This window comes from Quercus lobata, chromosome 4, assembly GCF_001633185.2.
Source record: "Quercus lobata isolate SW786 chromosome 4, ValleyOak3.0 Primary Assembly, whole genome shotgun sequence".
Classification (NCBI taxonomy): Eukaryota; Viridiplantae; Streptophyta; class Magnoliopsida; order Fagales; family Fagaceae; genus Quercus; species Quercus lobata.
Window position 1 is genome coordinate 24,294,842 of NC_044907.1, and position 72,089 is coordinate 24,366,930.

The 72,089-nt window shown below is 34.4% G+C and overlaps 3 protein-coding genes and 1 long non-coding RNA gene across 9 annotated transcripts in view; 3 read left to right on the plus strand and 1 right to left on the minus strand.

Annotated features, from left to right (window-relative positions):
- Nucleotides 1-1,531: 1,531 nt before the first annotated feature.
- On the plus strand, nucleotides 1,532-11,856 carry LOC115988139 (3-hydroxyisobutyryl-CoA hydrolase 1-like). Its single transcript, XM_031111786.1, has 14 exons — nucleotides 1,532-1,602; nucleotides 3,063-3,143; nucleotides 4,537-4,605; nucleotides 5,197-5,260; nucleotides 5,497-5,576; nucleotides 5,713-5,796; nucleotides 6,917-7,001; nucleotides 7,907-7,992; nucleotides 8,523-8,644; nucleotides 9,064-9,124; nucleotides 9,292-9,390; nucleotides 11,370-11,471; nucleotides 11,552-11,593; nucleotides 11,717-11,856. Exons 1-14 carry the CDS (start codon nucleotides 1,564-1,566, stop codon nucleotides 11,852-11,854), a joined length of 1,152 nt encoding a protein of 383 aa, XP_030967646.1. The 5' UTR covers nucleotides 1,532-1,563; the 3' UTR covers nucleotides 11,855-11,856.
- Nucleotides 11,857-17,586: 5,730 nt separating this feature from the next.
- LOC115988141 lies at nucleotides 17,587-19,887 on the minus strand. Its single transcript, XR_004091328.1, has 3 exons — nucleotides 19,692-19,887; nucleotides 19,010-19,082; nucleotides 17,587-18,460 (listed from the first exon to the last, which is right to left on the minus strand). It is a non-coding gene; the product is annotated as an uncharacterized LOC115988141 (long non-coding RNA).
- Nucleotides 19,888-27,009: 7,122 nt separating this feature from the next.
- LOC115988140 (3-hydroxyisobutyryl-CoA hydrolase 1-like) lies at nucleotides 27,010-46,547 on the plus strand. 2 transcript variants are annotated; one of them, XM_031111787.1, is made up of 14 exons: nucleotides 27,010-27,062; nucleotides 28,351-28,431; nucleotides 30,352-30,420; nucleotides 31,017-31,080; nucleotides 31,320-31,399; nucleotides 31,536-31,619; nucleotides 37,529-37,613; nucleotides 43,547-43,632; nucleotides 44,109-44,230; nucleotides 44,647-44,707; nucleotides 44,875-44,973; nucleotides 46,065-46,166; nucleotides 46,245-46,286; nucleotides 46,410-46,547. In XM_031111787.1, exons 1-14 carry the CDS (start codon nucleotides 27,024-27,026, stop codon nucleotides 46,545-46,547), a joined length of 1,152 nt encoding a protein of 383 aa, XP_030967647.1. In that variant the 5' UTR covers nucleotides 27,010-27,023. The 2 variants fall into 2 exon arrangements, with proteins under 2 accessions (XP_030967647.1, XP_030967648.1); XM_031111788.1 differs by having other exon boundaries at nucleotides 27,024-27,065.
- Nucleotides 46,548-63,568: 17,021 nt separating this feature from the next.
- The window catches only part of LOC115983273 (3-hydroxyisobutyryl-CoA hydrolase 1-like), a 12,474-nt gene continuing 3,953 nt past the window's right edge, over nucleotides 63,569-72,089 (plus strand). Inside the window, exons 1-9 of one of the 5 annotated variants that reach the window (XM_031105917.1) lie at nucleotides 63,569-63,618; nucleotides 63,801-64,019; nucleotides 65,955-66,035; nucleotides 67,315-67,383; nucleotides 68,000-68,063; nucleotides 68,307-68,389; nucleotides 68,522-68,605; nucleotides 69,855-69,939; nucleotides 72,028-72,089. The exon at nucleotides 72,028-72,089 is cut by the window's right edge and continues 24 nt beyond it. In XM_031105917.1, the coding sequence (XP_030961777.1) occupies nucleotides 63,981-64,019; nucleotides 65,955-66,035; nucleotides 67,315-67,383; nucleotides 68,000-68,063; nucleotides 68,307-68,389; nucleotides 68,522-68,605; nucleotides 69,855-69,939; nucleotides 72,028-72,089 (567 nt within the window). In that variant the 5' untranslated portion in view covers nucleotides 63,569-63,618; nucleotides 63,801-63,980. Of the gene's footprint in view, nucleotides 64,020-65,115; nucleotides 66,036-67,314; nucleotides 67,384-67,999; nucleotides 68,064-68,306; nucleotides 68,390-68,521; nucleotides 68,606-69,854; nucleotides 69,940-72,027 lie in introns of all 5 variants that reach the window. The other 4 variants (XM_031105919.1, XM_031105920.1, XM_031105921.1 and 1 more) reach the window with 4 other exon arrangements.

A 72,089-nucleotide genomic window follows, 5' to 3' on the forward strand; every position in this document is an offset into this window, starting at 1 on the left:
TTGTTTATAATTGTTACAATTTTATTTCAAATGTATTACTAATTTAAGGTAAAGAATAAAAAATTATCACAAATATATTTGATTACTAAATATATAATTTTATGTATGTATTTGAATGAGATATATATATATTTTTTTGTTTGAACTATGATTTTATATATATGATTTTGGACAATCTGAGTATATTTTAACTCTAATACTCAACTAATAGGAGTTATTCATTGGTATTCTAGTATCAAGCTAATGATGGTTATTCATTGGTATATGCCACGCTAAGAAAGACAAGGATGTGGACCATCCTTCAAGTACTAATGGTGGGTTATAGCGTGACATAGTACTAGGAGCTATAGCCTTATCTTTTAAGGCATTAATGGTGGCAAATATATATATATATATATATATATTTATATTTGTTTTTAAGTTTAGTACTTGAAGGATGCCCACGTCCTTGTTTTTTCTAGTGTGACTTAGTACTAGTGAATAACCTTTATTGATTGGGTCAAAACATAATCAAATTGTTCAAAAACATATATATAAAATCATAGTTCAAATAAAAATATGTTTCATTTAAATTCATATATAAAATTTTATATTTAGTAATCAAATATATTTATGATAATTTTTTATTCTTTACTTTAAATCAATAATACACTAGAAATAAAATTGTAACAAAAAAAAAATTAGTAGTTAAAATATAGTAGTATAAGTAAAATGAAATCAATTAGGATAAGATTAGTATAAGCAAAATGAAATCAATTAAGATAAGATTACTTATCTTATCTAGCTTACTGCAAAAGAATTTCTCCCTAACACTTTCTTTAAAATCCTTAGATATTACTTTCACAATTTATAAGCACAATGTACTCAAAAATCAAATAATTTAAGAAAAATTTAAAACAGTACCCGACCAAAAATAAAAAAAACTATTAAAAAATACCCAATAACCGTTCACTTATTTCACACCAAAATTCCTCCTAATCATAATACTCTTATATATATATATATATATATATAGGAATTTATTAACTAATGTCTAAGGACATTCGTTAGCATTTCCCTTACTTTAAATACTCCTCATTTAAATTTGTTTTTTTTACAAGTATTACAAGCATAAAATAAATAATTTAATGTAGTGTGTTTAGAAAAGTGAGTATGTAAAATAGAAAAAATATGTGATTATACAAAAATAAGAAAAAAAAATAATGTACACTCTAAAACAATTATTTTTAATTTGTGTTGGACGATTTTTTTTAATCTTTATTTGGTGAAAAAAAAAAAGGGGGCTATATGTCAGCGTCGGCACGAATGCAATTCAATCACGATTGCCAACAGTGAAGGCGACCATGCATGCATGTAATCAATGGTGTAGGGTTCCTTGAACATGATGCATGCATCTGTGATTTTTCAATATTTTTTCCTTTTTTTTTTTTTTTTCCTTTTTTTGTGTGTGTGTTTAATGTCTATAAGGAAAGATTACCATTGTACCTGGCTTATAGAACAGCAATCAACACAACTCTCGGCTTACAATTGTCTTAGCACTAGCAGAGAGCGAGAAAAAGAAGCATGGATCCACTCAATTCTACTAAACCCGAAGACCACCAGGTCGTCTCCCCAGCTGGAGTCTTGCTTCACCTATCAATCTTATCTATTATATGGTTTCACACTTTCTTGATAGCCAAACAGAGTTTTAGTTGTCATTTCTTTTTCTTTTTCTTTTTTTTACTAGAGTTGGCACTAGGGCTGTTCATGGGTCTGTACGGGCTGGGTTTTTGAGCTCCTCCGAACTCGACTTGATTATGATAGGTGGCAGAACGGAAGACCTGCCACCAACCAATAACATTAGCGAGTCAAATTGAGTCGGTCTTCCACAAAACCAATAGAGGCGCTGACAATTGAGATTCCTTTGAAAACTAGCAAAAATTCGGTAAAATCTTGCCAAATCTAGTGGAAACTCACTAGATTCAATGAGATCTCACCAAATGTAGTGAGATATCTCAACAAATTAGCCAAAATATCACTGGATCCTATGGAAATCTCTATAGTATGAGGTTGCTTAGGATATCGGTTGGGTTAGTTTCCTTGGGTTTTGAAGGAGAGAAACTGAGACTCAACCCATCCATATTGGGTTTTGAAGGCTTTGACCCACCACCGATCATCAAAGCACTGGATCTGGTCTCGTCAGGTTCACCGTTCTTTGGAACATCCCTAAGTGTCGAGTGCGCGCACATACATACACACACACAGAGACACACACACACACACACATATATATATTATAATCCATGATAATTTTTCTTTAAAAAAGAATAATAAATAAAATAAATCCAAGGATAGTATGGTTGCATTGGTTTTTTATAATTTTTTTTAATGAATTCATGAAATAGTATGATGTACTTTTAAATAATTTAATTTTTAATTGGGGTGAAGTTGCTTGATTTATAGTATAAAGATCTAATATGAATACAAGTGTGCAAATTTGTTTGTTTCGACAATAATATTTTCTAAAAAATAAGTTATTTTCCAAAATATGTTTTCTATAAAACTATTTCATTTTACTAGGTTTAGTAATAATCTTAAATAAGTTGAGAAACAATATTTTAACTTCTCTTATTTAGTTTACTGTAAGATAGGATAGTTTTCGAAAAAAAAAAAATTAGTAGAAAATAAGGCTTAATTTTTACGTTAACTAGAGGTAGTTTTCTTTTAACTTATTTTTTATGATACTATTAAAAACTGGAAAATATGGAAAACTATTTTTGCACAAAATTTTCCATCGAAACAAACGGTAGTATTTTTTGTATCACATTCAATATAAAAATTACCAAAATTATATCTTTTAATAAATATAATGCAAATAAGCTACCGAAAATAAGTAATTCCAAAACAGACTATTTGAATGTATGAGTAAATTATCTTAAAATTTGCAATAACAACAGGAATTATCATTAGCAGAAGAACTAAGAAGATCGTGGTCAATTCATGCGGCAATGGAGATGTCGTGAAGTGCGTTGTGTTTAGTTGTGTTTTTAGTTACTTATATATATTCCTTTCTTGTTTAACAGATTCGGGTTGAAGAGAAGTTGTCTGCAAGAATATTAACACTGAATAGACCTGAGCAATTGAATGCCCTTTCATTTCAAATGGTATATCACACCTAACTTATTGAATACTTTTGATGTGTTTTCTTTCATTCTTTTTTATATTATACTACCACGTTATGGTATCAAATGCTTAATTTGGCCTTGAAACATTGTCTATATCATTTAAATTATCAATTTCACTTTACTTATTTGTAGTTTAGGCCGTTTTAATGTTGTATACCCACGGTTTAGAAAGTGATACTTTACTCACTTAAAGTCATTTTCATTAGACTTCCATAACCCACAGCATCCTTCTCCGTTAAGAAAACATGTTTAGACATGAAACATAAAAGAATACTGACAAGAAGGAACTTTAAGAGAAACTTTGATTCACCATTTTCAGAGATATTATTTTCTGCTCACCATTAATCAAGTTCATGGTGGGGGATGGTTCTAACATTTACATGTGGTGTAATAATTGGCACCCAAATGGCCCTCTCTATCAAAACTTTGGGCATAGAATAGTGTATGATATATGCTGCCAGCTCAAAGGCTTAAGGGCAGATTGTTGTAGGTTAGGCTTCAGTGCTAGTATATAACATGTTTGGGCTCAAAGAAATTCTATTAAGCACTAGGGCACTGTGAGAACTGAGGAACAAACCTTAGGAGTCATAAAGAATCAGGTGAAGATTAAAATTGAAAGTAAAGGTGTATATCCCAACTCTAGTATGAACAAAAAATCCTGCACCAAATGGAGTATCTCAAATGTTGTGTTTAAGCCTAGAGTTTGATCTCTGTACAACTCTCCAGCTGTTGCAGATTTTTCTCCTGATGATTTTCCAAGTGGATATGTGGTAGTTTATCTTTGCATTATCTTGTATTATGATTTGTTTGTTGCTGGGACTTTGTCCCTGACCTGCATATCTGGGTAGTCAATCTTGGTTGTGTACTTAGATACTGTTATCTAGTTGTTGTTGGGACTCGTTTGTTCTATTGCAGCCATGGCAGGTTTTCCAGCTTGTTGATTAAAAATATTCACTTGATTATCAACAAAAGTAAATAAATAAATGAGATATGATGGCAGGGTACAAAGCTATGTCTGCTATATGTGATGTTGTTTCCTTGTTTCAAAATGGATGGACTCAATAATCTATTGAGTATAATTTCTGAAATATGGATGATATCCTATTTCTGTTTCTTTGTTTCTTTTAAATATACATGCCCTTTTGTTACTTTTTGTAATATTAACCACAATTTTACTTGGGGAGGTTTTTGCCATATGCAGATCTTGTTATGTTGTTTCTTGCATTTCATTTAAAGGCCATGATAGTCTGCTTTGTGTAAGATAATATTATTCATACTTATTTAAATACTGCAATACTTGTGATAGTGCAAATGAGGTAACCAATTTGCTATTACATTTTATCCTGAACTTGTGTTTAATGCAAAATTTTAGATTTCTCGGCTATTGGAACTTTTCATTGCATATGAGGAGGATTCTAATGTGAAGTTGGTAATTGTCAAGGTATGTCCATTCTTAAGAGACAATCTTCATGTCTTACCTACAGATTGCATTGGAAATAAATCAGAAAGAAAGTCGCATCTTTCTGACACTTTATTTTGGCTGATCCTCACAAATGTATATTTGGGGTGCATATTACATTTAATTTTGTTAATTCAGGTAGCTCTAATAACTCATTGTGCTTGTTGTTTTGTTATGCATTTTGTAAGGATTTTGTTTTAAAATTAACCCTTACTTAACTTATTTCTGTTGGTTCTAATTACTAAGCCAGCTTTGTGGTGAGTGTTGATGTCATTTTATTTTGGCTAAATAGAACAGATTATCTTCTTTAATCCTCTAAAAAAAGCAACCTTCTTAAGGTTGATTAGTTGTAAATTTCCTTTATATATATATAATTGTAAATTTACTTAGTGTAGCTGGTAAAGGTTGTTCATATGCAGGAGTCTTAAGACAATTTTTTGTGCATATATGATAGATGGGCATTTTAATTTGTTTAACTAAAGTTTATAAGTAAAGAATTGGGCACGTTTTCGATTGTTTCAGCCTTGCAGAGAATGCAAACTGATTGCATGTCCTCTGTGGTCATTTTTTTAGGGAAAGGGAAGAGCATTTTGTGCTGGAGGTGATCTTGCAGCAGTGATTCGGGATATTAATGAAGGTATAGGCTCTTTTTATTACTCATTGGACCACCCTCACTGGTCATCAACATCTAGATTATTCATGACCTACCACCACAGATAAGATTCAACTGCTAATTTGGAGTCTTTCAGTCATCTCTTCTTTACAAGATGCTCAATTATGCGAATTTCAAGAATTTATTTTTTAAGAAGCAAAGGACATCAATGCTAATCCTGTAATACTTCCCCCCGTCCCCCCAATATTTTTATGTATTAGGTACCTGGAGAATAGGTGCAAGATTGTGTGGGTTGCAGTTCACCTTAAATTACATTTTGGCAACATATCGTAAACCCCAGGTGACCTTGTTCACCATGAATTGCAAATTTTCATTATCTTTTGTTTATATTGACTTTTGACTGTGGAGGCATTCTTGGTCAAGTTAGTTTCATGGATATATTCTTTCTTACTATTAGCATGCAAATATTGTTGAAGGTTTCAATCCTTAATGGAATTGTCATGGGAGGTGGGGCGGGAGCTTCAATACATGGCAGATTCCGGGTTGCAACAGAAAATTCGGTATTTATCTCTCTTTATCTCCAGTTTTAAGTCATACAGAATTTTACTTTCTCCTAGTAGGTGATTATGTATTACACACTTCACTGAGATTTTATAGAGCAGTAACGTATTTCCCTTATTTTATCCCATTCAATTGATGATGGTCAGTTTGAATGTCGAAAGCAAGGAATTGAATATGTTAGGACATATGTGATTCACTTGTTTGGAACATATGTCATTATTTTATGTAATTAGCTAATCATTTGACAAAATGAATTTTACTTGTATTTTGGTAGATCTAAGGTGTTTTTAATACTTCAAGAAACTTTATTTCAAGTTCAAGTATTAAAGCCATGCAAATCTGTCTAACATTCAAGTGCAAAAAGTGTTGTTCATTAAAACTTGACAGCTAGCCATTGGTCGAGCCTTGAAGAGCTGTTCTAGCCCGTGGCTTGATAGCAGCTCGACAGATAGGCATTTGTCGAGGTTTATAAAAAACAGAGTTTCAGTTCTGTTTTGACTCCAATCCGTGATTGTATGTTTGAGTTTTTTTTTTTTTTCCTCACAACCTTAGACATATAAAAGGATTATTTCAAGGGCCATCAAAGGTGACACAAGTTGCATAAGTGTTGAGCAAAATTTGTTCAAGTAAATTGTGACCAGAGACAGAATTTGCCCTAATTCATCTTTCTTGTGAAGAAGCTGTTGTGTTTATATGGATACATGAGTTGTATTTAATTTTCAATGGAATGACCAATTGATTCTGTTTTTCTTTCCCCTTTTCTTCTTCAATGCTATTTTATTCATTTGTCTTAAAGTGGTATGTAATTTTGGTTCCATATGGATACATGAGATGTATTTACATATAAAAAGAAGGATTGAACTGCTCTCCTTTTTTTTTCTTTGTTTTTTAACAGAATTGTTTTAATTTAGTAGTTCTAGTTTTTTTTGAGTTTGATCATAACAGCACTGAAGTATAAAATCACATCAAAACTCCAAAACAAGTGTGCTGGGCAATATTAGTACTAAGCAAGTGACCTCCAAGGATGGGAAGTCCTAGTGTTGCACTCATTTTAAAAAAAAAAAATTGTAGATCTAGGTTTCTTGGATAACTTGCATATTGATAGTGGACTTTTCGCAGATCTTTGCAATGCCAGAAACAGCTTTGGGATTCTTCCCAGATGTGGGTGCCTCTTATTTCTTGTCAAGACTCCCTGGATTCTTTGGTAATGGCAATTACATCATTGACCTATATAGTAACTCTTTGGATTCCAAATCTTTCCTAGAAAGGGGGTGAAGTTCATTTTCTTTTGTAGTTTGTAGGAGTTTGGATGGTATATTTCTTTAGCACTTAAATTTTCTTGAGTAGTTCAATTCCTATTTTTAGGTTTTAATGTATATGACTGATTGATACTATTGCAAACTAGCAGTATTGGTGAGAGTATTATATGTGCTTGTTATCATGATATGGGACATGTGACCGATAGAGGTGCATAATCTGTAGGTTGGGAGAGTCATTGGGATTAAGGTGTCAATTTGTAAAGCTCAAGCTATCAATTCCTAGCGCGTGCGCGCGCACACACACAAAAGAAAAAAAAAAAAAACTGGTTACCGAAGTAGTTAAGAATAAACCAAATCTTAGAATGAACCATGGTTCGACAGAAAACAAACCATAATGGGTGTTGGTTCTTTGTACCATGCAATTAATCTACTAGAAAACTTAAGTTTTATTAATTCTTCAGCAATTATGAACAGATTACTAGGTATTTTGACTTGCAATTCTGTTGCTGTCACCAATGATTTCTACTAGTGCTTTTGTATTTCTTGAATTTCTCTTGCACTAACATATGGTCGTCTCTCTGCTCAAAGAAAATCTCTACTGTCTGTTCTACACCACATTTATTTCTTACTATATTGTTTTGTTTTTTTTTTATTTGTTCATATTTTTAGATTTATTTATTACATAAAATTTGGAATTATAACAATTCTATGTTTCTTTGTACCAAAGCTTAAAAGTGTTCTGAAGTGGTCTTCTCATTTTTTGCATTGTTTTGTTATTATAATGGTCTTTTTTGATAACTCCCCTCCCATTTCCCATCTTCTACTCGTTATAATTTTAAACCTTTGGCAGGAGAATATCTTGGTCTTACAGGCACTAGGTTGGATGGTGCTGAAATGCTTGTATGTGGGCTTGCAACTCACTTTGTCCCCTCAGAGGTAGTATTTCATTCTATTTTAATTATTTGATTTTAGGCATAGCACTCAAAATTCTAATGAAGGAAAAAGATGCATCTTGTGTGGTTGATGAATAGTTGTAAGCAGTAACATGCATCAGCATGGTTTTAGTGCACATTATGAATTATTGTATATTTTTCCAAAGACTTGTTTTTTCCATTCCCTACTTGGTTTAAACTGAAAGGCAAAGTAGTGGAGTGGACGGGAGGAGGATACATAGGTCATTTGATTTGAAGAAAGAGGGAAATTATGGTAAAAACAGAAATTGAAAGGAGGAAATACTTATGTAGTTCAATAGTACAAATAAGACCATTAGACCAACCCCTGGGGTTAAGTCTAGGATATACTTTCTATTTACGAACTATTTTCTACAATATTTATCCTTATGCCATTAAGATGAAATGCTATGCATGTGTAGTCATCACCATTATGTTTATCTGCCAAAATTTTTATTTTTAATTCTGTAATACATTGCCATTTGAATGCCTTATGTGTTTTTAATTGTTGGCCAGAGATTGTCTTTTTTGGAAGAAGCACTGTGCAAGGTAGATTCAAGTGATCCAGCCATAATCTCCGCAGTTATTAATGAGTACTCAAAGCAACCTTATTTGAAAGAGCAAAGTGCATATCACAGGTTATTTTTGCATTCATAATTATAAAGATTATACTTCTTGTTCTAATTAAATGGCCTCTACAGTTTTTATTCATTAAACTGTATTCTACGTATGCCAAGGATTTTTAATACTTATGATGTCAAGGACAATCAATCATGAAATAAACTTCTCTCAGTGAACGCACATATGAAAAAGCTCTGTTAGTTTATTAGCTAGCTGGATGTATCATCTTAACATACAGTGATAAATGAACTACAACTCACAGATTGAGTGCTAGAGGTTCTGTCAGAGTTGATTTTGTATTAAAGAACTAATGTTTTCATTTTCTGAAATGCGAACCTATCTTTCTGTTGTCCAAGACCCTCAAATATATTTTTTAAGTATTTTTTTAATCTTTCTCAATAAACTTGAAATCCTTATTTTTTTTCGTTGGCTACAGATTGAAGGTCATTGATAGGTGCTTTTCTCGAAGAACAGTGGAAGAAATCATATCTGCCCTTGTAAGTTCAATGATATTGAATTTTATCCATGATGAGAATATTAATTTGCTGTCCTCTTTGTCAGATGTCTTCGAAAAGTTTGCTAGTGCTTTGAGTAATATTCTTTTCTTTTTGGTGTTTACATGTTTACCACTTACCTGACCATGATCTTGTGTTGGCAATTTTAGGAGAGAGAGGCCTTGAATGAGAAGGATGATTGGATCTCTAAAACAATCCAGTCACTGAAGAGAGCGTCACCAACAAGCCTTAAAATTTCTCTGAGATCGGTAAGGGAGCAGCAAGCCTTAATACTTCCATTCCAGACAGCATTTAACTGCTTAAGACTGATTGACTTGTGGTTAAGATATTCATGACATCTTCTGTTGAAATTTAGCTCTGTAGGATTTTCGTTATGTGCTCTAATCATGTGAGGCTATAGAAATCTCTTTTTTTTTTTTTTCTTTTTTTTTTTTCCTTTAGCAGAAGTATCATTTATTCCAGTTTCTGAAGGTTAGAAATTCAATTTCAAGGATTATAAACTGGTAAAAGTGGTTGACAACTGAAAACAGTGTCCTTTTTCAAGGCATTTTATGATAAGTGCAACAAGAACCTAAATAAAGTTATCAAAAAGGAGAGATGGTGGCATCTATTCTTTATTGGACACTAAAATGTTTGAAGTGCCTATTTCAGATGCAACATGTTGGGGAGATAAACATCTTGGGGAGTTTCTTTGAATAATTAATATAACATATAGAACATACTTTAACCCAAAAGGCCTAAGCCCAATCGGTATGTGCTCAATTATGTTATATTAACTACCCAACAAATCTCCCCCTCACGTGTGAGTCTGCCTCTTTATAGGCTTCAAGACCTCTTTGTGGGTTATGAACAAGTCTTACTCACTCCCCCTTACCTAATGGGCTTTTTACTTCATCAATGCACCATCCATGAGTCTCTCGTACGCCATCCATGGGAACCACGTGTCAACCCCGCACGCACATTCATGGGAACCCCGCACACGTCCATGTCCATGGGAACCTTGCATCACACCATTATTTAGCACCATTAGAAAATATTCATTTGTTGGGCTCTTTTTTTTTCTTCTCCAAGATCTTTGTATGTGGGCCGTTTAGGCTTTTTCTTTCCCCGTTGGGTAGGGACCATGAACACCTCACCACCTTTGCCGCACATCATCATGGGCTCTGATACCACTTGTTGGGAAAATAAACACCTTGGGGAGCTTCCTTAAATAATTAATATAACATACAGAGACACACTTTAACCCAAAAGGCCTAAGCCCAATGGGTATGTGCTCAATTATGTTATATTAACTACTCATTCTTTTCATATTTATTCAATGTGGGACTTCACTCACACGTGTAATCCAACACAACATTGACTCTTGTCAGCAAGTGTTATGCTTTCAATGTCCAGCCATTAAACATGTAACTACCTCTTAATAACCTAAGGAATGAACAGAATTGAATAATCAAATAAATCAGGTGTTTTCGTTTCTCTCTAGAACAATCAATTAAAAAAAAGAAAAAAAAAGATAAGGCTTCATTTCTGAGTAATGGGGATGAAATTGGTTTGATGCCTAGATACACATCTGCACCCAGCACATGCTACTCTATCCTTGTGAATTGTGACGTAGGTTGGTACAGGTCCATCGGGAATCAGGATGTGCTATGGCCATTGGAGAACAGTCAAGTTAAACATTTTTAGCCACTGTGCAGAGGTGATTGTGGTATAATTTGGAGGAGCATCCAAAAATGCATAGAAAATTAAGTTGGATCCATAGAAAGAGAATGTCCTGCTATCATTATTCTCTCTTTCGCTTCAAAGGCCAATATGAGTTTTATCTTGATAAAAAATAAATAATGCCCTTGTTTTTTCTGGCTTCCTTTTTTCATGAAGGGCATAGAACAGATTTTTTTATAAGCATGGTGAATTTCCATTTTTTTGTATATGTGTGAAGTCATAGTTGTAATAGTAGTACAAAAATTTTTATCACTATGTGCAAGAAAGCATATCATTTGAGGTATGAAGATGAATGTGGGGATTGTGTGTCACTTGGGATCCAAGCTTGACTTGGTTATCTGACATATGATCCCCTCTTTTGCATGGATACCACCATAATAGAAATATGATATTTGGTTCCCTCAATAACTTTATAACTAAAGACAAAACTAAGAAGCCATCCAATTTGTCTAAATCTTGTGAGATTGTTTTTACTTTCTAACGCTTATTCTCCTCTTGCAAACAGATTAGACAAGGACGGCTCCAAGGTGTTGGTCAATGTCTTGTTCGTGAGTATAGAATTGCTTGTCATTTCCTGCAAGGAAAACTCAGCAAGGATCCCTTTGAGGTTTCAGCTTACTCAAATATTTATCTTCTCCTAATTTCTTCTTTTGACGATTATTTTAAGACTTCCCCTTTTTACTGTAGGGCTTCAGAGCTATACTATTGGATAAGGATAAGAGCCCAAAGGTAGACATGCATCTTTTTCTATATCTTTGCCACTTAGATTTTTCAGTCTCAATGATTTTCATAATTATAAATTTCTGTTGGTTTATTTTTCTTATTTCATTTTTGGCTTCCTTTCTCTCACAGTGGGAGCCCTCTAAATTGGAGCTTGTTAGTGACAATATGGTTGACTCATACTTCTCTATGATGGATGATGAAGGCTGGGAAGATCTAAAGCTCCCTGCGAGATCTAATTTGCCTGCATATGCCATTGCAAAGCTTTAATGCGTGAAGGTGAAAAATGGGGAAATTGTTGCGCTTTTTAAATTATAATAAAAGGGATATCAACACATTGTGTGGAGACATATATGACCACAATGATATTCTCATTATCTTTGTGCTATTAGTCAAACCTTGTTAAAGGGTGCCAATTTTAGCTGATGCTATAATTATAGTATATAGAACATAAATTTCCAGCGTATGCTTCAAATTATTTTCTCTGGTAATCTTTGCAAGAAAAGGAACCATCTTTGACATGATGTAAATGACCCCTTGACTCTTACTTTTCGTTTGTAAATCTTGGAAATAAGTTTAAATGCAGAATGACAGTCTAAGCAGACCCTGAGGTTCTTTAGAATAAGATTCTTGGCCCCTGGTTGTGCTTTCAACAAACCATAAGAAATTTCCAGCTTTCACTTCTTTATGTTCGTCAACACTTCTGAAGTTTCTGCAACATAGCTAATCAGTTCAACTTTGGAGTCATTTGATTTAGCATCAAGTAAATTTCTGTAGTTTCTGGATGAGAATGATGTTAGACCAGGAATAAATGAGAAACTCCATTTATGGCAATTGAGTTGCAACCCGGTGTCATTCGAATACTTTTTTTGTGCATAAGTTTTCTCACTCTTTTTACTTCTTCCCACTTTCATAGATGTTCGAAAGAAAAACATAGATTCCATCATTTTTTGATTCAAGATTTAGCGTCTGGCTGCTTCCTCCCCTAAATTGATTTTTATAAACAATCTGCTGCACTAAGCACAACCCCCCAGATTGCTCCTTTTGGTTCCATGGGCATTTTTTTTGGATAAAATCTACATCTTCCTCCAGAAGGCCTATAAAAGGTCAATCATGCATCCGTAGTGCTCCAACTTAGGGCTTATTCCATATTGTGCCCTCATGATATTGAAATGTTGCCTACTTTCTTGTATCACCTATCACCCTTGCACGGCTAAAAGCTGATAATTGTATAATACTCCACTGAAGCTTATATCATATGGTTGAATGCATGTCCTTGTCATCAAATGGAATTGAGGCAAAGCCTTCTCACCAATGCCATGAAGAGCAAGTACTTGGGTCATATCATTACAAGAGACAACATCTTTTGGATATGTCGTCAAATACTCCAAGAGCAATGTCTATATCTCCACATTTAGAGTACATTTCAACTAGTGAATTCTTCAAACTTGTAGAATGCTCTAGTCTAACCATCTTGATATATTCATGGATCCAACTCCCCAAATCTAAATCACCAAGTTGGGCAAAAGCTGAATGTGCTGCCAAAATGTCGATATGAGGCGTTTTGAAAACAATGTAGATCTGAGTGCATGTGTGAATGTGGAAACTATGCATCTATCTCTCCAACAAGGGTTAGAAGTGAAAAATATGTGAATGTGAGAACTTACATTTAAAAAAAAAAAAGGGCTGTTGAGTATGCAGGAATTTACATCAAGAAAGGGAACTCACTACGTGAGAATTTACACTAGATGGAACTGCTTGCTATTTGGGAATTATGTCATGGAAAATGCCACTTGAATAAATTTTCACCACCACCCATGCATGATAATCTACACAGAAAAGACCAACCAAAGGAATATACGGTATGAAAAAGGTGCTTAAGAGCATTCAAATTAGATTTCGGCAAGTCAACCTCAAAAAACTCACACATCAATTTATATATCCATTGTGTAAAAGGAGATTTTTTACAATGCTTGTGTAAATATACTTAAGCATAGTAGCTTATTCAAAAAAAAAAAATTGTTTCCCAATTGTGAAGGAAGATAATGAAAGGCAGCTGCTATATGAAGAGAGATAAACATTTAATTAATAAAATATAGTATTTAATAAATAATCATGTGTGAGTATTTTGTAAAATAATTAATTATTTTTTTTTAAGTTTTTATTATAAAATAGACCGTTATTTTTGCATAAACAGATGTTAAAGTAAAATGCATTTTCAACCACTCAAAAAAAAAAGAAAAAAGAGTACTCTAGAGAGTTGTCGTTTCTATGTATAGGTGAGCTTAAAATCCCATACCACCAAGCTTATCAGCACGGCAATTCACAGAGAGAAAGAACCATGGCTCCGCTCAATTCTACCAAACTCGACGACCTTCAGGTCTCTCCAATTTCTCTCTCTCTCTCTCTCTCTCTCTCCTACCTATAAATCATTTCCATTTCCATTTCCATTTCCATGCTTTGTTTGGTTGCTGAGAAGATATACAATAATTGAGGAGTAAGACTTTAGAAACTTCTCTTATGAGCCAAAGTCTTGGCAACTAAACAGAGTCTTAGTTGTTGAATACTATAGAAAACATGGGTTTTTTTTTTATTTTTTATTTTTTTTTATTGGGATAATATGGTTTTAATGATTTTTTTTTTTTTTTTTTACCTTAATAATCGCAGCATTGGAGATGTGTTAGAGGGCATTTTGATTGTTAAGTTTGCATGTTTTCGATTCTTATATGTGTTTTTTGATTGATTGTTTGACAGGTTCTGGTTGAAGAGAAGTTGTCTGCAAGAATATTGACATTGAACGGGCTTAAGCAATTGAATCCCCTTTCTTTTCAAATGGTATCACGCCTAACTTACTTTTCGATTATGTGTTTTTCTTGCATTATCATTTATATTATGCTTTTTAATTGAAATATATGTATCAATGTATGTATGTAAGTTTGGTTCTATGTAGCCTCTTTTTGTTCTGTGTACTCGAAATTGTTATATCCTAATGCAACTCCGGAAATTTGGGGCTAACCATTCTATAACATTTCCACGTGGGAGAAGTTGCGAGATTACGCTCAAGTTTAAATGGTGAATCAATAGATCATGTAGAATGCAGGGGTTGACCTACAGGGGGGGCATTCAATTTTTTAGGAGATCAAATGGGCACCTCGAGTTACTTATTTGAAGACACTTGTGCATACAAAAGAGCACTGTTTGGCCTTAACCTTGAGTTTCTAAGTTTTGGAATGCACTCATGACATATTCTTCGAGAATTCACCACTCATCCACCGAAAAGGACATTGCCTTGTCTCCAACTGTTTCCTTAAGTTTTCTCTTTGCAAATGGGAATTTTAAATGATGGTGTCCAAAATCTTCATGCTGCTCAACAATAAGAAATTTTGCTTTAATGTTTTGAAATATTAGCAGAGATGCTTGAATAGTAAATAGAGTTTGTAAAGTTTGACAAGCTAGATAATTTTCATTGTAATGGTCAATTGTTGCAGCTTAATCTTTGCTATGGCTTAAGTTTATGGTTTCCTTTCCCCTTTTTCTCTTCAATGCTGTCAATTGAAATGTTATCATTCATTTGTCTTAAAGTGGTATGTAATTTTGGTTTGTACATTCTATAATTTGTTGATGGGTTCCATATGGATATAGGTTTGTATTTACATATAAAAATAGGATTGAGCAGTATTGTTTTAATTTAGTATTTCTAGTTTTCTTGAGTGTAATCATAACAGCACTAAGGATACGTTAGATTGGAAGAGTGGAAAAGCGGGGGGATAGAAAATGGTGGAAAGGAGGAAAAGTGAGGGGATAGAAAAGATTTTAATTTCCCTCATTTTTGTTTGGTAGGAAGTGGAAATATGGAGGGATAGAAAAAGTGAGTTTGTATAAATATTCTCATATACTCTTGTTAAAAAATGATGCCCAATTAAAACAAATAAGTGGCCAACAACCAAAAAAAAAAAAAGCAATCACTCAAATTTATTATTAAAAAAAAAAAATCATGTCTAAACCAAAAAAAAAAAAAAAAAAAGTACTGTTATGCCCATGACCCTAGGAAATAAAAAAAAAAATAAATAAAAAAAAAAAAAGAAAAAGAAAAAAGGAAGAGGCAACGTCCAAAAAAAAAAAAAAAAAAAAAAAAAAAGGAGCACAAAAAAGCACTTAAAACTGGAACTGGTCGCAAAGAATAAAAAATAAAATAAAAAAACGTACGGGACGAATCGCATGTACCTTACCATCATTTAAGTGGTAGGGCTTAGGGAGAAAAAACCCAGGCCCTACCATCATTTTTCTCTCATCGTCCCAACTGAACACCTTCCAAAAAAATTTTCCTCCTCATTTTCTCTTATTTGTTTTCCATCCTCCCTAAAATCCACTCTACCAAACACACCTTAAAACATTGAATCACTTTAAAACTCCAAAAGAAGTGTGCTTGGGCAATATTAATTAGTGTTAGAATAAATGACCTTTTTACTTAACCCAGAAAAAAGGTCCTAGTGTTACACACCTTCATAAGATTCCATTACGGTTTAACCAAGAGTAACAATAGGGGTTATTTACTTGTTTCCATAATATAAATGGTGAAATTGCTCAATTTTAAATTTAGGAGGGAAACTGTGAACTAACTTAAGCATAAAATGGAAAAGTGGTTTCTTTTAGTGAAACTATGTGGAAGCACAAAAAAGACAAAATAAAAAGGCTAGCCTAAGAATATTGTGACAATCCACTCTCCTTCTTCATTCTTGAGAAATGCAAAGAAATAAGAAAAATTGAAATTCACAACAACAATCCTGATGTATATTTGCCCAAGAAATATAGCTAAAATGCATTTTGGACAATAAATGCATAAGTTGATGTGGGTGACTTTTCGGGTTGATTAGAAAAATGGGCTCTTTTACCATATTGCATGAGCGGATAGGAATGTTTTAAGAAACTTAAATTGTTCATAAGTTTATTACACCTAATTGTGAAAATACTATGACAACAACAAAATGTCACATTTTCACAATACCTTTATTTTAAGTTGGGCACATCCTAGTATGATATTGTGACAAGTGACAACACCAAAATTTCATAATATTTTCAAAAGAGTTTTATTTTTAGTTGTGGTTGGTCTTGGTATGATAGTTTATTAATATTTTATATTTTATTTTGACTTATAAAGAACTGCACCTTGACAATTGTAAAAACATTATGACAGTTTATTATGTAATATAAGACTCCTCAACCAAAATACTATATCACTGCATGTAAATATTTTTTTTTTTAAAAGAAAAAAGAAAAGAAAAAAAAAAGAGCTCAATTGGAAATTGGTATGAATGGTGATTTGCAACCTAACTACACAAAAAATATGATTTTTTTTTTCACCAAACTGACTTAGCCAAAAATACTATAGACATGTTGTAATACATCAAGTTTTGTTTTGGTCCATCAATGAAAATGAGAGAGACTCTTGCTTTTTCGCAACAAAACACAACGTGTTAAATATGTTTTGAATTATAGGCCACTTACTACAACCATGTTTAAGGACTATTCTACTATACATGAAATTTTGGAGGCATGTAGGAATAATTCACGTGGTTGGAAAAGATCACTACCTAAGTAGTTACATTACAAAAAGCCAAAAAGGCCACCAACTATAGAGAAATTATGCCCAACAATGGGTCACTCGCTATTGGAAATTTTAGAGGCCAGTAGGAATTAATAATTCACGTGGTTGAAAAAGGTCACTACACTTTACATCACCATGTTCTCCAACCAAAGCCTTTCATTCATCGTGTACGTCATGTTTTGGCCAAGGCTCGGTGAACTCGAACCAATGTACAGGATCAAGACTATGATAGTGACTCATCAATGCATCACTTGATCCATAGTGATGACGTCGAGGATGTCACGCCCCGAACCCAAAAGGGTCCAAGGCATGAAAAATACATCCCAAGGGTACTTGTAGATTTTTCCCTTTTGACAATCCAATCCACATAAATCATATCAAGTACCAAGATCAAGAATTATCATAATAATTTCGTTGAATATACTCTTAAAGTAAGTCAAAGCTCTATAACACATTTACGAACAATAACTAAAAATCATGTGCCTCCACATAATACATGAATATATTACAAAACTCTGATGCATTAAATAGAAAGTCCCAAAGCTCTCTAAAATATGCAATCCCAACAAAACTCTTGGGCTAACAAGCCTCAAGAGCCCAACTTCTAATAAAATTAACTACTACAAGCACCCTTAAAAACAACTAGATCGAATCACCAACCATTAGTAATATAAGTCTCCCAATTCAGCATAAAACTCCAATCACTACTGATAAGGCAAGCTCCATTCTCATGATATATAATTAATTTGTAAGACTGTGAAAGATTGGGATGAACTAAAGCCCAGTAAGTAGCATAATTAATGGGGGTGGGAAAAAAGCAAGTTCATCTTCAATAATAATATGAAATGACAAGAATGATTGAACAATGAAACACAAAGTTTCTCAAAATAATACCATGAAACTATATATTATAATCTGTGAGCACTAACAATATAATTTCTAAAGCCATAAAATCTAACATACAATCATTTCATCACAAACCTACCATATTCCCACATAGACCGGTCAGGGGATCCACCCATTCACAACTGGCATGATATTGTCCTCTCTGGTATGCAGACTCTTGGTCCCATGGATAGCAGCCTCACCCACACACTCAAGATTTTTCTCTCTCCCCATGGGCAGTAGAGAAAGCGCGTCAAATAGGACCCCTCTTGTATGTGGTTTCTTGGCCCCATGGGCAGCAACCTCACCCACACACAATCAAGGAACCTCTTCCCCCCCACAGATAGCAAGGAAGAACGTGTCATCCAAAGTGAAAGGGTACTAACCTGGATTTGATTCCATTGTCACAAAGACTTTAGAAACCAAATCGGGGGTGATCACCGAGAAATCACACATGACATGGTGTTAAAAACCACACAAGCTCACAAGTTACATTTCTTTGGAACACATAGTTCATATCTAGGTAGTTTCAGAAAAACCTTAAATAATCTAACTTCCACAAAGTTTGTAAGGTTTTCAACTTCATTCTTGCCAAAAAGATTTTCTATCAATTTCCCACATAACAAGACAAAATAAGCATCTTTAAATTTTCTAATATACCATAAAATCCAAGATTTCCTTATCAAAGATTAAATAAAAGATACTCATTTTTCCATATCAACAAATTCATGCATTTCCCCAAATGCAATACCAAATATGATGCACTTTCATATATAATCATATATATATATATATATATATATATATATATTAAGGTTACGACACAATAGTTTCCAAAAGTTTCCATAGGTAGTTTCCAAAAGTGTGTCTAACCCAAAAATATCATTTATGCAACATGTTTATTTTTCCAAAAATCCCATTAAAAAGCTACTTACCTCGCAAACACAAAAGCCTAATTCTCCAAGCTCCAAAGGAGATTAGGTAGAACCTCAACAACATCAAGCAAACCTAACACAAAAAGCATAAAGCTTAAAATTGTATCTAGTTACAATTTAGAAATTGCCAAATAAGCACTTAATTAGGCAAGCCTAATATTTAACCTAATCAATAACACATTCCTCTTCCAAAGTTTCTCAACAAATTAATTCACAAGACATAGACTCCAATTTATAAATTTAACCCATTCAATGTCATCTCTAACATCATGACTAACTTTCATAAAATTTACACTACATCATTAAGAGATCTATAAAAGAAAAATCAAAATATCCTCCAAGACAAGAAATTTAGAACTTCAACTAACTCCAATAAACCCAATGGCAATGGAAAATTAGATTTACCAATCATTAGATGTTATAACTTAAACCCATAAATTTCCCACCATACATAAACCTTTTTTTTTTTGAGAAGAACCATACATAAACCTTAAGTAGTCATAATTAGCACAAATTATATACCCACTCAACAAATAATTCCACCGGTACAAAACCCATACATAAAAACACATAAATATCACTTCCAATACTCATAAATCACATGAATATCATTATTAAAACTTAGATAAAAATAACCTCAAGCAAAAATGTAAAATCCACCAAAAAGATTAAAAAATTTTACCTCAAAAAAAAAGACATGAAGGTGTTTATGGGTTTACAACAATTTTCCGGTGATCTTGCTGGAGAATGATGGTGGAAAATGGTGGTGGTGGTGTGGAAGTGCCGGTGGAGAAGATGAGAGTAGAGAGGAGCGTACAAGAGAAAACAAAAAAAAAAAAAAAAATGAAAAGAAAGAAAGAATGAGCCGGCCAAGAAAGAGATAAGAGGGAGTTAATTGTGTGGTGGGTAGTGGGGTTAGGTGGGGTTTGGTACGTGGGAACCCAAAAAAATATCTGATCTTTGACTCTTTTTTTTTTTTTTTTTGACTTGCTGGGACGTTACAGAGGACCTTAGGGAGGGTCCCCAATGATTATCTCAATCCAAACACATCATCCATGAAGATAGTTGCCTGGAATTGTCAGGGAGCAAGAAATGAAGCTTTTTGTACCCACGCACACGAACTTTATCATCTGCATCGCTCTCAAATTCTGATTATCGTTGAACCCAGGATTGCAGGCGAACGTGCCCAAGCAGTCATAGACAGTCTTCCATATTCTCATTCCCAAAGAGTTGATCCTACAGGTTTTTTGGGTGGTATCTGGATTATGTGGAATAAGGATAGTAGGCTTATTGTGGAGATTCTCACTACTAGTGAATATTCATGCACTTGTCAAGTTACCCACCAACTCTTATAATTTTCTTCGTACGGCTATATTTGCTTCCCCAAATTTTAATAAACGTAAAATTTTATGGAATTATTTAAAAGATTTATCTCCATCTGTTAATATGCCTTGGGTCCTTTTAGGCGATTTTAATGATATGCTTGTTGAAGACGAAAAAATGGGGGGGCTTCCTCTTAACAAAAATAGATTAAATGCATTTAGAGATTGTATTAATTCTTGTGGTCTTATGAATTTAGGTTTTCATGGTCCCAAATTTACTTGGACCAACAAGAACCCGATTTGGCATTGAAATATTAAGGAAAGATTAGACAGAGGCTTAGGCAATATAGAATGGAATATTTTATTTCCTAGGTCAAAAATTCATCGCCTTCCTCATACCAAATCTTATCATTGCCCCATTTTATTAAAATCTGAACCTCCCACATATAAATTGACCAAACCTTTTAAATTTGAACAACTGTGGCTAATTGATCCTTCTTTCTCAACTTTGGTTGAGAATAGTTGGAATTTCTTGGCATTTATACCATCTCCTTCCTCCCCCATTTCTAGGTTACAACATCGTCTAAAATTTTTAACTACCAACATTATTGACTGGAATAAAAATCATTTTGGCAACTTGTTTGGGAAAAAGAATCGCTTATTAGCTAGACTTAAAAGGCATTTGAATAGCTTTAGCATGCAAACCCTCAGCTTATCTTTATTCTCTGGAACACTAGCTCATCCTAGATTAAAATCATACACTCCATCAAGAATTCCTTTTTTGGCAACTTAAATCCCGTATCACATGGTTAAACTATGGAGACACTAATACCAAATTCTTCCACTTAAAAAATTCGCAAAATCGTAGTCAGTTTCGTATTATGACTCTTAAAGACTCCACTGGTTTATGGTTATCGGGAGATATGTTAATTACCCACATCAGAGATGCATTTACCAAAATTTTTACGTCCACGTCTCCTCAAACTGGAACTCTTTTGCCTTGGGTTAGATATTACCTTTAGTACAATCCCTTTATTGAACATCACCAATGGCATTCTAGTACTCCACTACCTCTACTACCTGAAGAAATTTATCGGAATGTTTTTTCAACCCTCCTTTAAAAGCCCTAGGTCCAAATGGATATCACATGATTTTCTTTCAAAAAAATTGGCACATCCTGGGATCTGGTATTATTCAAGCCATTTTAGAAAATTTTGAGACTACAACTATTCCTGAAGATTGGGGTGCAACAAATCTCATCCTTATTCCCAAAATAAATCACCTAGATATGATCACACAATTTTTCCCTATTAGCTTATGCAATACCCTTTATAAATTGGTGTCTTGTATTATCCTGCAAAGGCTAAAGCCTTATATCGCAGACATTATCAATCCATGCCAGCTGGTTTTGTTCCGGGTGTCCGTACGGGCAACAACATTATTATTGTCCAAGAAATTATCCATATGATGGTTAGAAAGTTTGGACCCAAAGGACACGTGGCTCTTAAACCTGATCTTGAAAAAGCATATGACCATCTTGAATGGTCGTTTATTCAGGAAACACTTGAATTCTTCCAAATTCCCCCTAAACTAATTCGTCTTATTATGAATATGATTTCCTTAACTTGTTTTAATATTATGTGGAATGGTACACCTTTATCAACTATTATTCCATCTGGGGGGATATGTCAAGGAGATCTTATATCTCCATACTTATTTATTCTTTGTTTGGAAAGATTATCCATCCTTCTAGAAGAGGTGGTTCGAGACAAAACTATTCATTCTGTTAATTTTACTGGACAAATTAAAATTTCCCATCTTTTCTTTGTTGTGATATCTTTCTTTTCTTGGAAGCAAAAATTATAGAGTGCCAGAATCTTAAAAACATTCTCCAAATATTTTGTAAGTGTTCTGGACAAATTATTAGCACACAAAAATCACGTCTTTCGTTTTCACCAAACACGTCTAAGCAAACAAAAGAACTAATAGCTAGCATATTTGACATCCCCACTACGACTCAACTCGGAACTTATATAGGAACTCCTATTTTCACTACCCGACGAAAGGCATTTGCTTATCAATATATAGTGGATAATATCCAAAAAAAGATCGAAGGCTGGCAAACTAAATACCTTTCTATTGCGGGCCGGGTTACTTTAATCAATTCTACCTCAGCATCTATCCCTATTCATGCCATGCAAACCACCCTTCTCCCACAAAAAATTAGTAGGCAACTGGATAAATTAAATTGCAAATTTTTTTGGGGAGATATCGCTAATTATAGACATTGTCATACAATGAGTAGGGAAACCAACACTACTCCTAAAAATGCGAGAGGGCTAGGTCTAAAAACTGCATGTCATATGAATGTGTCTTTGCTTATGAATTAGGCCTGGAGGCTTCAATAGAAGTCATCCATGCTATGGGCTCAAGTCTTAAAAGCCAAATACTTTTCTCATACAAATCTGTATGATAGTGGCATAAACCCTAGAGCGTCTCATATTTGGAAAGCATTACTAGTAGGAATAAGATGGCTTCAATGAGGTATGAATTGGGTATTAGGGGACAGATAGAACATTCGTATTTGGGAGGATGATTGGATACCTGGAGGGTCTCTACGAAGTTATATTCATGGCCTTTTTCTGCCCAATGAAGAACAGAGGTTAGTTAGTTCCTTACGGGATAATAATATTTGTAGGTTATAAAATTTACAATCTCCTATCCCAACACATATTGAACAACTTATACAAGGCATCCTTGTAGCCCAACTGACTAGGTTATTGAAAACCTTTGTATGGCCTCAGAATAACGATGTTTGTTCGGTCTGATCTGCATCAAAATTTTTATACCAACAAGCTAATGTTCCTTCTGCAAGAACCTATTGGAATTTGATTTGGAAACTACAATGTCCCAAAAATATTCAATTTTTTATTTGGAAATCCATACGAAACCGTTTGCCTACCCGTTTACATCTGTCATTTTCTTGTCTGTCCTAGGTGTAACAATCCTGAAACTACTATTCATATTTTAAGAGATTGTCCTTGGTCTAAGAGGATATGGTATCATTCTCTAGGTATTTTACGACTATCCTTTTTTTCAGCTTTTACTTCAAAACTAGCTACATACCAACTCTACATCAAATTCTATTATCTTCCTCTATCAACTACCTTGGAAAATTTACTTTACCTTCCTATGTTGGAACTTATGGCTAGCAAGGAATGAACGTATATTTAAAAAATCAATCTTATCCTTAAAATCAGATTATACAGAAAGTGGTTCAGTGTGCTACTGAATTCTTCTTTTTTGTATGCCCAGCAAAGAATATTAAAATTAAAATTCCTAGGATTATTAAATGGAACACTCAGCCAAAACCTTTTATAAAATTAAACATTGATGGAAACTCATTAGGTAATCCTGGTTTAGCTAGTGCAAGTGAATTGTTGCGCAATAGCTCAGGAGATTGGATTTCAATTTTTTCACTACATATGGGTATTACTTCCAATAATATCGCTGAGTTGGGTGTAGATCGCCAGGGACTTCTTTTGGCATGGAACTTGGGTTTCAAATTTATTCATCTTGAAATAGATTCTATGAGAGTTCTTTCCCGATTAACTAATACTAATGATATCCCACCAATTATTAACCCAATATTATGTGATTGTAGGAACCTTATGGAGTGCGATTGGACCATCCAGGTGTATCACATATTCCGTGAAGCTAATGGCTACGCGGATGCTCTAGCCAAGAGGGGAAAACAGCGATAGTTTCTTTTGGAAACCTATGATACCTATCCTACGTTTGTATATATGGCTTTTGTATGAAATATCGAACATATAGGAACTACTAGAATGTGTAATGTAAAGGCTGTAATGCCTGCTGTTGTTTGACATTATATATAATTAAATAATACTCCCCCATTTATACCCAAAAAAAGAAAAAGAAAAAGAAAAGATCACTACCTGAGAATTTACATTAGAAAAAACATAAAAGGCCACCGCCTATAGAGAAATTATGCCAAAAAATGGCACGTCACTCACTATTGGAGAACTTAAATCACTCACTGCATAATAATTTACACTAGAAGTGATCCACTTGCCATGTGAGTTTTTTTTTTTTTTTTTTTTTTTTTTTTTTTTTTTTTTGTGGGAAGTAAAAATGAGCAGATTCTTATTAAGTTAAATTGTCTATATTAGCCTGTAGTATAGAAAAAAAAAAAATTTATGTTGAAGCATCCTTCATCCACACTAAGAAATTTGAAGTATTAACATTATATCGAGCTAGACTATGAGCAACTAAAAAATTTGAGATATTAACATTATATTGAGCCAAACTATGAGCAACTTTGTTACCTTCCCACTTAGTATGAGTGTAATGTAACTAAGAAAAAAAATCTAGAAATAAACCTAGCATCATTTAAAAGGTTTGCATAAGAGGCCATAGAAGGAGCATGATCACCCAATGCCTTAATTACCATCTCATAATCATAAATTTTAAACCCAGGATCGTACAATTTGACTCGATTAACAGGGAACCTTTCACTATTATGGTTTTTTAACCCTAGAAACCATTCTAGGAAAGAAAAGAAGGGATCTGTTCAAACCATGGTTGAACAGCCTAGGTTTAAAAACCGTGGACAGTTTACACGGTTCAAGTTAGAGCTATTTTTATTTTAAAAAGCTAAAAACATTACAAACTCACAGCACCAAATCACCATAGTTGGAGCTTCAACCATAGATTCTGTCAAACGTTGAACTCACATCAATGTTTCAATTTTAGGTGAAAAATCCTTTCCGGCAATGAATGCTTTTGCGAGATTTTTTTGACCCCAAAAAAAAAAAAGAAAAAAAAGAAAAGAAAAGAGAGGAGCAGCCTCAACATGGTGATGATGCAAAGCTCTGCAAGATTTTTTGACAAAAAAAATCAACCGTAATTGTTTTCATAAGTGAGACTAAGAAGGAGGCAGGGGAAGAGTTTTGTGAGGAGATTTGTGAAGAAGAAAGAGAGAAGAGGGTTCATCAAAAAGAAAAAAAAAGAGAGAGAGAAGGGGAAAACCTGAAGAAATGTGTAGGCATTGGGAAAGTAAAAGAGGCATTTGGTGGATGAGAAAAATTAAAAGATAGTAATATAAAAAAGAAAAAACAAAGAGATAAAGATGTAGAATTATAAACAGTTGAGGAGATAAATCAATCAGTCAAATGGTAGGGAAGAAAAAAAAAAAAAGAAACGAAAAAGGAAAAAGGGATTGGACTTAGCTTAGACAATTTATAAAGTATAAGAAATTTAAAAAGACCCCTTTTCACGTCATTTCCTCTTTAGTAGTTATCATTGATTAATTTTTTTTTATTAATTATAAAATGGGCTAAGTCGTAATGGATTATGTATAACTTATAATTGAGGATTAAAAAAAAAAGTAATTCTTGATAATTTATAGGAATTTTTACCAAATAAATAAATTTATGTATATATGAAAATAATATATATTCTCCATGTTTTACTAATTTAATTATTTTTGTACATTTTAAATAATTATTAATTTAATTATGACATATCACAGTTCAACTTTAGTTCGACTTTGGTTTGACCTCAAAAGCCTTAAACATCTTTCTTGCCAAGTTTTTTGAACCGTCTGAGTTTCAAAACCATACTAAGAATCTCCTTCCAATATAGCATCTATTATGCCAATCTCTAGAGCAACCTCCAGTGCACGGATAGTTGCAAAAAATGCCATCCAAAACTTTTTTTTGCCACAGTCAGCCATGCATGAGAATTTAACCAAAAAAGACCAATCAAAGGAATTTAAATCATGAAATGGTTACTGAAGGAATTTACGTTTTAAGAAAAAAAAAAAAAACTATGATTTAACAAATTTTAAAAACTATGATTTACGTTTTAATAAAATATTTTATTTATAGGTGCTATATATCATAGAAGTCCTTACTTCTGTGAGCATTAGCATTGAAGAATGCTAATGTCATATTTAGGGTCTTTTTGGCATTTCCTAGTTAAAATTTAGAATTGTACTGTAGCACTATACTAAAAAAATATATATTTTATTCCACCCCTTAGTTGAAAAAAAATGATGATGTGAAAGAAATAATAAAGAAAGATTAAAAAATAATATTTTAATGAAAAAGTAAAATAATAGAGTTTTTGGATGTAGGGTGTATTGTAAAATGATATGGTATAATTGATAAAATAACTTTTTGAGATGGTAAAATAGGATAGAGTAACATTCTTTAATACTGATACTCTAAAATAAGACAATTGTTTGATTTGTTTTCCACAATTAAAAAAAAAAAAAAAAATCCCTATTGGTTATGAGGGCGATTATTTTATTTGGTGAAAAAAAAAGGCATATGTCGGCATTCAATTCAATCCCAACAGTGAAATTTTTCGTGATACATGTGTCATGTGTGATTTTGTAATATATGTTGGCATTCGATGCATGTACGTACTTTTGCATGTTACGTGCTTATGTAGTATTCTTAGCGTTTCTCAAAAAAAAAAAATGTAGTATTCTTAGCACGTGATACACACTGTTCAGCAGGAACATCACGATCACCAATTAGCTAAGCACGTGATACACAAATATGTAATTTGTCATTACTTTTTCATGTCTTTTTATGTCCTTATAAAGAGGACCAATGTAACAGGCTTATCAGAACAGCACACAGAGAGAGAGAGAGAGAGGCATGGATGCACTCAATTCTACTAAACCCGACGACCACCAGGTAGTCTCTCCAACCAGAGTCTTGCTTCACTTATCAATCTTATCTATTAATATTGATTTCACACTTTCATGTCATTTCTTTTATAATTTTTTAAGAGGTGGCAGTGTGGCATACACATATATATTATAATACAATAAATGATTACTGTTCTTTTTTTTTCTTTTTAAAATTTTCAAGGATAGTATAGTTGCATTGATTTTTTATATATTTTTTGATGAATTCATGAAATAGTATGATGCAGTTTCAAATGATTTAGTTTTAAAAAAAATTAATTAGTTAATCGGTTTGAAATTGCTTGATTTATGATTAAAAAAAAATCTAATATGAATAAAAGTGTGCAATAATGTGTTTGTTTCAATGATAATATTTTATAAAAAATGAATTATTTTCCTAAAAGTAGTGTTTTTTATAATACTAATTTATCTTTTTTAGCTTGCTGTGAGATATAATTATTTTTCAAAAAAATTTAGTGGAAAACAATCTCTAAAAATAAGTTATACTTTTTATATTGATCAAAGATAGTTTTCCTTTAACTCATTTTTTATGATGTTACCAAACATTGGAAATCATGAAAAATTATTTTTACACAAGATTTTTCATTGAAACAATCAAAAGACAAAATTTAGCTACAATATCTTCATACAAGATAACCAAACGAAGGACAAATTTTGTCCTTTTTCAATATCTTGTTTATCTACAATATTAAAGAAGGACAAAGTTTAATCACAAAATTGATTGTAGTTTTAAGTTACAATTTTACTCAATATCTTTTTATTGTGAGTGAATTTTGACAAATTTACCATTGGATTATATTTTCTTATTATATCTTCCATGTTTGCAAAATTTCTAAAAAATTAAAAATTAATAGCTATATCATCAATAAATTATTCAAATTGCAAGTTTTTGTAGTTTAAAATTATGCATAAAATATATATTTATAGATCATATAGTAAATAATATCTAATTCACACAAAATTTGACATGTATATTAAGAACATAAAGAACATGCAATTCAACTGTTAGATTTTCAAAATATGTAGTAATGTTTATTTTATTGAGTAAGGTTGTAATCTTATGCTATAACTAATTTTGTAGCTAAGCTTTGTTTGCCTAGGAATTATTAGTAATAGGATTATACAAATAAGCTATTAAAAATAAGCAATTCCAAAACAGACATGCTATTTGGATGCTTGAATAAATTACCTTTAAATTTGCAATAATGGCAAGAATTATCATTAGCAAAAGAACTAAGAAGATCGTGGCCAATTTATCCTTTCTTGTTTGACAGATTTTGGTTGAAGAGAAGTTGTCTGCAAGAATATTGACATTGAATAGACCTAAGCAACTGAATGCCCTTTCATTTCAAATGGTATGACACCTAACTTATTGAATACTTTTGATGTGTTTTCTTGCATTGTCTTTTTTATTATACTACCATGTTATGGATCAAATGCCTCAGTTATCTTATGTTTTTAAATTGATATATATATATATATATATATATATATAAAAAAGAAATCAAATGAAATGCGATGGCAGGGTGTAAAGCTATGTCTGCTAAATGTGGTGCTGTTTCTTTGTTTCAAAATGGTTGGACTCAATAATCTATTAAGTATAATTTTTGTAATATGGATGTGTTAGGTTCTAAAACTTTAGGTTTAAATGTATTAGAACTTCATTTTGTAATGTTGGCAAACCATGATTAAAACGTTTAGTCTTGTTTTAGACTTGCTCAAAGTATATTTATATGTAAAGTTGGAATCGAATGTATTGCAGGATTTATTGCGTAAATCTGCCTGGCTCGATCAATCGAAAATTAGGCTCGATTGATCGAATCTCGTGTAGAATATTAACACTGGATAGACCTAAGCAATTGAATGCCCTTTCATTTCAAATGGTATCACGCCTAACTTATTGAATACTTTTGATGTGTTTTCTTGCATTCTCTTTTATATTATACTACCATATTATGGTATCAAATGCTTAATTTGGCCTTGAAACATCGCCTATTTCATTTAAATTATTAATTACACTTAACTTATTTGTAGTTTTGGCCGTTTTAATGTTGCATACCCACGGTTTAGAGAGTGATACTTTACTCACTTAAAGTCATTTTCATTAGACTTCCATAACCCATAGTATATCCTACTCCGTTAAGAAAACATGTTTAGACATGAAACATAAAAGAATACTAACAAGAAGGAACTTTAAGAGAAACTTTGATTCACCATTTTCGAAGATATTATTTTCTGCTCACCATTAATCAAGTTCCTGGCGGGGGATGGTTCTAACATTTACATGTGGCGTAATAATTGGCACCCAAATGGCCCTCTCTATCTAAACTTTGGGCATAGAATAGTGTATGATATATGCTGCCAGCTCAAAGGCTTAAGGGCAGATTGTTGTAGGTTAGGCTTCAATGCTAGTATATAACATGTTTGGGCTCAAAGAAATTCTATTAAGCACCAGGGCACTGTGAGAACTGAGGAACAAACTTTAGGAGTCATAAAGAATCAGGTGAAGATTAAAATTGAAAGTAAAGGTGTATATCCCAACTCTAGTATGAACAAAAAATCCTGCACCAAATGGGTTATCTCAAATGTTGTGTTTAAGCCTAGAGTTTGATCTCTGTACAACTCTCCAGCTGTTGCAGATTTTTCTCCTGATGATTTTCCAAGCGGATATGTGGTAGTTTATCTTTGCATTATCTTGTATTATGATTTGTTTGTTGCTGGGACTTTGTCCCTGACCTGCGTATCTGGGTAGTCAATCTTGGTTGTGTACTTAGATACTGTTATCTAGTTGTTGTTGGGACTAGTTTGTTCTATTGCAGCCATGGCAGGTTTTCCAGCTTGTTGATTAAAAAAATTCACTTGATTATCAACAAAAGTAAATAAATAAATGAGATATGATGGCAGGGTACAAAGCTATGTCTGCTATATGTGATGTTGTTTCCTTGTTTCAAAATGGATGGACTCAATAATCTATTGAGTATAATTTCTGAAATATGGATGATATCCTATTTCTGTTTCTTTGTTTCTTTTAAATATACATGCCCTTTTGTTACTTTTTGTAATATTAACCACAATTTTACTTGGGGAGTTTTTGCCATATGCAGATCTTGTTATGCTGTTTCTTGCATTTCATTTAAAGGTCATGATAGTCTGCTTTGTGTAAGATAATATTATTCATACTTATTTAAATACTGCAATACTTGTGATAGTGCAAATGAGGTAACCATTTTGCTATTACATTTTATCCTGAACTTGTGTTTAATGCAAAATTTTAGATTTCTCGGCTATTGGAACTTTTCATTGCATATGAGGAGGATTCTAATGTGAAGTTGGTAATTGTCAAGGTATGTCCATTCTTAAGAGACAATCTTCATGTCTTACCTACAGATTGCATTGGAAATAAATCAGAAAGAAAGTCGCATCTTTCTGACACTTTATTTTGGCCGATCCTCACAAATGTATATTTGGGTACATGGCAGTGGATATTACATTTAATTTTCTTAATTCAGGTAGTGCTAATGAATCATTGTGATTGCTGTTTTGTTATGCAGGTTTTAAGGATTTTGTTGTTAAATTAACCCTCAGTTATTTATGTTGGTTCTAAATGAAAAGCGAGTTTTGTGGTAAGGGCAGAAGTTATTTTATTTTGGCTAAGTAAAACAGATTATCTTCTTTAATCCTCTTAAAAAAAAAAAGGCAACCTTCTTAAGGTTGTAAACTTGTAAACTTCATCTAGTTCACTTGTAAATTTACTTTGTATGGCTAGTAAAGGCTGTTCGTATGGAGGAGTCTCAAGACATTTTCTTGTGCATATATGATAGATAGGCATTTTCATTTGTTTAACTAAAGTTTAAAAGTAAAGAATTGGGCACGTTTTCGATTGTTTCAGCCTTGCAGAGAATGCAAACTGATTGCATGTCCTCCGTGGTCATTTTTTTAGGGAAAGGGAAGAGCATTTTGCGCTGGAGCTGATGTTGCAGCAGGGATTCGGGATATTAATGAAGGTGTAGGCTCTTTTTATTACTCATTGGACCACCCTCAATGGTCCTCAACATCTAGATTATTCATGACCTACCACCACAGATAAGATTCAACTGCTAATGTGGAGTCTTTCAGTCATCTCTTCTTTACAAGATGCTCAACTTATGTGAATTTCAAGAATTTATTTTTTAAGAAGTAAAGGACATCAATGCTAATCCTGTAATACTTCCCCCCCGTCCCCCCCAATATTTTTATGTATTAGGTACCTGGAGATTAGGTGCAAAATTGTATTGGATGAAGTTCACCTTAATTTACATTTTGGCAACATATCGTAAACCCCAGGTGAACCTGTTCACCATGAATTGTAAATTTTCATTATCTTTTGTTTATATTGACTTTTGACTGTGGAGGCATTCTTGGTCAAGTTAGTTTCATGAATATATTCTTTCTTACTATTAGCATGCAAATATTGTTGAAGGTTTCAATCCTTAATGGAATTGTCATGGGAGGTGGGGCAGGGGCTTCAATACATGGTAGATTCCGGGTTGCAACAGAAAATTCGGTATTTATCTCTCTTTATCTCCACTTTTTAAGTCCTACAGAATTTTACTTTCTCCTAGTAGATGATTATGAATTACACACTTCCTTGAGATTTTATAGAGCAGTAACATATTTCCATTACTTTATCCCATTCAATTGATGATGGTTAGTTTGAATGTTAGAAATACTGAATGATTGTATATTGTATTTCACAGTAAAAGAATACACGAGTGCTTTTATATAGGAGGCATATGAGTGCAGTACAAGTAAGAGTGTAGTACAAGAATATGTGCTATACAAGTAATCTAGTTAGGCCTAAAACCCATAACATTATACACATTAACAAGCTCACAACACTATACACATTAATAGCCTCCCTCAAACTCAAGGTGGATGTGAGACCAACTTGAGATTGTCAAACAAGGTACGAAGGCGTCTCTTAGGATGTGACTTGATGAAGATATCTGCAAATTGATCTTTAGAGGAGACTGAAATCAGCTTGAGAATACCATGGACAAGATGATAACGGATAAAATGACAATCGATCTCGATGTGTTTAGTCCGTTCATGGAAGACATCATTGTGATCAATATGAATGACACTTTGGTTGTCACAATAAAGAAGAGTAGTAGAGGATGTAGACACACCTAAGTCTTTAAGAAGCCATCGTAGCCAAATAAGTTCAGATATGATATCAGTAAGGGCACGATATTCTGCTTCAGTACTGGAGCGGGCCACATGAGTTTGTTTCTTACTTCATCAAGAAATCAGAGAAGAATCAAGAAAGCAATAACTAATGGTGGACCTGTGATCAGTGGGATCTCCTGCCCAATTGAAATCAGAAAATGCACGGAGAATAAGAAGAGACTGAGCAGAGTAGAAAAGACCATGGAAGAGAGTGTCTTTTAGGTATCGAAGAATGCGCAGAATAGCAGCATAGTGAGTCAATTGTGGAGCAAACAGATACTAGCTCACCTGGTGAATAGTATAGGAAATATCTGGATAAGTAACAGTGAGATAAACTAGGTGGCCAACCAAGCGTCTGTAAAGAGAGGGATTAGACAATGTTTTCCCCCCTGAGAGAGTTAGATGTGCATTAATTTCAACTGAAGTGTCAACAGTCTTGCTATCAGTAAGTCCAGCTCAAAACAAGAGTTTAGAGGCATACTTGGCTTGAGTAATGCAAAGTCCATCTGTAGAATGAGTGATTTCAAGACCTAAGAAGTAGCTAAGATGTCCAAGATCTTTCATCTCAAACTGCTAAATGAGGAAATTCTTGAGTTCTTGAATGCCACTGAGGTCATTACCAGTTATGATCATATCATCCACATACAGGAAAAGTAAAATAGTGCATTTGTCAGTGCGATAAAGAAATAAGGCAAAATCATAATGACTGGCCATGTAACCCAAGCGAGAGATGATAGAGCTGAATTTGGTAAACCAAACTTGTGGAGCTTGTTTAAGGCCATAAAGTTCACGTCGAAGGTGATAAACCTTGCTTGATTCAACAGAGAGACCAGGAGGAGGTTGCATATAAACTTCTTCACTTAAATCCCCATTAAAGAATGCATTTTTGACATCCATCTGAAAAAGGTCTCATTTACTAGCAGCAGCAACAGCTAAGAGGGTACGAATAGATGAGATACGAGCAATCGGAGTAAAGGCCTCTTCGTAATTAATCCCATACTCCTATGTAAAACTTTTTGCAACAAGACAAGCTTTGTAGCGTTCAATGGACCCATCAGAGCGAGTCTTAATCTTATAGATCCACTTACAACCAACCACAGATTTCCCAAAAGGGAGAGTCACCAAGTCCCAAGTATGGTTTTTAGATAATGCATCAAGCTCCTCTTTCATTGCAATCTGCCATAAAGGATCAGTGAATACCTCATGATAGGTGTGAGGCTCGTGTAGTGTAGTAAGGATAGTGTAACAATGATAGTTAAGTAAATATGTAGGAATGGGTTTTACCCGAGTTGAGTGACGAGGTGGAATGTATTGTGCATGATCTTCAAGTGAAGCAAGAGCATGGGACCCAAGCTCAAGGTTGGGTAGTTCGTCTTCAACCTGTTCATCTTCCACCTGTTCCATAAAGGGTGAACTAGGAAAGGGATCAAGGATATCTGGTGGTTGGACAGAGAAGTTTACAGGAGAATCAAGAGCAACTACAGGAGGATCAAGAGCAGCTACATAATTAATATATGCCTCATCTGGAAAAAGATCTAAGATAGAGGAGGAAGATAGGGAGGCATGAAAGTGAAAGAGCTCAACAAAGAAGCAATGTTCCTAAAAGACAATATTGTGGGAGATATGAAGACGATGATAAACAGGATCATAACACCGATACCCCTTTTGAGCTTTGCCATAGCCAAGAAAACAACAAAGCCTTGACCAAGGAAAGTTTGTTACGCTCATGTGGCTAAAGAAGAACGAAACAAGTAGAACCAAAGGAATGAAGGTGGTGATAGTCTGGAGGTGACCCAAAAAGGTGCTCATATGGAGTTTGATTTTGACTGATAGGACTTGGAATGCGATTAATAGCATGAATGGCATGAAGAGCAGCTTCGTCCCAAAAAGGAGCGAGAACTTTGACAGAGAGAAGAAGAGCACGAATAGTGTCAAGAATATGACGAAGTTTTCGTTCGGCTCTACCATTTTGTTGAGAGGTACCTGGACAAGTTAGTTGATGAACAGTGCCATTGGAATGCAAAATAGCTTGGAAAGCATATTGAGTGTACTCAAGAGTATTATCAGATCGAAAAATTTTAATACGTTTGGAAAATTGAGTTTCAACCATTTTTGCAAAATTAGAATATAAAAAATTTTGATACGTTTGGAAAATTGAGTTTCAACCATTTTTGCAAAATTAGAATATACTTGCAATAATTCAGAACAATTTTCAGATTAAAAATCCAATTATAGAGAGAGTAATCATTAACAAAGACAATAAAATATCGAGATCCACCAATACTAGAGATAGAGGAAGGCCTCCAAATATCAGAATGAATAAGGTCAAAGATATTAGTGGATATTGATTCACTAGTATTGAAAGGCAAAGTTGGTTGTTTTCCTAACTGTCATGAAACACAATCAAAATTTTCTGTAGACATTGAACCTAACAAACCTCTAGAGGCCAATTGTCGTACCCGAGAAGAAGATGTATGACCAAGTCGAGCACGCCAAAGTGCGAGGGAAGGAATAGAAGGAACTGTAGCAACTGCAACAATAGAAACAGGAGCAACAAGTGAAAGATGAAGGTTGTCCATGGGAAACATATGCCCAACTTTGGGATCGGTCCCAAGCTCCTATCCCGTCCTTGGATCTTGCACAATATACTTAGAATAATCAAAGATAATGTGATAACCCAACTCAGCTAATTGTCCTATAGAAAATAAATTATAAGAAAGGTCAGGAACATTAAAGACCCCAGGAACCGAGAGGTTGGAGGTCGAAACTGAACCTATATTATGACTAGACATTGTGAAACCATTTGCTATGCGAATATTAAGAGGGTGTGATGCAGGTTTAAGTTCAGAAAATAAAGACGAGTGAGGTGTCATGTGATTGCAATAAGCAGAATCCATAAGCCAAGAGGAAGGAGACATATCAGATAAAGCTGAGAGAGAAGAGGAATAAGATGCATTACTAACCATACGAATAACATTAGCGATGATGTTTTTAAGGTTATCTGTGGTCATGGTGAAAGTGCGACCTGAAGACTTAGATTGTGCAAAGACCGGAGTCATTGGTTGGACACTCTCAGTGTTAGCAACAGTAGTAGCAGAAATTGAAATAGTTGATTTGTTGCGATGATAGCAAGTCTTAATATTGTGGCCAAAATGTTTGCAAAAATGTTTGCAAAAACGTTTGCTAGATTATCAGCGACGATTATTGCAACAAGAAGAAGACCTGTCCTTATTCTTCATTTAGAAGCAAAAAATGCAAAAATGAACCGTAAAAATGAAATCTACGCAAAAAACTGGGTAAGGAGCACATGAACTGCAAAATGTCAACTTTGAGAAAAAAGTCAATGGTCAAAGTCAACGATTAATGGCACAATCAACTCCCAATGATGACATCAGCAAGATGACGTAAGTTGATGACGTAAGCTAGGGCTTACGTGGATGTTGACGTGGCAGCGATGACATCAACGATGATGTCAGCAGGTGATCCAGCGACGCGTGGAGAGTTCGATGAGGCCAATTCTTTTCTGACGATGTAGATCGAAGAAAGAATATACCGATGACGGCAACAGTGAGATGATCGGAGCTATACTGAAGGTGCGTAAGGCGCGTGGAAAAAATGCCAAATCTTTGACCGGTGCGTGGCAGCTTGTGTAGGGTCAGATGATGATGATTTCGGCAAAGTTGTGTAGATTAGTTGAAAATCTACACAGTGATATGTCTTATGTCTTAATCGGAGGTCCGATGTGGAAGATCTGATGAAGGTAGTGATCTAGGTGGCAATGTTCAAGCTTCTGGCAGTGAAGATTCAACCTTGGGCACCTCTGACGGCAGTGGAGTAGTTAAGAGAGGGCACGGAAAAGGTTTACTGACCAAAGAAGTCGAGGTAGTGGAAAATACCAACAAAAACAAGAGTGCAAGACAAAAGAAAGTTAGAACAATGGCTTTGATATCATGTTAGAAATACTGAATGATTCTATATTGTATTTCACAGTAAAAGAATACACATGAATGCCTTTATATAGAAGGCATATGAGTATAGTATAAGTAAGAGTGTAGTACAAGAATGTGTGCTATACAAGTAATCTAATTGGGCCTAAAGCCCATAACACTATACGAATTAACAAGCCCACAATACTATACACATTAACAAATATGGTTGTTTATCTCATGGTTCACTACTCTCTCCCCCCACCCCTTTTATTTTAATTGTTGCAAATGTTCTTTAATTAATATGTATAGTTGTAGGTACAATAGTTGCTAAATTTGGCTAGGAATCTTGTAGTTCAACTAGCACCTCTTGGTGTTTCTATTGGAGACATATTGAGTTCAAATAAAAATGAAAAAAGATGCTAAACTTAACTTATTACAACACTTCTTATTTTCTTTTTTGGATCCTAAAATAATCTTAATGCTTCCTATATCAATAAGAAAAGAAGAAAGAAGAATTGTATTGTTAAATCTGATCAAGCAAAAAATGCTGATGATGTCCACTATCATCACTTCTGTTTTGAACTCCTTAAAAGGTTCTTAAATTTGGTTTTAGGTTGTTCCTCTTTGGCCTGCGTACACTAAATTGCAGTGTCCTAATGCAACTCCAGGCACTTGGGGCTAGTTATTCTATACCATATTTATGTGCGAGAAGTTGCTAGATGATGCTCAAGTTCAAATGGTCCTTAAATGACTTCGCCTTTCCTTTGGCGGTGGCAATTAGAATTTCTTATCATTTTGCAGATGAGAGTTTTAAATGCATTGGCAATTATGGTGCCATGTGTTCCATATGGATACGTGAGTTGTATTTAATTTTCAATGGAATGACCAATTGTTGTAGCTTCATCTTTGCTATGACTTAATATTCTGTTTTTCTTTCCCCTTTTCTTCTTCAATGCTGTATTATTCATTTGCCTTAAAGTGGTATGTAATTTTGGTTCCATATGGATACATGAGATGTATTTACATATAAAAAGAAGGATTGAACTGCTCTCCTTTTTTTCCAATGTTTTTTAGCAGTATTGTTTTAATTTAGTAGTTCTAGTTTTTTTGAGTTTGATCATAGCAGCACTAAAGTATAAAATCACATCAAAACTCCGAAACAAGTGTGCTGGGCAATATTAGTACCGAGCAAGTGACCTCCTGGGATGGGAAGTCCTAGCGTTACACTAATTTTTTTTTTTTTTTAAAAAGAAAAAAAAAATTGTGGATCTAAGTTTCTTGGATAACTTGCATTTTGATAATGGACTTTTTGCAGGTCTTTGCAATGCCAGAAACAGCTTTGGGATTCTTCCCAGATGTGGGTGCCTCTTATTTCTTGTCAAGACTCCCTGGATTCTTTGGTAATGGCAATTACATCATTGACCTATATAGTAATTCTTTGGATACCAAATCTTTCCTAGAAAGGGGGTGGAATTCATTTTATTTTGTAGTTTGTAGGAGTTTGGATCGTATATTTCTTTAGCACTTAAATTTTCTTGAGTAGTTCAATTCCTGTTTTTAGGTTTTAATGTATATGACTGATTGATACAATTGCAAACTAGCAGTATTGGTAAGACTATTATATGTCCTTGTTATCGTGATATGGGACTTTGACCGATAGAGGTGCATAATCTGTAGGTTGGGAGAGTCATTGGGATTAAGGTGTCAGTTTGTAAAGCTCAGGCTATCAATTCCTATCACAGAAATGAAGGAAATAAAAAAAAAAAAAAAAAAAAAAAAAAAAAAAAAAATGGTAACCAAATCTTAGAATGAACCATGTGTTAGTGTGGCTTGAATTTTGCCACAAGCCCATAAGGCCCAACCAAGCCCAATCCGGCCATAAAAGTGACCTAATACAAGTTGAAAAAGGAATCCCACTTGACCGACTTTTATAAAGTAACATATATATATTGCTTTATTATATATTCGGCTACATGGTAGAGAAAAGAAAGAGGAGTAATTCCAATTAACTTAGTTAGCAGCCATATGAGAGAAAATAGAGAAAAGAGAGGCAGCCAGTTTCTATTCTTATTTTTTCTGTGAGAGAGTGCTAGGGTGTAATTGGGATTTGGGTTTCTTGAGAGTGTTCTTGTGCACTATTGTATTTTCCCTGATAATAGTGAAATCCCTGCAACTCCGTGGACGTAGGCAAATTGCCGAATCACGTAAATATTGTCTTGTGCTTGTGATTATTTTCTTTGGCGTGTGTTTTTTCTATTTGTTTTGTTTCTCACAGGTTGGGATTTTGGTTAAATTCCCTACAACTGGTATCAGAGCCTAGGGTTAGGTTTGAGTGGGAGCAATGGCAGAGGAAGCAGGAAAGGCGTCTGGAATAGAAAAGTTTGATGGCACAGACTTCGCATATTGGAGGATGCAGATTGAAGATTATCTTTATGGGAGGAAATTGCATCTGCCTCTTTTGGGGACAAAACCTGAGGCTATGAAGGCTGAGGAATGGGCTCTTCTTAACAGACAGGTACTAGGAGTCATCAGGTTAACCCTGTCTAGGTCTGTTGCACACAATGTTGTAAAGGAGAAGACCACAGCAGATCTGATGAAGGCTTTGTCTGGTATGTATGAAAAGCCGTCAGCAAACAATAAGGTGCACTTGATGAAGAAACTGTTCAATCTGAAGATGGCAGAGAATGCATCAGTAGCACAACATCTGAATGAATTTAATACTATCACAAATCAATTGTCGTCTGTAGAAACTGATTTTGATGATGAGATTCGTGCTCTGATTGTCTTGACTTCTTTGCCAAACAGTTGGGAGGCAATGAGGATGGCAGTAAGCAATTCTACAGGAAAGGAAAAACTCAAGTACAATGATATACGAGATTTAATTCTGGCTGAGGAGATTCGCAGAAGAGATGTAGGTGAATCCTCAGGATTTGGTTCTGCCCTAAACCTTGAGACAAGAGGCAGAGGTAATAACAGAAATTCAAATCGGGGCAGATCAAAATCCAGAAATTCTAATCGGAATAGAAGTAAATCTAGATCAGGCCAACAAGTACAATGCTGGAATTGTGGGAAAACAGGTCACTTTAGGAATCAATGCAAAAGTCCTAAGAAGAAGAATGAAGATGATTCTGCTAATGCTGTAACAGAAGAGGTACAGGATGCATTACTTCTTGCAGTAGACAGTCCACTTGATGATTGGGTCTTGGATTCAGGAGCTTCGTTTCATACCACTCCACACCGAGAAATCATACAGAATTATGTTGCAGGTGATTTTGGTAAGGTGTATTTGGTTGATGGTTCAGCCTTGGATGTTGTGGGTATGGGAGATGTTCGAATATTGTTGCCCAATGGGTCTGTTTGGTTACTGGAGAAGATTCGACATATTCCTGACCTGAGGAGGAATCTGATTTCTGTTGGACAACTTGATGATGAAGGACATGCAATACTATTTGTTGGTGGTACTTGGAAGGTTACAAAGGGAGCTAGGGTATTGGCTCGTGGAAAGAAGATTGGCACTCTGTACATGATCTCAAGTCCAAGAGACACAATTGCAGTTGCTGATGCAAGTACTGATACAAGCCTATGGCACCGAAGACTTGGTCACATGAGTGAGAAAGGGATGAAGATGCTGCTGTCAAAAGGAAAATTACCAGAATTGAAGTCCATTGATTTTGACATGTGTGAAAGTTGCATCTTAGGAAAGCAGAAAAATGTGAGTTTCTTGAAAACTGGCAGGACACCGAAGGCTGAAAAATTGGAGTTAGTACACACTGATTTGTGGGGGCCTTCTTCGGTTGCATCCCTTGGAGGTTCAAGGTACTACATCACTTTTATTGATGACTCAAGCAAAAAGGTATGGGTTTATTTTCTGAAAAATAAATCTGATGTATTTGAAACCTTTAAGAAGTGGAAGGCCATGGTTGAGACAGAAACAGGTTTAAAAGTAAAATGTTTGAGGTCAGATAATAGAGGAGAGTACATAGATGGAGGGTTCAGTGAGTATTGTGCTGCACAGGGAATTAGAATAGAGAAGACCATTCCTGGGACACCACAGTAGAATGGTGTGGCTGAGCGCATGAATAGAACTCTCAATGAGCGTGCTAGGAGTATGAGGTTGCATGCTGGACTACCAAAAACTTTTTGGGCTGATTCTGTTAGCACTGCAGCTTACCTGATAAACCAAGGACCTTCAGTTCCCATGGAGTTCAGACTTCCTGAGGAGGTTTGGAGCGATAAAGAGGTAAAGTTTTCACACTTAAAAGTTTTTGGTTGTGTTTCTTATGTTCATATTGATTCTGATGCTTGTAGTAAACTTGATGCAAAGTCTAAAATATGTTTTTTCATTGGCTATGGTGATGAGAAATTTGGCTATAGGTTTTAGAATGAACAAAACAGGAAAATCATCAGAAGTAGAAATGTGATATTTAATGAACAGGTTATGTACAAGGACAGGTCAACCGTAGTGTCAGATGTTACAGGGATAGATCAAAAGAAATCTGAGTTTGTCAACTTAGAAGAATTGACTGAAAGTACTGTCCAGAAAAAGGGTGAAGAAGATAAGGAGAATGTGAATTCACAAGTAGATCTGAGTACACCTGTAGCTGAAGTCCGCAGATCTTCCAGGAACATTAGACCTCCACAGCGTTATTCACCCACTTTAAATTATCTCCTGTTGACTAATGGTGGTGAGCCAGAGTGCTATGATGAAGCCTTGCAAGATGAAAATTCAAGCAAGTGGGAGTTAGCCATGAAGGATGAGATGGATTCCTTGTTGGAGAATCAGACATGGGAACTGACTGAATTGCCAGTAGGAAAGAAGGCTTTGCACAACAAGTGGGTATACAGAATAAAGATTGAGCATGATGGTAGCAAACGTTACAAGGCCAGATTAGTTGTTAAAGGGTTCCAGCAGAAGGAAGGCATTGACTACACAGAAATATTTTCTCCAGTTGTGAAGATGTCAACAATCAGACTAGTACTGGGAATGGTGGCTGCAGAAAACCTACATCTTGAGCAGTTAGATGTGAAGACAGCATTCCTTCATTGTGACTTGGAGGAAGACCTTTACATGATTCAGCCAGAAGGGTTCATTGCTCAAGGACAAGAGAATTTAGTTTGCAAACTGAGAAAGAGCTTGTATGGCCTAAAACAAGCTCCTAGACAGTGGTACAAGAAATTTGACAGTTTTATGAATAGAATTGGGTTCAAGAGATGTGAAGCTGATCACTGTTGCTATGTTAAGTTTTTTGACAATTCTTACATCATATTACTGTTGTATGCGAATGATATGCTTATTGCAGGGTCTAGCATTGAGGAGATTAATAATCTGAAGAAGCAATTGTCCAAACAGTTTGCAATGAAGGATTTGGGAGCTGTAAAGCAAATCCTTGGTATGAGAATCATTAGAGACAAGGCTAATGGTACATTGAAACTTTCACAGTCAGAGTATGTGAAGAAAGTTCTCAGTAGGTTCAACATGAATGAAGCAAAACCAGTGAGCACACCCTTGAGTAGTCATTTCAAACTAAGTAAAGAACAGTCACCGAAGACAGAAGAAGAAAGGGACCATATGAGCAAGGTGCCTTATGCCTCAGCTATTGGCAGCTTGATGTATGCTATGGTGTATACAAGGCCAGACATTGCACATGCAGTGGGAGTTGTGAGCAGATTCATGAGTAGGCCTGGAAAGCAGCATTGGGAGGCAGTCAAGTGGATTCTGAGATATCTGAAGGGTTCATCAGATACATGTCTTTGCTTCACAGGTGCAAGTTTGAAACTGTAGGGTTATGTAGATGCTGATTTTGCTGGTGATATTGATAGTAGAAAGAGTACTCCTGGGTTTGTTTTTACTCTGGGTGGTACAGCTATATCATGGGCTTCAAATCTACAGAAGATTGTTACTTTGTCTACTACAGAAGCTGAGTATGTTGCAGCAACTGAAGCTGGAAAGGAGATGATTTGGCTACATGGTTTCTTAGATGAATTGGGTAAGAAGCAGGAGATGGGTATTCTACACAGTGACAGTCAGAGTGCAATCTTTCTTGCCAAGAATCGGCTTTTCATTCAAAGTCGAAACACATGCAGACAAAATACCACTTTATCCGTTATCTTGTTGAAGATAAGCTGGTAATGCTTGAGAAGATTTGTGGATCTAAGAACCCGGCAGACATGTTGACTAAGGGTGTCACTATTGAGAAGTTGAAGCTGTGCGCAGCTTCAATTGGTCTTCTAGCTTGAGGACAGGAGGATGAGTTGTAAGGATGAGGGATTGTGTTATGGAGGATTGTGGCTGATGTTTGCAGCTTGTGAGCCCTTAAGGGCTAAGGTGGAGCTGATGGAGGAGTTTGCTAGTGTAGCTTGATCAATTCAAGCCAAGGTGGAGATTTGTTAGTGTGGCTTGAATTTTGCCACAAGCCCATAAGGCCCAACCAAGCCCAATCTGGCCATAAAAGTGACCTAATACAAGTTGAAAAAGGAATCCCACTTGACCGACTTTTATAAAGTAACATATATATATATTGCTTTATTATATATGCGGCTACATGGTAGAGAAAAGAAAGAGGAGTAATTCCAATTAACCTAGTTAGCAGCCACATGAGAGAAAATAGAGAAAAGAGAGGCAGCCAGTTTCTATTCTTATTATTTCTGTGAGAGAGTGCTAGGGTGTAATTGGGATTTGGGTTTCTTGAGAGTGTTCTTGTGCACTATTGTATTTTCCCTGATAATAGTGAAATCCCTGCAACTCCGTGGACGTAGGCAAATTGCCGAACCACGTAAATATTGTCTTGTGCTTATGATTATTTTCTTTGGCGTGTGTTTTCTCTATTTGTTTTGTTTCTCACAGGTTGGGATTTTGGTTAAATTCCCTACACCATGGTTCAACAGAAAACAAACCATAATGGGTATTGGTTCTTTGTACCATGAAATTAATGTACTAGAAAACTTAAGTTTTATTAATTCTTCAGCAATTATGATCAGATTACTAGGTATTTTGACTTGCAAGTCACCAATGATTTCTACTAGTGCTTTTGTATTTCTTGAATTTCCCCTGCGCTAACTTATGGTGGTCTCTCTGCTCAAAGAAAATCTCTACTGTCTGTTCTACACCACATTTATTTCTTACTATTTTTTTTAATTAGTTCATATTTTTATATTTATTTATTACATAAAATTTGGAATTATAACAATTCTATGTTTCTTTGTACCCAAGCTTAAAAGTGTTCTGAAGTGGTCTTCTCGTATTTTGAATTGTTTTGTTATTATAATGGTCTTTGTTGGTATCTCCCCTCCCATTTCCCATCTTCTACTCGTTATAATTTTAAACCTTTGGTAGGAGAATATCTTGGTCTTACAGACACTAGGTTGGATGGTGCTGAAATGCTTGTATGTGGGCTTGCAACTCACTTTGTTCCCTCAGAGGTAGTGTTTCATTCTACTTTAATTATTTGATTTTAGGCGTAGCGCTCAAAATTCTAATGAAGGAAAAAGATACATCTTGTGTGGTTGATGAATAGTTGGAAGCAGTAACATACATCGGCATTTTTTTCCATTTGATTTGAACTGAAAGGCAAAGTAGTGGAGTGGACCGGAGGAGGACACATAGGTCATTTGATTTGAAGAAAGAGGGAAATTATGGTAAAAACAGAAATTGAAAGAAGGAAATACTTATGTAGTTCAATAGTACAAATAAGACCATTAGACCAACCCCTGGGGTTAAGTCTAGGATATACTTTCTATTTACGAATTATTTCCTACAATATTTATCCTCATGCCATTAAGATGAAATGCTATGCATGTGTAGTCATCACCATTATGTTTATCTGCCAAAATTTTTATTTTTAATTTTGTAATACATTGCCATTTGAATGCCTTATGTGTTTTTAATTGTTGGCCAGAGATTGTCTTTGTTGGAAGAAGCACTGTGCAAGGTAGATTCAAGTGATCCAGCCATAATCTCCGCAGTTATTAATGAGTACTCAAAGCAACCTTATATGAAAGAGAAAAGTGCATATCACATGTTATTTTTGCATTCATAATTATAAAGATTATACTTCTTGTTCTAATTAAACGGCCTCTACAGTTTTTATTCATTAAACTGTATTCTATGTATGCCAAGTATTTTTAATACTTATGATGTCAAGGATAATCAATCATGAAATAAACTTCTCTCAGTAAACGGACATATGAAAAAGCTCTGTTAGTTTATTAGCTTGCTGTATGTATCATCTTAACATACAGTGATAAATGAACTACATCTCACAGATTGAGAGCTAGAAGGTTCTATCAGACTTGATTTTGTATTAAAGAACTAATGTTTTCATTTTATGAAATGCAAACCGATCTTTCTGTCGTCCAAGATCCTCAAATATATTTTTTTAATTTTTCTCAATAAACTCGAAATCCTTATTTTTTTTCACAATCACTTGGCTACAGATTGAATGTCATTAATAGGTGCTTTTCTCAAAGAACAGTGGAAGAAATTATATCTGCCCTTGTAAGTTCAATGATATTGAGTTTTATCCATGATGAGAATATTAATTTTCTGCCCTCTTTGTCAGATGTCTTCGAAACGTTTGCTAGTGCTTTGAGTAATATTCTTTTATTTTTGGTGTTTACATGTTTACCACTTACCTGACCATGACCTTGTGGTGGCAATTTTAGGAGAGAGAGGCCTTGAATAAGAAGGATGATTGGATCTCTGAAACAATCAGGTCACTGAAGAGAGCATCACCAACAGGCCTTAAAATTTGTCTGAGATCGGTAAGGGAGCAGCAAGCATTAATTATAAACTGGTAAAAGTGGTTGACAACTGAAAACAGTGTCCTTATTCAAGGCATTTTTATAATAAGCTCAAAGGTTTAATACAGGTGATAAGTGCAGCATGGACCTATATAAAGTTATCAAAAAGGGGATATGGTGGCATTTATTTTTTAATGGACACTAAATATTTGAAGTGTCTATGTCAGATGCAACATTGACTCTTGTCAGCAAGTGTTATGCTTTCAATGACCAGCCATAAACATTTAACTACCTCTTAATAACCTAAGGAATGAACAGAAATGAATGCTCAAATAAATCAGATGTTTTCATTTCTCACTAGAACAATCAATTAAAAAAAAAAGATAAGGCTTCATTTCTGAGTAACGGGTATGATTTATGAAATTGGTTTGATGCCTAGATACACATCTGCATCCAGCACATGCTACTTTGTCCTTGTGAATTGCAACATAGGTTGGTACTGGTCCAGCGGGAATTAGGATGTGCTATAGCCATTGGAGAACAGTTGATAGTTAAACATTTTTAGCCATTGTGCAGAGGTGATTGTGGTAGAATTCGAAGGAGCATCCAAAAATGTATAGAGAATTAAGTTGGATCCAAAGAAAGAGAATGTCCTTATATTATTATTCTCTATTTTGTTTCAAAGGCCAATATGAGTTTTATCTTGATCAAAAATAAATAATGCCCTTGTTCTTTCTGGCTTCCTTTTTTCATAAGGGCATAGAACAGATTTTTTTATAAGCATGGTGAATTTCCATTTTTTTGTAGCTGTATATATGTGAAGTCATAGTTGTAATAGTAGTACAAAATTTTTTTATCACTATGTGCAAGAAAGCATATCATTCGAGGTATGAAGATGAATGTGGTTATTGTGTGTCACTTAGGATCCAAGCTTGACTTGGTTATCTGACATATGATCCCCTCTGTTATACGGATACCACCATAATAGAAATATGATATTTAGTTCCCTCAATAACTTTATAACTAAAGACAAAACTAAGCTGCCATCCAATTTGTCTAAATCTTGTGAGATTGTTTCCACTTTTTAACGTTTATTCTCCTCTTGCAAACAGATTAGACAAGGACGGCTCCAAGGTATTGGTCAGTGCCTTGTTCGTGAGTATAGAATGGTTTGTCATGTCATGCAAGGAAAACCAAGCAAGGATGTCTTTGAGGTTTCAGCTTACTCAAATATTTATCTTCTCCTAATTTATTCTTTTGCGGATTATTTTAAGACTTCCCTTTTACTGTAGGGCTTTAGAGCTATACTGTTGGATAAGGATAAGAACCCAAAGGTAGACATGCATCTGTTGCTGTATCTTTGCAATTTAGATTTTTCACTCTCAATGATTTTCATAAATATAGATTTCTATTGGTTTATTTTTCTTATTTCATCTTTGGCTTCCTATCTCTCCCAGTGGGAGCCCTCTAAATTGGAGCTTGTTAGTGACGACATGGTTGACTCATACTTCTCTATGATGGATGATGAAGGCTGGGAAGATCTGAAGCTCCCTGCAAGATCTAATTTGCCTGCATATGCCATTGCAAAGCTTTAATGCGTGAAGGTGAAAAATGGGGAAATTGTTGCACTTTTTAAATTATAATAAATGAGATATCAACACATTGTGTGGAGACATATATGACCACAATGAAATTCTCATTATATTTGTGCTATTAGTCAATCCTTGTTACGGGTGCCAATTTTAGCTGATGCTATAATTATAGTATATGGAACACAAATTTCCTGCGTATGCTTCAAATTATTTTCACTGGTAGTCTTTGCAAGAACAGGAACCATCTTTGACATGATGGAAATGACTTTGACCCTTGACTCCTACTTTTCATTTATAAATCTTGGAAATAAGTTTAAATGCAGAATGACAGTCTGACCCTTAACTAATCAGTTCAACTTTTGAGTCATTTGATTTAGCATCAAGTAAATTTATGTAGTTTCTGGATGAGAATGATGTTTGACCAGAAATAAATGAGAAACTCCATTTATGACAATTGAGTTGCAACCCGGTGTCTTTCGAATAGATTTTTGTGCATAAGTTTTATCTCTCTTTTTTCTTCTTCCCACTTTCATTGATGGTCAGAAGAAAAACATAGATTCCGTCATTTTTTGGTTCAAGATTTAGCAAGTGTCTGGCTGCTTCCTCCCCTAAATTGATTTTTATAAACAATCTGCTGCACTAAGCACAACCCCCCGGATTGCTCCATTTGGTTCCATGGGCTTTTTTTATTATAAAATCTACATCTTCCTCAAAAGTCCTATAAAAGATCAATCATGCATCCATAGTGTTGCAACTTAGGGCCTATTCCATATTGTGCCCTCTTGATGTTGAAATGTTACCTATTTTCTTAAATCACTTATCACCCTTGCACAGCTAAAAGCTGATAACAGTATAATACTCCACTGAAGCTTATATCCTATGGTTGAATGCATGTCCTTCTCATCAAATGGAATTGAGGCAAAGCCTTCTCAGCAAGGCCATGAATAGCAAGTACTTGGATCATATTGTTAGAGACATATTTTATGTAATTGGTTAATCCTTTGACAAAATGCATTTTACTTATAATTTGGTAGATCTAGAATGTGTTTAAGACTTCAAGAAACATGTTGTTCAAGTCAAGTGTTAAAGCCATGAAGATCTGACCAAGAAACAAGTGAAGAAGTCAGTGACAGAACTAGGATTCGAAATCAAGGGGGGCAAATATAATTTTTTTGAGAGGGACAAATATAATTTTTCATGGACTTATTTTTTAAAATCTTAAATATATACCTATTATTTAATATTTTAAAAAAATTTGGGGGGGGGGGGGGCACAGCCCCCCTCTTCTTGTACATAGTTCCATCCCTGGAAAAAGAGCTGTTTATTAAAGCTCGACAGATACCTCGACAGAAACAGTATTTCGAGATTTAAGAACGAAGCTAGACAGAAGTTGAATCTGTTGAGATCTATGAAATCAAAATTCCTAGATTTGATTTTTAGCCCATGTTGAAATATTTGTATAGGGTTTCTTTTCTTACAACCCTAGACATATATAAAGCTTATTTTAAAGGCTGTCATACATGGAGAACATATGCAAAAAGTGTCCTAGTTCATTATTTTTTATGAAAAAGCTACTGCGTCTTTACGCCAAGGGTTTTGTGACCAAGGAGTTTCTTGATCTTCATCGTTGATGAACTGAAGAGCTGTTCATTAAAGCTGGACAGATACCTCGACAGAAACAGTATTTCGAGATTTCAATACAAAGCTCGACAGAAACTGAATCTGTTGAGATCTATGAAATCAGAATTCCTAGATTTGATTTTCAGCCCATGCTGAAATATTTGTATAGGGTTTCTTTTCTCACAACCCTAGACATATATAAAGCTTATTTTAAAGGCTGTCATACATGGAGAACATATGCAGAAAGTGTCCTAGTTCATTATTCTCTCTGAAAAAGCTACTGCATCTTTACGCCAAGGGTTTTATGACCAAGGAGTTTCCTGATCTTCATCGTTGATGAACTAAAGAACTTTACAACCAACATCTTCTTCAAGTTGCTGGTGTCAGTCACATACTTGGATCTGTGCATCATTGGTTAGTCACATACTGGGATTTGTGTATTGAACTGAAAAATTGCCATTACAATACAAGTCCAATTGGGTATTGGGGTAAGGGTTTAACTGTAGATTGGTATTTCGAGATAGTCCAAAGGGTTTGGTAAGATTCCTTATACTTGTAACCGCTTGTGATTAATAATAGTGGATTCTTGGGAGTGGTGACTTGAAATTCACCTGCTGGTGTTTTACTTCGATGGTTTTTCTCATTCATAAACAAATCACCTGTGTCAAATTTTTTTTCCACTACATTTAGATAATTTGTTGATTTGTTTGTGCTTCCACGCTATTGCATGAAATTTGATCTAATTAATTAACTTGGGTATTTAATTAATTAATTGCAAGAAGTCAATTCATTTTAACCCAACACATATCATTCCAAGAGACAACATCTTTTGGATATGTCGTCAAACACTCCTAGAGCAATGTCAATATCTCCACATTTAGAGTACATTTCAACCAGTGAATTCTTCAAACTTGTAGAATGCTCTAGTCTAACCATCTTGATATATTCATGAATCCAACTCCCCAAATCTAAATCACCAAGTTGGGCCAAGCTGAATGTGCTGCCAAAATGTCAATATGATGTATATTTGAAAACAATGTAGATATGAGTGAATGTGGTAACTGTGCATCTATCCCTCCAACAAGGGATAGAAGTGGGTGGAAATATAGATCTATACCTCCCACAAGGGATAGAAAAATATGTGTATGCGAGAACTTACATTAAAAAAAAAAGGCTAATGAGTATGCAAGAATTTACATCAAGAAAGGGAACTCACTACACGAGAATTTACACCAAATGGAACTACTTGCTATGAAAGAAATTATGTCATGGAAAATGCCACTTCAATAAATTTACACCACCACCACCCGTGCATGATAATCTACACAAAAAAGACCAACCAAAGGAATTTATGGCATGAAAAGGTGCTTAAGAGCATTCACATCAAATTTCGGCAAGTCAACCTCAAAAAACACACATATCAATTTGTACATCCATTGTGTAAAATGAGATTTTGTTACAGTGCTTGTGTAAACATACTTAAGCACAGTAGCTTATGCAAAAAAAATTTCTTTGCGTTTCCCAATTGTGAAGGAAGAGAATGAAAGGCAGTTGTTGTGTGAAAAGAGACAAACAATTTAAAAAAATAAAGAAAAATCGACATTTTAATAAAATATAGTATATAATAAATAATCATATGTGAGTATTTTGTAAGATAATTGATTAATTTTTTTTTTTTAAGTTCTTATTCTAAAATAAATCGTTATATTTGCAGAAACAGATGTAAAAATAAAATGCATTTTCATCTACTCAAAGGGGGGAAAAAAAGAAGTAGTAGGATTTAAAAAGTACTCTCAAGAGTTGTCATTTCTATATATAGGTGAGCTTAAAATCCCATACCATCGAGCTTATCAGCATGGCAATTCATAGAGAGAAAGAACCATGGTTCTCTCTCTCTCTCTCTCTCTCTCTCTCTCTCTCCTATAAATCATTTCCACTTCCTTGCTCCATTTGGTTGCTGAGAAAATATACAATAATTGAGGAGTAGGACTTTAGAAACTTCTCTTACGTGCCAAAGTCTCAAGAACTAAATAGAGTCTTTAGCTGTTGAATACTATAGAAAACATGGGTTTTTTTTTCTTGAGATAATATGGTTTTAATGATTTTTTTTACCTTAATAATCACAGTGTTGGAGATGTCTTAGAAGGCATTTGTGTTTGCTCATTTTCGATTCTTATATTTTTGTTTTTTTGATTGTTTGACAGGTTCTAGTTGAAGAGAAGTTGTTTGCAAGAATATTGGCATTGAATAGGCCTAAGCAATTGAATGCCCTTTCTTTTCAAATGGTATCACGCCTAACATACTTTTCGATCATGTGTTTTTCTTGCATTATTATTTATATTAATTGAAATATATGTATCAATGTTTGTATGTACATACATACATACATACATACATATATATATATATATATATATGTATGTATGTAAGTAAGTTTCGTTTTAGGTAGCCTCTTTTTAGTCTGTGTACTCTAAATTGTTGTATCCTAATGCAACTCCAGAAATTTGGGGCTAACCATTCTATAACATTTCCATGTGGGAGAAGTTGCGAGATTATGCTCAAGTTCAAATGGTGAATCAACAGATCATGTAGAATGCAGGGGTTGACCTGCAAATGAAACTCCTGTCTGGGGGCATTCAATTTTTTTAGAAGATCAAATGGGCATCTTGAGAATCTTATTTGAAGACATTGTGCATACAAAAGAGCACTGTTTGGCCTTAATTAACCTTGCATTTCTAAGTTATGGAATGCACTAATGACATATTCTACAAGAATTCACCACTCATCCACCCAAAAGGACATTGCCTTGTCTCCAATTGTTTCCTTAAATTTTCTCTTTGTAGATGAGAATTTTAAATGGTGGTGTCCAAAATCTTCATTCTGCTTGACAATAAGAAATTTTGATTTAATGTTTTGAAATATTGGTAGAGATGCTTGAATAGTAAATAGAGTTTGTAAAAGTTTGACAAGTTAGAGATGTGTAATTATATAGAAATGTTCAATTTGATCCGATTTTGTTATTTTTTTGGTCTTGCTTGGGATCTACTATGTGTTTCTCTTCTTGAGGTAAAACATTTAGCTAGATAATTTTCATTGTAATGACCAATTGTTGCAGCTTAATCTTTGCTATGGCTTAAGTTTCTAGTTTCCTTTCCCCTTTTCTTCTTCAATGCTATCAATTGAAATGTTATCATTCATTTATCTTAAAGTGGTATGTAATTTTGGTTTGTACATTCTCTATATTGTCGATGTGTTCCATATGGATACAGGTTTTTGTATTTACATATAAAAACAGGATTGAGCAGTATTGTTTTAATTTAGTAGTTCTAGTTTTGTTGAGTGTGATCATAACAGCACAAAGGGTACGTTTGGTTGGAAGGGTGGAAAAGTAGGAGAATAGAAAATGGTGAAAGGGTGGAAAAGTGAGAGGATAGAAAAGATTTTAATTTCCCTCCTTTTTGTTTAGTTGGGAGTGGAAATGTGAAGGGATGAAAAAAGTAAGTTTGTATAAATTTACTCATATACTCTTGTTACAAAATGATGCCCAATTAAAACAAAAAGTGACCAACAACCAAAAAAAAGCAATCACCCAAATTTATTAAAAAATAAAAATCATGTCCAAAAAAAAAAAAAAGTACTATCATGCCCACGACCCCAGGAAATCAAAAGAAAAAAAAAAAAAAAAAAAAAAAAAGAGCACAAAAAAAATGCTTAAACTTAGAACTGGTTGCAAAGAATATATATATAAATTTAAAAAAAAAAAAAAAAATACGTACTAGACGAAGTGCATGTGCCCTACCATCATTTTTCCCTCTCATCCTCCTAACCGAACACCTTCCAAAAAGTTTTTCCTCCTCATTTTCTCTCATCTTTTTTCCATCCTCCCTAAAATCCACTCTACCAAACACACCCTAAAGCATTAAATCACTTTAAAACTCCAAAAGAAGTGTGCTTGGGCAATATTAGTGTTAGAATAAGTGACCTTTGTACTTAACCTAGAAAAAAAGTCCTAGTGTTACACACATTCATAAGATTCCATTACAGTTTAACTAAGAAAGTAACAATAGGGGGTATTTACTTGTTTGCATAATATAAATGGTGAAATTGCTCAGTTTTAAATTTAGGAGGGGAACTGTGAACTAGCCTAAGCATAAAATGGAAAAGTGGTTTCTCTTAGTGAAACTATGTAGATGCACCAAAAAAAAAAAATAAAAAAAAAAATAAAAAGGCTAGCCTAAGAATATTATGACAATCCACTCTCTTCTTCATCCTCAAGGAACGCAAAGAAATAATAAAAATTGAAATTCACAACAACAGTGCTGATGTATATTTGCATAAGAAATATAGCTAAAATGCATTTTGCCCAATAAATGCATAAGTTGATGTGGGTGACTTTTCGGGTTGATTAGAAAAATGGGCTCTTATACCATATTGCGTGAGTAGATAGGAATGTTTTAAGAAACTTAAATTGTTCATAAGTTTATTACACCTAATTGTGAAAATACTATGACAACAACAAAATGTCACATTTTCACAATACCTTCATTTTAAGTTGGGCACATCCTAGTGTGATATTGTGACAAGTGACAACACCAAAATGTCATAATATTTTCATTAGAGTTTTATTTTTAGTTGTGGTTGGTCTTGGTATGATAGTTTATTAATATTTTATATTTTATATTGACCTATAAAGAACTGACACCTTGATAATTGTAAAAATATTGTGACAATTTATTATGTAATATAACACTCCTCAACCAAAACACTGTATCACTGCATGTAAATATTTAAAAAATAATAAAAACAGAAACGAGCTCAATTAGAAATTGGTATGAATGGTGATTTGTAGCCTAATTACACATAAAATATGAGGTTTTTTTTTTTTTTTCACTTTTTCCTCACCAAACTGACTCAGCCAAAAATACTATAGACATGTCGTAGTACATCAAATTTTGTTTTGGTCTATCACTGAAAATGAGAGAGACTCTAGCTTCTTCGCAACAAAACACAACGTGTTACACATGTTTTGAATTATAGGTCACTTACTACAACCTTGTTTAAGGACTATTCTACTATACATGAAATTTTGGAGGCACGTAGGAATAATTCTCACGATTGAAAAAGATCACTACCTGAGTAGTTACATTATAAAAAGCCAAAAAGGCCACCGACTATAGAGAAATTATGCCCAAAAATGGGTCACTCGCTATTGGAAATTTTGGAGGCCAGTAGGAATTAATAATTCACGTGGTTGAAAAAGATCTTGGAAGTCATCAGTTCGAGCCTAATTATCCCTAAACCCAATGTAAGTTTTTCTATTTTGACTTGCTCTCCCGCCGTGATCGAATGAGAATGGATAAGAGGCTCGTGGGATTGACGTGAGGGGGTAGGGATGGCTATTTAGGAATCCGTGTTCTCAAAAGATTTCCTGCGATTATTTCTAGTATGGAATGAGTCAATCATCCACCACTTTGGTATCTTATTGAACAAAAATGGTGCCTGAGAAGTTACATTAGAAAAAACAAAAAATGCCACCGCCTATAGAGAAATTATGCCAAAAAAATGGCACGTCACTCGCTATTGGAGAACTTACATCACTCACTGCATAATAATTTACACTAGAAGTGATCCACTTGCCATGTGAGAATTTTTTTTTCTTTTTTTTTTTTTAGAAGAAAACATGAGTGGATTCTTATTAACTTAAATCGTCTATATTAACTTGTAATACAAAAAAAAAAGTTATGATGAAATATCCTTCATCCACACTAAAAAATTTGAGATATTAACATTATATCAAGCCAGACTATGAGCAACTAAAAATTTTGAGATATTATCATTATATCGAGCCAGACTATGAGCAACTTTATTACCTTCCCACTTAGTATGAGAGTAACATGACTAAGAAAAAGATCTAAAACTAAACCTAGCATCATTCAACAGGTTTGCATAAGCGGCTATAGAAGAAGCATGGTCACCCAATGCCTTAATCACCATCTCATAATCCTGATTTTTAAACCTAGGATCATATTGTCCAACCAGATTAACCGGGAACCTTTCACTATTACGGTTTTTTATCCCTAGAAACCATTCTAGTTAAGAAAAGAAGGGATTCGTTCAAACCACGGTTGAACCACCTAGGTTTAAAAACCGTGGACAGTTTTCACTTTTCAAGTCAGAGCTATTTTTATTTTAAAAAACTAAAAACATTACAAACTCATAGAAATCACCATAGTTGAAGCTTCAACCATAGGATTCTGTCAAACGTTGAACTTGCATCAATGTGTCGATTAGTTTCAAGGGAAAAATTCTTTCCGGCAGTGAATGCTTCTATGAGATTTTTTTTTGACAAAAAAAAAAAAGAAAAAAGAAAAAAGGAATGTTAGGACATATATGAATCATATTAGGAACATATGTCAATATTTTATGTAATTTGCTAATCCTTTGACAAAACGCACTTTACTTGTAATTGGGTAAATATAGGATGTGTTTAATACTACAAGGTTTCAAGTTCAAGTGTTAAAACCATGCAAGTCTGTCCAAGAAAGAAGTGATAGATTTTAAATCTCAATAGCTAGTATCTATCGAGATTTAAAAGCTGCTGAAGCCCAATGCTTGACAGCTAGCTCAATAGATAAGCTATTTATCGAGGTTTATGAAAAACAGATTTTCAACCCTGATTTTCATCCAATTCGTGTGTATATGTTTGGGCTTTCTTTTCTCACAACCTTAAACATATATAAAGATTATTTTAAGGGCCGTCAAAGGTTGCACGAGTGTGAAGCAAAATTATGTTAATGCAAATTGTGACCGGAGACAGAATTTGCCTTAATTCATCTTTCTCTTGAAGAAGATGCTGTGTTTGTACACCGTAGGATTTTGTAACCAAGGAGTTTCATGATCTTCGTCGTGTGATGAACTGAAGAACTTTGTAACCAACATCTTTTTCAAGTTTGTGAGTAAGCCGCGTACTAGGATCTGCGCATCGAATTGGTTAGTCACGTACTAGGAGTTGTGCATTGAAAATGAGAGACTGTCACTACAGAACAAGTCCAATTGGGTATTGGGATAAGAGGTCAACTGTAGTTTGGTATAAGGTACTGAGATTTTTTTACTTGTAACCGCTTGTTATGATAATAGTGAATTCTCGAGAATGGTGACCTTAAAATCACCCGATGGGGTTTTTTGCCGTATTGGTTTTCCCCATTCGTAAACAAATCACCATGTTAACTTTATTTTCCACTGCATATTTACTTAGTTGGTGATTTGTTTATGCTACCATGCATTTTGCATGTTAATTGAATGAATTAATTAATTTGGCTAAATCAATGGGTTAATTTATCACAAGGGGTCAATACATTCTTGACCTATCAAGTGGTATCAAAGCAATTACACTCTGATTAAGGTTAATCTTTGCTGTGTGATCCATTGACCCTTGTTTGTCATGGATAGGGGACAGTATCTTATTATACCTCATTTATTTGATTACACTAACTATGCATACTGGAAAGTACGCATGAGAGCTTTCTTATAGTCATTAGATGAAAAGGTGTGGCAAGATGTGGAGATAGGCTCGACCAAACCTAAAAAAGCGCCGGTCGACTGGGATGATGCTAAGATCAAGGTGGCAAACTTCAACAGCAGGGCATTGAATGCTCTATTTAATGCAGTCACGAATGAGGAGTTCAAGAAGATATCCTCTACTAAAAATGCTAAGGAAACATGGACCATTCTCCAGACAGCCTATGAAGGAACCAAGGCTGTCAAGGATTCAAAGTTTCAGAGGCTTACTACGAGCTTTGAAGAGATTAAGATGGTGAAGGATGAGTCATTCGATGAATTCTATGCCAAGCTCAAGGATAAAGTGAACTTAGCCTTTAATCTTGGGGAAACCATTCCTAAACCTAAGATTATGAGAAAGGTGCTTAGATCTCTACCCAAGAGATTTCATGCCAAGGTCACCACAATTGAGGAATCAAAGGATATTGACAAAATTCCTTTGACAAGATTGGTTGGAAATCTACAGACCTATGAGTTGGGTCTGACAAGGATCGGAAAATCAAGCAATAGCAAAAGCATGGCATTGAAAGCCAAGAGCAGTGACACTGATGAGTCTTCAGACAATAAAGATTCTAAGATGAAATCCTATATCATGTGGTAGTTCAAAAAGTTTATGAAGAATGCCAGGGAAAAAGAATTTGACAAGGACTGAAAGCAATCCAGTTCTTCACAGTTCAAGAGCCAAGACAAAGAGAAGAAGGATGCTAGGGATGACGGTTAGTACATTGTTCCCTCAGGTCCAAAGTGCTTTGGGTGTCAAGGTTTCGATCACATGAAACAAGAGTGCCCTAGGTATCTCAAGACTATTGGGAAGAGCAAGGCACTTGCTGCTACATTGAGCGATACTAAGCTTGAGGATGATTTTGATAATGAGGATGATGGATTTTTAAATGCCTTCATTGCCACTGTGAATCCTACTGAAGAGATTGTTGAAGATGTAGATGAAGAAGAGGAATTGGTGGAGTCTAAGTTTGAAAAGATGGATGAGCAAGATGACATTCACACAGCCTATGTAAAGTTATACAAGGTCTCGGAAAAGTATGAGAAATTGTATAGGTTGGCCACCAAGAAGCTTAGTGAAGTGGAGCTTGAATAAGAAGAAAACTCCACAAAGTTTGATGAAGCAAATAAGACTATTAGAGCATTGAGATTTGAGAATAATTTCTTCGCTGAGAAGACTAAGAAGCTTGAGGCAGAACTGTTCCAAGTTAGAGCCTAGTTGGAAAGGACTTCAAGTATAAAGCTCGATGAGATGCTCAGTCTTTAGAAATCTGCTTCCGATTGAACCGGTTTAGGGTATGATTTCTCTTCTCCTAGTATTGCTTTTGCTAGTACTATTGTTTTTGTTCCTCTTGCTAAAAATATTGAAACTGAGAACAATGATGTTAAAAATGAATTAGCTAGTGAGAACATAGATAAGGGCAAATCTATCTTAGGAGCACCCCCTAAGTTTGATAAGAAAGAGGTTAAAAACCCTAGGACTAAGAAGGGAAATACTCAAAAGCCCAAATAGAAAAAGTAGCATTTCTGTCATCATTGTGGAGCAGCTGGACATACTCGACCTAGTTACTATAAGTGGTTAGCCACTTAACAGAGCAACAGCATGATCTCGTCGGGAAACCAAAATCAACTTCCATCCTCCTTTGCTCCTATTGGAGATCTTCTCAAAACCCTCATGTTTCTTTCAAACTTGAACGGTTTCAATTCTTCCCCCTCACTGCTAGATCACAGGTTTGCTAAACGGAAAGGTTCTTCCAAGGTGTGGAAGGAAAAAGGCTCCAAGTGATTCTGTCACTTTTTCTCTCTCTCCCCTTCTTGTTTTTGTTTTTGCATTACTTGTGTTTTTTTGTTTTCATGTTTTGAGTCAGTCTAGTTTTATGCATTACTTTGTTTAACGTGTTTTTGTTTGTTTACTTTTCAGTTTTGCTTTATTTTATTTTTCATATAAAAAATTTTGAAAAATCAGAAAAATACAAACAGTGTGTGTTTATGTACATTGGTACTTGTGTACCTTGGATGGCCATTGAAATAAAGTTTTCTAAACTTTGTATTTTTTATAGCTTAGATGAGCATATCTATGCACAACTAAGCAAGTGAGCTTTGTGACTCGTGTTTGTGATGAATAACATTAAGTAATCTCTTGTGCTTAAAACTTGTATCACTCCTTTCGACGGGAAAGATTAAAAAATCCTAAGAGAAATGCATAAATAACCATCTCACCACTATTGCCCGCCAATCATGAAATGACATTTATATGCTTTAGCATAGCAAAAGTGGAATGTCAAATGCTTAACATCATTGGGTATTTCTTTTCTATCTCTTATATGTCCATGCATGGTTTGCTTAAAAGAAAAATATACAAAGAACAACAAAAAGCAAAAAGAATCAAAATGATTTATATATGATTGCAAGCGTGTATTCTAGGAGATGTGGAAGTTATAGGATGTACCTCGAAGGTGACAGTCTCCATCAAACAGTTATAATTGTGTGTGAGTTAAAGTAATTTTCTTATATCTCAAATCATTATAACATGTAGACACATATGCAATTTTGCGATATTTTTCACACACAACACGCAATATTCTTTGCTACTTTTGATATATGTGCAGGTACAATGTGATTTAGCCATTACAAGGAATACATGTGTTAATGTATACTCACTAAACTGTCTTAGCTTGTTTTTGAAATATAAAATTAGTTAGACTTGTTTAGTGTGTGTGTGTGTTCTAGATCTATGTGCTTGACATTTTTCTTGTTGAGAGATGATTTTGAGAGTTTAAAATGTTGTTTGGATCTTTGGTTGTGTAGCATGCTTGATTGCACTCATTTTTGTGTTTTTCTCTTCTTGAAAAATTGTTTTTAAGCAATCTCGACAGTTGCTAAACACCTCTCGACAGCTTGGCTATCTATTGAGACCTTTTAGCTGTTATCGCATTCTCGACAGCTTTTCGATAGCTACCTCGATCCATCAAGAAACTTTCTGGATGCTTGATAGCTACCTTGATCCATCGAGATCCTTTAGCATGTGTACCTTCATTTCTATATATTCCTATATATTGATTTGTTTGGTGCTTTTCTGCATGTCTTTCTTTCTCCGTCTCTCTCTTTTTCTTTTGGTTAGTTGCATTATGACACCTAAACGAAAATCCACTCTGTCCTAGAACCCTCTTTGTTCTAAGGCATCCTCTTTCTCTGACCCCACTCCTTCTTCTATTCGGTTTCGTGATGATAAAGCCCAAAAGGACTTTTCAGAGAACTTCTCTAGACGAAGCATTCATTCGGAATGCCAAGTCATCCTATCGAATTTCTCCGATATTGACCTTCCCACTGTCATCTACAGTAGGGGTTGGGAGTCATTGTGTGGCATCCCGGTCACATGCCCTTCCGTGATCATATAGGAGTTTTACTCTAACATGCACATATTTGATTACTCTATACCCCAGTTTGTCACTCGCGTTCGGTGTATACGCATTGTAGTTACTCCGAATCTTATATCCGAGGTACTACATGTTTCTAGGGTAGCACATCTTGATTACCCTAGTTGCGATCATTTGAGGACTGTGTCCAAAGATGAACTCTTATCTCTCTTTTGTGAGATACTTTCATCTTAGGGTGATTGTTAAAACACCCCTTGCTCGGGCTTTGCAAAAGGTCTGAGATTCCTTAACATGGTGATGACATTTATTCTTCATCCCTTGTCTCACTATAACACTATCACAGAGCCTCGTGCTAGATTTTTGTTGTCCCTCTTAGAGGATATTTCTATCGACTTCCCTTTTTACTTCATCCTATCCCTTATAGATGTTTATAGGGATATGATGACCTATGATAAGCTCATTTTTCCTTCAGCTATCACGAGGATCATTTGCCATTTTTCTGTCTCCTGTCTCGTGTTTGATCACTTCTCCTTTATGGGTGCCATTGACGCCACTACTGTTAGATGGAGTGAGGCTCAGCTTCGCCCGAGGTAGACACAGATGTAGACAACAGCTCCTTTGGCTTCTTCAGCTCCTTCCACCCCTGCTCCTTCATCTTCGATGGGTGGAGTGACATTTGAGGCCATCATGGCACAGCTTGTGCACCTGGATGCTTGCCTTGACACTTTTAGTGATGAGTTGTGTCAGGTGAACACCCATGTTGGTCGTATCGCACGACGACAGGCTGTCATGGGTAGTTTCACTGTTGCTTCTTTTCCATCTCCATCAGCTTCCGAGGGTGAGAGTGACGATGGCTCCAATAGTGATGGTGTTGATGAGAACAATGGTGCTAGCTTGTCTAGTGATGATGAGATGTCTACTTAATGTACTTACCCTTTCTCACTCATGACAAAAAGGGGGAGTAGTTTTGATATGAGAGTAGTCATACACATAGGAGGAGGGTTAGCATAGGAGATTTTGTGATAAGGGGAGTGTATATGAGGGATGTAGTGAGGATTTTTGTATCTTTTCTTTTCTTTCTCTTTTAGATACATTATCTCTTGTACATTTGTCTTGTGACCATTTAGTGTTAGCAAACATTGTACTTATCTTTGATATATATATTTGATGATGTTGTTATCACATTTCACCTATCTATCTATGTGTTGTTTCTTTTCTCTCTTTATATACATGTTTCTTATTTAATGTATACAATCTATTATTTCTGTTTCACACTAAGATGCCGTGATAAGTTTTGTTTAAAGTGTTTCAGAAATACAGGTTATCAAAGTCTTCTTGCCATAAACTCTCTTCTTGCAAAGTTTTTCAAGAGTTTGCGTTACGATAGATTTTATTGTAATTCAACAAGTGAGTATGAGTTGAGTGATTTATGACTTCTCTCATACGTTCAATTGTTTGTTGTGATTTTATCACGGATTGCCAAAGGGGGAGATTATTAGGACATATGTGAATCATGTTAGGAACCTATGTCAATATTTTATGTAATTGGCTAATACTTTGACAAGATGCACTTTACTTGTAATTGGGTAGATCTAGGATGTGTTTAATAATTCAAGGAACAAGGTTTCAAATTCAAGTGTTAATGCAAGTATGTCCAAGAAACAAGTGAAGGAGTGCTGGATTTTAAATATCAACAGCTAGTATCTATCAAGGTTTAAAAACTACTAAAGCCTAATGCTCGACAGCTAACTCGATAGATAAGCTATCTATCGAGGTTTATGAAAAACAGATTTCAATTCTGATTTTCATCCAATCTGTGTGTATATGTTGGGGCTTTCTTTTCTCACAACCCTAAACATATATAAGGATTATTTTAAGGGTCGTCAAAGGTTGCACGAGTGTGAAGCAAAGTTGTGTTCATGCAAATTGTGATCGAAGACAAAATTTTCCCTAGTTCATCTTTCTCTTGAAAAAACTACTGTGTTTGTACACCATAGGGTTTTGTAACCAAGGAGTTTCATGATTTTCATTGTGTGATGAATTGAAGAACTTTGTAGCCAAAATCTTTCTTAAGTTGGTGAGTAAGCCGCGTACTGAGATCCGCGCATCGAATTAGTTAGTCACGTACTGGGAGCCGTGCATTGAAAATGAGAGATTGTCATTACAGAACAAGTCCAATTGGGTATTGAGGTAATGGTTCAACTGTAGGTTGGTATAAGGTACTGGGATTCCTTTACTTGTAACCGCTTGTTATGATAATAGTGAATTCTCGGAAGTGGTGACTTTAAAATCACCCGGTATGGTTTTTTACCATGTTAGTTTTCTTCATTCGTAAACAAATCACCGTGTCAACTTTATTTTTCGTTGCATATTTACTTAGTTGGTAATTTGTTTGTGCTCTCACACGTTTTGCATGTTAAGTGAATTAATTAATTAATTTGACTAAATCAATTGGTTAATTTATCACAAGGGGTCAATACATTGTTGGCCTATAGGAGCAACCACTACATGGTGACAATGCAATGCTCTGCAAGATTTTTTGACCAAACCATGATTGTTTCTTTGAGTGAGACTGAGAAGGAGGCAGTGGAAGAGTTTTGTGAGGAGATTTGTGAAGAAGAAAGAGAGAAGAGGGTTCATAAAAAAATAAAAAATAGAAAAGAGAGAGAGAGAGAAAAGAGGGAAAACCTAAAGAAACATGTAGACATTGAGAAAGTAAAAGAGGCATTGGGTGGATGAGAAAAATTTAAGATAGCAGTAAAAAAGAAAGAAAGAGATAAAGATGTAGAATTATAAACGGTGGAGGAGATAAATCAATCAATCAATCAAACGATAGAGAAGAAGGGAAGAAAAAAAAAGAAACATAAATGGAAAAACGGATTGGACTTAGCTTAGGCAATTTGAAACATATAAGAAATTTAAAACGACCCCTTCTTATGTCATTTCCTCTTTAGTAGTTATCATTGATTAATTTTTTTTATTAATTATAAAATGGACTAAGTCCTATTGGATTATGTATTACTTATAATTGAGGATTAAAAAAAAATGGAATTCTTGATAATTTATAGGAATTATTTTAAATAATTATTAATTTAATTATGACATCATCTCGGTTCAACATCAGTTCGACTTTAATTTGATCTCAAAAACTTTGAACATCTCTCTTATCGAGTTTTTTTGAATCATCCGAGTTTCAAAACCATGCTTAGAATCTCCTTCTAATATAGCATCTATTATGCTGATCTCCAAAGCAAACTCCAGTGCACGAATGGTTGTAAAAAAGGCCATCCAATTTTTTTTTTTTTTTTTTTGCCACAATCAGCCATGCATGAGAATTTAACCAAAAAAACATCAATCAAAGGAATTTAAATCATGAAATGGGTACCGAAGGTAATTTACGTTTTAAGAAAAAAAAAAAAGATTTTAAAAACTATGATTTACGTTTTAATAAAATATTTTAAAAATCAAATATTTTATTTATAGGTGCCATCTCATGCATAGAAGTCCTTACTTCTTAGCAAGACAATTGTTTAATTTGTTTTCCACAATTTTTTTAAAAAAATCCCTATTGGTTTTGAGGGCGATTATTTTATTTGGTGAAAAAAAAAAAGCATATGTCGGCATTCAATTCAATTCAATACATGTGTGATTTTGTAATATATGTTGGCATTCGATGCAAGCTGTGGTGTACGTTTGCATGTTTCCTTACGTGTTTTTGCAATGGTGTACGTGCTTTTGCATGTTACGTGCTTATGTAATATTCTTAGCACGTGATACAGACTGTTCTGATGGGATTCTTAAGTAGTGCAGCAGGAACATCAGGATCACCGATTAGCTTAATACGGGATTGAGATGAGGTGGGTGTTGCATCTAATGCAATTGGTCCGGATGGTTGAGGTTTAAAATTGTAAAAAATAACTTTAAATCTCAACTAAAAAAAGAAAAAAAGTAAAAACAAAACCGGATTTCAATCCCTTAGTACGTGATACACAAATGTGTAATTTGCCATTACTTTTTCATGTCTTTATAAGAGTACCAATGTACCAGGCTTATTAGCAACCGACCCGACCGAAACTACTGCTCCATCTGCAGATTTAATTTCACTTTCACGTGGGTGGGGTAAGCTTCTCCCTGATGAAATAGACATCTATGTTATGTCATGTCAGTGGGCAGTAGCTATTCACCACAAATTAACTATAAAAAAGTTTTGTTAGGTCAGTAGCTATTGAATGTCAATAGCTTTTCACCACAAAATTAACTATAAAATTTTTTTTGAATCAATGTCAGTAGGCAGTAGCTATTCTTAGAACCTTGAATCAATGTTAGGTAGTAGCTATTCACGTGAGCAATAAATAGCTTTGTCCTATTGTATTCCCAATCTCATAATTTCTCTTTAAAGTTCAAACCGTAGGTTGACTCTTCCCTACCATCCATGAACATTGCCAAAGAGTTTCACTTCTTGTTTGTCGATGAGTTTTGCTTTCTGTTTGTTAACATGTGTTGGGTCTCCTATCTCTCAAGTATGATTTCAAAATCTCTTTTTTCTTTTTATCTTCTCTCGTTTCTCTCCTTATCTCCTTTCCAAGCTCATAAATATTTGGTTTTTGCCATTTCAAGCTTTTTCTTCGGTTGATTTTTCCTCCTCTTTTTGTTCTTTTCCTTCAAACCGATCATCCCAGGAATCCGACCTGCCAAACTGAAGAATCGAGACAAACGGTTTCATCTGACCATTCGGTCAACAACGGGTGAGAAATCTGTTCACCCGACCTAAGTGGGTCAAGTGACGGTTTGACCCCAAACCCGATCCGCCCGACCCGTGGACGGAACAGCAATCAACACAGACTGTCAGTTCACAATTCCCTTAGCGGAGAGAGAGAGAGGCATGGATGCACTCAATTCTACTAAACCCGACAACCACCAGGTAGTCTCTCCAACCAGAGTCTTGCTTCACTTATCAATCTTATCTATTAATATTGGTTTCGCACTTTCTTCATGACCAAACAGAGTATTAGTTGGTTCATGTCATTTCCTTTATAATTTTTTTACTGGAGGTGGCAGTGTGGCGCGCGCGCACACACCCACACACACACACACACATATATATATATATATATATATTATAATACAATAAATGATTTATTATTATTATTATTATTATTTTTAATTTCCAAGGATAGTATAGTTGCATTGATTATATATATATATTTGATGAATTCATGAAATAGTATGATGCAGTTTCAAATAATTTAATTAAAAAAATTAATTAGTTAATTGGTTTGAAATTGCTTGATTTATGATAAAATATATATATATATATATATACACACACATAATAGGAATACAAGTGTGCAATAATATGTTTGTTTCGGTGATAACGTTTTATAGAAAATGATTAATTTTTTTCAAAAAGTGTTTTCTATAAAACTTTTTTTTTATTATTTATTTATTTATGATTGATATCAACTTTAAACGAGTTGAGAAACAATATCCTAACTTCTCTTATTTAGTTTACTGAAATATTGAATTGTTTTTCAATAAAAAAAATTAGTAGAAGACAATCTTTAAATATAAGTCACATTTTTTATGTTGGCTAAAAATAGTTTTCTTTTGACTCATTTTTTATAATAAGATTTTACTATTAATTTTTAAAATTTAGTTACAAAAATTGGTTGTAGATTTAAGTTACAATCTTACTCAATATCTTTTTCTTGTGAGTGAATTTTGATAAATTCATCATTGGATTACATATTCTTTTTATATCTTCCACATTTGCAAAATTTCTAAAAAATTAAAGTTTAATATCTATGTTATCAATAAATTATTTAAATTGCACGTTTTTGTAATTTAAAATTATACATAAAATATAAGCTTATAGATCATATAGTAAATAATTTTCGATTGACACAAAATTTGACATGTATGTTAAGAGAATAAAGAATGTAGTAATGTTTATTTTATTAAGTGAGGTTGTAACCTTAGGCTATAACTAATTTTGTAGTTAAACTTTCTCTAATTAGGAATTATCATTAGCAAAACTATGTGATGATGCTGAAAATCGTCAGTAAATCACACAGTTTTCACGTGCTCAAGACAACACCTGCACAACACAGAACAAGAAGACCTTAGAAGAGTACCGGTGTGGTACCGGCCAAAGACCCTCCGAAGGTTAAGTTAGAGAGCTTTTCATAACTCTAAAGTGCTAGAGCTGGGGTAAATTATGCATATCGTAGTTTGTGGGGACTTTGGAGTTTTCATAGTAGTGCAGAACCGACATTCATTTCTTGCATAGGAAGACGTTTTCCTTATGAGGACGATCCTCATAAACATGCATATATTGCATGATTCTTTCTATGTTGGGATCCCCTCAACTAGGGTTAATCGTGGGGCGTAAGATATTTCTATGTGGGGTTTACCCAAGTCATGTGAGTGCCACATGACCTTGTTATTCGTCGGTCTTGGGCCCCAAAACCCAGAATCCGTCCATATAGAGGGACTATTTGTCTATTATGGGGAGGGGTCCATCCGTCATGTGGTCTATCCATCCGTCACTCCATTTGCTGCCTTATTCCTAACGGTTCACTAATTCAGTACCGTCAGGTTTATTTAATCGGATTTGTCATCCTTGATTTTCTTCCGCTTCACCATGCAAATAAGTTACCAAAAATAAGCAATTCCAAAAAAGACATGCTATTTGGATGCTTGAATAAATTACTTTTAAATTTGCAATAATGGCAAGAATTATCATTTGCAGAAGAACTAAGAAGATTGTGTCCAATTCATGCCATAGAGACATCGTAAAGTGCATTGTGTTTGGTCGTTTTCAGTTACTTATATATATTCCTTTCTTGTTTGACAGATTTTGGTTGAAGAGAAGTTGCCTGCAAGAATATTGACATTGAATAGGCCTAAGCAACTGAATGCCCTTTTATTTCAAATGGTATGACACCTAACTTATTGAATACTTTTGATGTGTTTTCTTGCATTCTCTTTTATATTATACTACTACGTTATGGTATCAAATACCTCAGTTATCTTATGTTTTTAAATTGATTTATATATATATATATATATATATATAAATGAAATCAAATGAAATGCAATGGCAGGGTGCAAAGCTATGTTTGCTATATGTGGTGTTATTTCTTTGTTTCAAAATGGATGGACTCAATAATCTATTGAGTATAATTTCTGGAATATGGATGATTTTGTATTTCTAGTCCTTTAAGTGGATCAACCATATTCTATTTCTTTGTTCTTTTAAATATACATTCCCTTTTGTTACATTTTGTAATGTCAATCACAATTTTACTTAGGGAATTTTTTTTCATTTTGTAATGTCAATGTGGTTTCTTGCATTCCATTTACTGGTCATGATATTCTGCTTTGTGTAAGACAATGTTATGCATGTTGGGGATAATACACAAAGTAATCAAGAAAGAAAAAAAATGAACACAAAAGACAAATAGAAAAATAGATAACTTTGAAACACAAAAGACAAGATTTATCCTCACACCATTGTTGCTAAAGAGTTATCACAAATTCATCTCCTAGATACAACCAAATTTGTTGGGTTCTACAAACAGGAATTTTGGAGAATACCCATAGGATTTTTTGTGTTTCTTAGAAACTGATTTTGGGAGAGAAAGGAATTAGTTATCGAGTGAACATGAACCACTATTTATACCCATAAGGTTATAATCCTTTAAAAGACACAAATGGAAAGTTTAAATGTTTCATAAAACCATTCACAAATCTTAGAACCTTTTCAAACGTTCAAAACAGTTACCAGAAAAATTCTACAAAAATTTAGTTTTTATTAGTCTCAAAAGATCGAGAGGAATTGAGCATCAATCGAAGGTTCTTCTCAATCAATCGAACAGGTATCAAACATCAATCGAGAGAGGCAGAAACTCTAGATCAAATTTCTTGATCATTTCAATCAATCGAGAAAAATCTCAACCAATCGAAAATTCTTGGACTTGAATTTTCACATAGAAAATTCTAGAACTTGAATTTTCATTTTATCATCTTTATTAATCAATACTCTCTAATCTTAAATATCATTATTACAACCTATCCACGTATATATCTATATATACAACAATGCATACTAATATCAATATTGCAATACTTATGCATGCATGTCATAGTGCAAATGAAGTAACCAATTTGCTATAACATTTTATCTGGAACTTGTGTTTAATGCAAAATTCTAGATTTCTCGGTTATTGGAGCTTTTCATTGCATATGAGGAGGATTCTAATGTGAAGTTGGTAATTGTCAAGGTATGTCCATTCTTAAGAGACAATCTTCATATCTTACCTTCGAAATGCATTGGAAATAAATCAAAAAGAAAGTCATATCTTTCTGACACTTTATTTTGGCTGATCCTCGCAAATGAATGTGTGGGTACATGGCAGTGGATATTACATTTAATTTTCTTAATTCAGGTAGTGCTAATGAATCATTGTGATTGCTGTTTTGTTATGCAGGTTGTAAGGATTTTGCTGTAAAATTAACCCCTAGTTATTTATGTTGGTTCTAAATGAAAAGCCAGTTTTGTGGTGAGGGCGGAAGTTATTTTATTTTGGCTAAATAAAACAGATTATCTTCTTTAATCCTCTATAAAAAAATTAAAAAAAAAGAAAAAAAAAAAAGCAACCTTCTTAAGGCTGTTAACTTGTAAACTTCATCCAGTTCAATTGTAAATTTACTTATTATAGCTAGTAAAGGTTGTTCATATGGAGGAGTCTCAAGACATTTTCTTGTGCAGATATGATAGATAGACATTTTAATTTGTTTAACTAAAGTTTATAAGTAAATAATTGAGCACGTTTTCGATTGTTTCAGCCATGCAGGGAATGCAAACTGATTGCATGTCCTTTGTGGTCATTTTTTTAGGGAAAGGGAAGAGCATTTTGTGCTGGAGGTGATGTTGCAGCAGTGATTCGGGATATTAATGAAGGTATAGGCTCTTTTTATTACTCATTGGACCACCCTCACTGGTCCTCAACATCTAGATTATTCATGACCTACCACCACAGATAAGATTCAACTGCTAATGTGGAGTCTTTCAGTCATCTCTTCTTTACAAGATGCTCAACTTATTTGAATTTGAAGAATTTATTTTTTAAGAAGTAAAGGACATCAATGCTAATCCTGTAATACTTCCCCCCCCCCCCCCCCCAAATTTTTTTTTATGTATTAGGTACCTGGAGGAGGTTAGGTGCAAAATTTTTTTGGATGCAGTACACCTTAAATTACATTTTGGCAACAAATCGTAAACCCCAGGTGACCACGTTCACCATGAATAGTAAATTTTCATTATCTTTTATTTATATTGACTTTTGACAGTAGAGGCATTCTTGGTCAAGTTAGTTTTATGAATATATTCTTACTATTAGCATGTAAATATTGTTGAAGGTTTCTATCCTTAATGGAATTGTCATGGGAGGTGGGGCAGGGGCTTCAATACATGGTAGATTCCGGGTTGCGACAGAAAATTCGGTATTTATCTCTCTTTATCTCCAGTTTTAAGTCATACAGAATTTTACTTTCACCTAGTAGGTGATTATGAATTATACACTTCCCTGACATTTTATACAGCAGGAATGTATTTCCATTATTTTGTCCCATTCAATTGATGATGGTCAGTTTGAATGTCCAAAGCAGGGAATCGAATATGGTTGTTTATCTCGTGGTTCACTACTTTCTCTCCCCCCCACCCCTTTTATTTTAATTGTTGCAAATGTTCTTTAATTATTATGTATAATTGCAGGTACAATAGTTGCTAAATTTGGCTAGGAGACTTGTAGTTCAACCAGCACTCTTGGTATTTCTAATGTAGACATTTTGCATTCAAATAAAAATGAAAAAAGATGCTAAACTTAATTCATTACAACACTTCATAAATTTCTTTTTTGGGTCCTCAAATAATCTTAATTCTTCCTGTATCAATAAGAAAAGAAGAAGAAGTAGAATTGTATTGTTAAACCTGATCAAGAAAAAAAAGCTAATGCTGTCCACTATCATCACTTGTATTTTGAACTCCTTAAAAGGTTCTCAAATTTGGTTTTAGGTCACCCCTATTTGGTCTGCGTACTCTAAATTGCAGTGTCCTATTGCAACTCCAGGCACTGGGGGCTGGCCATTCTATACCATATTTATGTGCAAGAAGTTGCCAGATGATGCTCAAGTTCAAATGGTCCATAAATGACTTAGCCTTTCTTTTGGCAGTGGCAATCAGAATTTCTTCTCTCTTTGCAGATTATAATTTTGAATGCATTGGCAATTATGGTGCCATGTGTTCCATATGGATACATGAGTTGTATTTAATTTTCAATGGAATGACCAATTGTTACAGCTTAATCTTTGCTATGACTTCAGGTTCTGTTTTTTTTCCCCTTTTCTTCTTCAATGCTATATTATTCATTTGTCTTAAAGTGGTATGTAAGTTTGGTTCCACATGGATACATGAGATTTATTTACATATAAAAAGAAGGATTGAACTGCTCTCCTTTTTATACTATTTTTTTTAGCATTATTGTTTTAATTTAGAAGTTCTAGTTTTCTTGAGTGTAATCATCACAGCACTAAAGCACCAAATCACATAAAAACTCCAAAACAAGTGTGCTGGGCAATATTAGTACTAAACAAGTGACCTCCTGGAAGTCCTAGTGTTAAACTCATTGAAAGAAAAAAATTATAGATCTAGGTTGCTTGGTTAACATGCATTTTGATAGTGGACTTGTTGCAGGTCTTTGCAACGCCAGAAACAGCTTTGGGATTCTTCCCAGATGTGGGCGCCTCCTATTTCTTGTCAAGACTCCTTGGATTCTTTGGTAATGGCAATTACATCATTGACCTATATAGTAACTCTTTGGATACCAAATCTTTCCTAAAAAAGGGGTGAAGTTCATTTTCTTCAGTAGTTTGTAGGAGTTTGGTTGGTATATTTCTTTAGCACTTGAATTTTCTTGAATAGTTCAATTCCTATTTGTAGGTTTTAATGTATATGACTGACTGATACTATTGCAAACTAGCAGTATTAGTGAGTATTATATGTGCTTGTTATCATGATATATATGGGACAAGTGACCAATAGAGGTGCATAATCTGTAGGTTGGGAGCCTTATTGGGATAAGGAGTCAGTCAGTTTGTAGAGCTCAAGCAATCAATTTCTATCACAGAAATGAAGAAAAAGGAAACTGGTGATGGAAGTAGTTAAGAACGAACCAAATCTTAGAATGAACCTTGGTTCAACAAAGAACAAACCATAATGGGAGTTGGTTCTTTGTACCTTGCAATTAATCTACTAGAAAATTTAAGTTTTAATAATTCTTCAGAAATTATGAACAAATTACTACATATTTTGACTTGCAATTCTGTCGCTGTCACCAATGATTTCTACTACTGCTTTTCTATTTCTTGAATTTCCCTCGCTCTAACTTATGGTGGTCTCTCTGCTCAGGGAAAGCCTCTACTATCTGTTCTTCATCACATTTATTTCTTATTATATTTATTTTATTTGTTCATATTTTAATTATTTATTTATTACATAAAAGTTGGAATTATATCTATTTTATGTGTAAAGTTGTGATTTTTAACTATGTTTTATGTTGGTTTTAATTCATGACAAAAAGTGTTGTAAGTACATTAAATTATTTCCTTGTATTTTGTGGGATTTTATTGTATTGGATTTAATATTAAGTTGGTGAAGAATCGAGCAAAAAATGAAGATCAGTGCAATTTCGCAACTAGCTCACAAGCAGTTTGCGATAAAGGTTCCTGCAAAAAGATCACGTGAGAAGCGCATGCTGGAAACTGAAAAGTCAAGTGCCCAGTTTCATTTCGTGAGTACTTCGCGAGACAAGCCATCTCGCAAGGTACCCGCGAAACATTCTTCCTGGAGGATTTTAAGTGTGACTTTCTTACCCTTTATCCATACTATATATACTCTCATTACCCACAAAAGTAAAAGAGGTTAATATTTAGAGAGAAAACTCTAGATAGGTTTTTACAACACAACATACCCATCTTTTAGAGAGAGAGCTACTCATCCTTAATGAGAAATCATTGTAACCTCTTCTCCTTTCCTCTTCCATTGTCATACCTTGAGAGGAGATTTGTAGCCAAACACAACCCACACATTTTTAGAGTGTAGAGAGTGTTTTGGAGTTTGGAAAACTTTGGAGATTTGCCAAAAGAAGCCGGTGAGGTTTGACAGATGCAATCAGGCATATTGCGGGATTTAGAAAGCTAGTGAAGACAAGACTCTGAGAAGTCTGTTGGTAGCAGGAACTTGGAGGGCTCAAGTACATTGGGTAGACTAGGTTTGGAGGGTTTTTTGTTATTCGTATACTCCAACTAATTCACTAGTAGATCGATTTCGACTTGGAGGGTCACAGAGAGGTTTTTCGCCAAATTTTTTGGTTTCCTCTTTGATAACACATATTGGTGTTATCTTGTATTTGTATTTCTCTTCCTTTGCTCTTTAAGCTTTATTGTTTATTGTTGCTTGCTTGCTTATGGCTTAGAGAGTAGATTCGGTGATTGCACTTCTTTTACTCTTGTTCCGCACTTAGATAATTTAGAGTAAAAGCAATCTAGCCGTAATTTAAATTTTGGGGTCTAAACAAGCTCATGTGTTTTTAGCACATATCCAAGCCCTTTCACTATGTTTCTTTGTTTCTAAGCTTGAAAGTGTTCTGAAGTGGTCTTCTCTTCTTTTTCTGCATATCTTCTACCTTCTACTTTTGAAATATTTTGCATTGTTTTGTTATTATAATGGTCTTTTTTTGGTATCTCCCCTCCCCTTCCCATCTTCTAAATTCATAACAGTTTGGTTACTTTTTAGATACTTTCATGAAGTTATTGATCTAGATCTCATTTGTACTTGGATTCTCGTTATAATTTTAAATCTTTGGCAGGAGAATATCTTGGTCTTACAGGCACTAGGTTGGATGGTGCTGAAATGCTTGTATGTGGGCTT

Coding starts and splice junctions, on each gene's coding strand:
- LOC115988139 (XM_031111786.1), top strand. CDS start 1,564: ATGGATCCACTCAATTCTACTAAACCCGAAGACCACCAG. Junction 1,603..3,062: donor CTAAACCCGAAGACCACCAG/GTCGTCTCCCCA, acceptor CTTGTTTAACAG/ATTCGGGTTGAAGAGAAGTT. Junction 7,002..7,906: donor AAGACTCCCTGGATTCTTTG/GTAATGGCAATT, acceptor AACCTTTGGCAG/GAGAATATCTTGGTCTTACA.
- LOC115988140 (XM_031111788.1), top strand. CDS start 27,024: ATGGATGCACTCAATTCTACTAAACCCGACGACCACCAGGTA. Junction 28,432..30,351: donor ATGCCCTTTCATTTCAAATG/GTATGACACCTA, acceptor GCAAAATTTTAG/ATTTCTCGGCTATTGGAACT. Junction 44,708..44,874: donor AAGAAATTATATCTGCCCTT/GTAAGTTCAATG, acceptor TGGCAATTTTAG/GAGAGAGAGGCCTTGAATAA.